This window comes from Adiantum capillus-veneris, chromosome 18, assembly GCF_014529385.1.
Source record: "Adiantum capillus-veneris isolate H3 chromosome 18, ASM1452938v2, whole genome shotgun sequence".
Taxonomy (NCBI): Eukaryota; Viridiplantae; Streptophyta; class Polypodiopsida; order Polypodiales; family Pteridaceae; genus Adiantum; species Adiantum capillus-veneris.
This window is the reverse complement of record NC_140948.1, coordinates 33,891,508-33,963,596: the sequence shown is the minus strand read 5'-3', so window position 1 is coordinate 33,963,596 and position 72,089 is coordinate 33,891,508.

Below are 72,089 nucleotides of genomic sequence, written 5' to 3'. Positions count from 1 at the left end.
GCAAAGATTATGACCACATGGGTGGACTTGTGGATAGTGGCAAAGGCCAGGCGTTTGCAAGAGAGGGAAGCATGGAAACAAGCACATGGAGGAAGGAGGGCACCCCCAGTGCCTAGACACCTTGCATGTTTCCCATATCTCATTAGTACAAAGTGGTTTCATGAGAGAATGACCGAGGCAAAAGCACGCAGAGACGACATCACTAGCAAATGGGAGTATGCACGAGGCTACATACCAAAGGTACAGTACTCATATACCTAAACCATATTGTCTCGCTATTTCTTGAAATTATCTTTAATATGTATTTGATAAATTAATATATTTTTCTATTTTGTAGTGCCTTTCCTTTAACTCTATGCGGTCAAAGGGTCGTCACTTTTGTACGCGCCACATTAACGAGCATGGAACCAACATGGATTGTGCCATCATGGGCAACTTTGAGATAGATGGTGATGAAGCCAGGTACTGCGGAACTATTGAAAGGATATTAAAGGTTAATTTAAAAACCTTTCATAGCTTCATCTTCGAGTGCAAGTGGTTTGCAAATGTGTCTAGACGACATGAGAATGGCCTCTACATGGTGGACTCTAGTGTGCATCACACAGGGAGGTATGACAATTTAGTTTTACCGGACAATTGTGAGCAGGTGAGTGACATGTACCTTTTTTATTCTTATTTACTTGTAGCGTTAGTTATACCAATGTTACTCACCAACCAAAACTTTGGTTCATAATTCTCGTAACACCTCGGGGAAGAACCATTTTTTCCACTAATGAAGTAGAGACTATCTTTGACCCTCTTCCACCTCCGACTTTGGATGAGGTGGAAACAGAGGAGAGGGAGGTCGATGAATCAAGTTCGGCGGCAGCAACTCTTAGCAAGGATGATTGTCATGATGATGAAGTTGATGAGATGGAGGAGGACGAACTCGAAGATGATGAATATGGCAATGCATCCACAAACGACAATTCCGTTTCTCTCTTTATTGATTTAGGAGCCATGGGCTTAATATTGGATGATGCTTCATGTAGAGATCTTTTGGAAGATGATTCATAAACATTTTTTTTGGTCGTGTAATCCATTCACCTCTCTCTCCCTCCTCTTCCTCTCTTTAGATTTGAGAATACGCTCAATTATGTTAATCAATTGACAATGATTATTTTAGTTGTAACCAAGTGTAATCTTATATCCCCCGCCTCCTTCTCCCCCCTCTTTCTCTTTCTCTCTCTCTCTTTCTTTCTCTTCTTTTTTATATTTGAAAATTATATACAATATTCTTTAATTTTTATTGAGAGGAGGGAAACACCAAAATTTGAAGAGGGGGGGGGGGGGGGGGGGGGGGGGGGGGGGGGGGGGGGGTGTTAAGCCAAAATTTGAAAGTTTAGGCGCTAAATTTGGGCAACGGATATAACAACGATAATGAGCGCGGTAATAACAGCGGCGGATAAAGTCGCGGTAATACATCTCTCATTGAATTTACACCTTCTCTCTACAAAACGCGGTAAAACAGCGCGGTAAACACTTGGAGATTTTCATAGTGTAGAAACACAAGATGCGCAATTTGAGCAATGGTGCACAAATACAAAACCTTACTTAGAGCTTTCAACGACCATGTCATGAAATGGCCTTGGGGAGTAATTCATTATGTACAATGGCAACATCGACAGGGGGGAGTTGTCCTAGGTAATATGCAAGGGAAGACTGAGGTCCAAAGGACGTCCATTTTTGCTGCAAACTCACCAACCTCGAGGAGGTCCTGTCATAAACTAGTCAAGGTTAAGAAAAAATACAATGAAGGGCAAAAAAAACAACATGGAAATTAGGATAGAGTTAACCTCCTTCTCGTTGTCCTCCTCCTCCCTATTGCCCTTTCCACCTAAGTCGACACTCCCTTTCATTGCACCTACGAGCTTTGGATCATCAGAGGGGGGGTTAAGCAGTGGAGTAGGCATCCTAGCGGCCTCAACCTTTGCTTGCATGGCCTGGAATTCTTCCTCGTCCACGTGCAACTGCTCCACTACCACTAGGACCTTTGCACACACAACTATAATAGTGTCAGTAACAGAGTCTCCAAGTGGCAAGAGCTTGCTTTCAAGGGCATCTGGCACACTGTCTAAGGGAAATTTGACACCGGTGCATAGCACGCTCAAGTATTCATCCGTGCGCAGACCAAATTCTTTCTCCAAGTCATGCATAAAGACATACGCCTCCCCATCCACTACCACTGAGGACAAGTGGCTGATTTCCTACGTTGCATGATTCGCTATTCGACATTCGTTTTATTCGTGCATAATGGTTGATTAATACGTTTCAAAGATTTATTCGCGTGTATTATTTGCTGCCACATGAGCTTTATTCAAATTAACGTTTCACTGCTTACATGTTGATCGATATTGTATCGATCAAAAGACTATCGATCGATAGGGTATCGATCAAAACAGTATCGATCGATTTTGAAATAGTATAAAAAGCCCAAATTTATGTGTTTTAGATACAATTCCCTTCACCAAAGTGTCAGGTTACCCCCAACATAGAAAGGTTGAATTGTCAACTTACAAAACCCTTTGATTCTTTAAGAAAATAAATTATTTCTAATGTTAAAACATTAAAAATCAAAAAAATGGATAGATTTGAGCCATCTATAATTCTAAGCAATAGAAGTTATTCTTCAACTTTATTGTTTTAGTATAAATAAATAATTATAAGCACTATAGGCTATCTTTTCAGCTATAGTATCTTAGTGCGAATGTATAATTCTAAACATTACAGGCTATACTCGTAGCTCTATTTGTTTTAAAATAGATAAACAAAAATTCTAAGCATTAAAGGCTATTTTTTTAGCTATAGTGTCTTAGTACGAATGTATATTTCTAAACATTAGAGACTATACTATTAGCTCTATTTGTTTTAGAATAGATACTAAAACTGATATTTGATGGTTAAAATCTATCATAGGTATAATATGTGCATAGATGTAGTGCTAGTTCATACATTTTGGAACATATCATTCACTAGGTAGAAAAGACATTGATTTAGAAGGTTAAAATAAACATTTCTATGTGCAATTAAAAAGTTACCAAAGGTTATTTAAATTGTAATACTTCTATACTTGGTTGTTTGAGCAGAGTCTCCTACTTCTAAGTTTGTATAAGATATACACATACATGTAGGGTCTTTTGGTTGTCATGAACAAATGTTCTTACCTCCATATAGACATAGAATAGGTCCACTTAGTGCCTCTTGGTTCTTATGAGATGATTCTCTTACTTCCAAGTGAGGTTTAAGGTATAAAGTAGGATTCACTTGATTGTTATCGAGCTTATGCTCTTACCTCGAAGTGAATATGGTGGATCACCTATAGAATTCACAAGGTTGTGATCAAGCGAAATCTCTTATCTCCTAGTGAATATTAGTACATGCATGTTATCGAGCTCATGCTCTTACATCTATATTGATATAGAAATTAGAGACCTCAATTATTTAGGGTCGATTGGTTGTGTTTGAGCAGTAGCTCCCTACCTCCAAGAGACATAGATAGTGGAATATGAGATGACTCCATCGCTCATCTAGATTGTCTTGAGCAAACGCTCTTTACCTCCTAGTAGCCATGAATGTCATATCCATTGGTAATTTTTCCTAAAATATTAACTTAGCACTATTCATTCATCATTTCAATTTACTAAACCATATCTATAACCTTTTATCTTTCTCATTGCACGTTTATGGTGGTGAAAATTTATAATCATAGTGTATCGAACGATATAGTGTCGATCGATATTGTTTCGATTGAAAGACTATCGAACGATAAGCTATTGATTGAAAGAATAGAAATTATTCAAAAATACCACGTATTATACGAGAATACACAAATAATGACAATTTATTTGGTATAAATTGTATTATTCGATCAAATAAATGCAGCCCAGCTGATTTCTACCTTCAGGTTAGCATTAGGGCCAAAAACGACTCAAAAAGGGATGTTTGTTAATCTAAGGATTAAGGAATAGTCCAATAGTTATTTGACACGTATACAAAAGTATGGAACTCTTGTCTCCTCTATTGTGGATTTTGGTGGTCCTATTTTGACGGAGAACCGCTAAATGTCTTGATCACAAGGCTGAAACTGCTATATTTAGGTGCTTTCGGCGAGAGAGCTCATTAAATTTGCAGCTCAAAGCAATGAAGTCTCGTCTTTTATTCTATTTTATATTTCACAAAAGCGTTGTCAAAAGATACGAAATCTATGTCAGAAGGCTCTCAAAACAAGAGCATGAATGATAAATCACCTACTTTTTTCAAACATATACCTTTCTCGCTCTCTAGTTTGTGAGAGGTTTTAGTTTCTCTAGTTTCCGTCTATACTTTCTTTCTTCTCTAATCTCTGAGTTTCCATGGCATCTTTTGCACGTCGCCCTTCACATAACATAACTTCTTGTGACTTTCATAACGTTAGAGAGGATGGTGTTTGGAAGTCCATATCTTTTCGTGTGAATGACTGGGTAACAATGCTTCCTTCATGCAAAGGTGTACACAGAGTGAAGAGAACTAAACGCCATAAAGTAAAAAACCATTGGAAAGGTCATGTTCTTGCTTTCAAAGTGACCGACAATGGCTGGCTAGCTAAGGTTCAACATGTGTACATGGCCAAGGATATGGTGTTAGACTGGGAAGAACATCCCACACTGCATTCTTACTGTAAGTACAAAAAAAAACTATTTGATACAGTGAATTTTTTTCATTATCCCATTTTTTTCTCATTTTTTGATTCCATTCCAGATATATTTCCTTCAACAGCTGTGGAATGGCAGCCTGTGGAGAGTCTGAGTGGGACGTTCAAAGCAATGCATAAAGGGATTGCAGATGCTATGTATGCTGACAAGCCACCTTCCTTTTACAAAACAATGGATTTGTTTGTCTATTTTGCAGAATACAAAGTTCCATCACGAGAAGGTGCATATGGAGAACTACATCAGTTACCTGTTCCCACCATAAGTTCACTTGATTGGGAAGCTCCTGATGCATGTACTATATCAATCTTCAAATCCAAGATCAAAGAAGACATCCTTAAAGCTATGTCTCGGGCAGGATATCAAGAAGGATTAAAGTTCAATGGTTCTTGCCTATACATGTCTTTGTGGCATGTTTCAAAACAATGGATTTGCAGAGGACAAAGACGATGTGGCTTAATAGAAGACTTTCTATGACTGAACTTGATAATGTTCTTGGAGACGGATGGAGCACCAAAGAAACTTTCCATATTGGCGACAATATTAGTTGTAGAGTAAGCCCAAATTCTATGTCTATCTCATATCAACTATGTCGTCAATCATTAGTTATGGGCTACGACTATAGGAGATGGAGAAGCAAATTAGGTAGCTGGGTTCCTCTCGACTCTGAGGAAAATTGTCCAGAGTTTGAACTAAAGGTCACAGTACATCCACACACCGAGTATAGAAGCCTGATAGTAACAACAAATTGGAGACTAAATGATGTTAGAGAATCTCTTAGAGTTTCTTGATGAAACATCTCCCGAGTATAGATTCAAAGTGGATGAAATTGTGGTGAGCACAAGGATGGAGAATTCAACCTCTTGCATCACATGCCTTCCCCCAAAAAGAGTTGTATTTGAGCCACTTGCAAGGACTTGAAAAAACAAGTTCAATATTGTAATCATTTTGCAAATATATTTATCTTTTCTCTACTATGTTGTTTTAAACTTACATGACATCATGATACACATTTAAGAATCGACAGTTGGTATTAAGTATTTGAAGTACAAAATTATGAATCACCAAAGGGTATATATATATGTTCATATGGACAAAATGAACAAAAGTGTACATAGCTTTTGTGGACTATTCAATCATGAAATTCCACTTTTCTTTTTGCCTGAGAGGATTCTGCATCCTCAGAGACCCTTTTCCTTTTGTGTTCAGAAGGGGGTGAAAGTTCAGGAGTGGGTGGTGGTGGTGACTTGGCAGGGGTTGGTGCTTTGGACCCCTTAGGGCTTGGCACGGGTGACTTGGCAGGGGTTGGTGCTTTGGGCTCCTTAGGACTAGCTGTCTTGGGTGATTTGGCAGCTTTCTTTGACAACATAAATGGTAGCTTGAAAGGTGAGCTAGGTGCCTCCCCCTTATTTCCTTAAGTGTACGACGCTTTTGAACCTTGAATTTCAATGGTGAGTGGAATGGATGGCCCTTTGTATCTGCTCTTTTGTTTTGCAGGGCTCTCAGTGGGACTCTTTCCCTTGGCACTCTTCTTAGTGGGACTCTTCCCCTTGGCAGGGATCTTCTTTTTGGTAGGACTCTTCCCCTTGGCAGGGATCTTCTTCTTGGGACTCTTCCCCTTGACAGGACTCTTCACCTTGGTAGGACTCTTCTTGTGATCGTTTTTCTTTGTATGGATCTTTGCAGGACTTTTCTTCTTTTGATCCATTTTCTTTGCATCCAAACTCTTTGGTGCTCTACCTTTCTTTGGTGGCAAAGGAGAATCTGGATCATTTGGATTTATTGATCTTTCCAAAACCATAGAAACAGCCTTCTCTCTCACCCACATGACCCAAGACTCTGGATAGTCATGCAACTGAAAAAAATAGAAAAAGGAACTAAAGGACATGACATACATACATAAAACATCAAAATAAATACATGAACCACACTTACAGTGAGTGTAGTCATCCGGCACCTTGACTCAAGATATCTCCATGCATTTGCAAGCACCCTCCATCCACAAGATGTTGAGTCTGTCTGTAAAGGCACTTTTTGATTGTAGTACTTGAAAGCTTCTATATTGTAATCCTTGTTTGTGGTACTCAGGTGACCAACAATAAGTTTGGCAGCACTGGAAGAAGACATTGAATCAAAAAGCTACTAATAGAAAACAATGGACCATCATCAAGCATAGATTATGCTTCATACTTACAGTTTACTTTTCCCATGGATACTTGACAATGAATTCATAAATATAATATCTTTCTCCAAAAGATTGAAGATAATAAGACTCCAATGTCCTCTACAAAATAAAAAACAAATTAGCTAAGAATACCACAAAATGTTAAAAAGAACATGTAAGGAGTTAAGAATTACCCTTCAACATAGGGGTATAATATGTAATTGCAGGTCAGCATGTTAAAATCATCAAAAAACTTGAAAGGGTTCCTTGCTTGTTGAAAAGGAACTGTGTCACTAGAGGGTCAAGTATAGCAATTTGCATAGCTAGAGCCTCTGGAAGATCCCTCATAAGACACCTGGAAAAGGAAACACAAGCCACAATGATCCCCTTGTGCCTGTCTACCATGCACATGCACATTATAATAATTAGCAAAGCAACACACCTGAGAGAGATATAGAGCACAGTGTCACCAAGCTCAATGTTGGGATTTACAAGCATACTTGTGTCTTGAGGGAATATGTCCAAATATGCCTCAGTATCTCCAAACAAGGAAACATCCACCACCATTTGGCCTGTGACTTTTTCATAAAGAAGAGAGTTGGATGCTCTTAAAATTTCAGCTTGCTCTTTAAGGATAGCGTCCTCGGATATCATGTCTTGCTCCCTCTCAACTTCCTTAACTACTTTAATATCTTGAGACTTTCTTGTCTCGTATTCATGTGTAACATCCTCAATGACAACCCAAGAATCTTTCTGCTGCCTGGAAGAAGGGATGTTTAAAATTGGGAAGGCTCTAAGATCCTCACTAGGAATGAGCTCAAGAGCCTTATCAAACTTGTACCTTAGCCTTGACACAAGCACAAAATCTTTGCTCATAAGTGTGACCCTGTGAGCAAATGCAGCTGCAATGTAGCTATCATTCATAAAGTCTATGAGAAAATCCTCAGCAGCTTCCTGAAGGCACATCACAGCTTGAGACTGCCACCTCACCGAGAAAAAAGTTTTGATATTCATCATGCTTACAAGTCTATCAGATATCTCTTTCACAACCCTCATGAAAGAGAGCTTTGGAATTAGTAGACAAGTAGACTTTTGTGCCTTCCTTATTTCTCTTAGGGACTTCACCTGATAATTCAATCTCTTTCTGGCATTGGCCCTCTGACGAGGTTGTGGAGGGGGTGCTTTGTCTGCATCTTTCTCAGCATCACCTACTTCTGGATCGGTTGGGGCTTGGTAGACCTTCCTTGCAGTTTGCTTATTAGTCCTGGCCATTTGGGTACAAGAACACACCACGCGACAGAGGGGTAGGCCACAACCTTCAAGATGTTTCTATCGCGCCGTGTGTGATGAGAAGGATAACACGATGCGATAGAAGGCTGACAAAAGATGTGGAAAGCGTCGTATGTGACCACCGGAACGTGCGAAAAGAATATCACAGAACTTCCTGTACGACGCGATAGAGGGCGCAACCACACCCTAGAACATCGCCGTATCGCACTGTATGCGAGGTGAAATCTTTAAGCCGAGAAGCCCCGCACGACACGATGAGAGCCCCACCCAGAAGTTGCAACATACGCTTATCGCGTCGTATGGGAAGCCATGAATATTTGGTGGTAGAGACTACCAGAACGCTGTAGAAGGCACACAAACACCTTTGGAAATGGTATAGAGCATCGTATGCAGGGTCAAATTTTTATGAAGTGTCGACCTCCCGCACGACGCGATGAGGGGTTCACCGAGACTCTAGGACTTGCGCCAATCGCGTCGTAAGGGACGCTTAGGAAGTGGTAGAAAGTAGAAAGTGTGCCCACATGCCCAACAGTTCCGGTCGCGTCGATGAGAGGAAACTTGGTTTGGCTTAGTGGACGGATGACAAGTGTACGGGTAGTTGAGGACGACACGACGCGAATGTCAACTATAGGAGAAAGCACAAAATGAGCACATGACAAGTGTTTATATACATAAAACCGTCCGTACGACGACCGTTGTACGCATGCCACGTGGCACGTGTGCATGGCTAACACGTGTCACTAACGGTCATATATCGGATATATATATAGCTTGGTCTCGAATTTTAAAAATGTTCCACGTCGCATACGACGCGAGATATTATCTATTTTTGTGTAGTCCTTTCGCCTCGCACAATCTTATCTTTGCAATTTGCACATTGGTGGACGCCATCGCTTTTTGTTTGCCTTGTCACGTACGACGCGCAGGGAAGAAGTTCCAAAGGTTGGGTCGAACGCCTATCACGTCGTTTGGTGTTTTACGGTTTTGGTTGGCTTTGTCCCGCACGACGCGCAGGTAAGCAATTCCAAAGGTCAGGTCCAACGTCTATCGCGTTGTTTGGTCCTTTTGGTGTTTGTGTGGTTTTGTCCCGCACGACGCGCAGGGAGGCATTTCCGGAGCTTGGATCAAGCGCCTATCGCGTGGTCCGGTTTCGTTTTGGTGTGGTACATTGGCACTTGTACCTAGCTTCACCTGTCGACTTTTCCTCTACTATGATGGAAGGCCGGGAGGAGATTTTGGAGGAGAGTCCAAGTGAAAAATTATTGGTGGCTGTGATGGATGGTGGTGACATGGAGGTGTACACCAAAGCATATGAAATATTCAATCCTGTGTTTGATCTTGCAGCTTTGTTAGACCATTTGAAAGACCTCTTGGCAGAAGAATTCAAAGAGTTTGAAGAAGCAGTTGAAGGCAAGTGTTTGGTTTTAGATGGGAAGGCGTATTGTCATCTAACCGAATATACTACAAACTCAATTGAAAAGATCAAAGTAACAAGGAGGTTTGGAAGATTTTCTAAGAAGACTTCCTTTGTTTGTCCACCTAGCATTTCTTGTCAATTACATTTGAAACCTTGTAACCTTGTTCCAAAAGAAGTTGCTTTTCTTTTCTTTTTGTTCCTTAAAGTTGACATGCAAGGCAAAGCTGATGAAGTGAAAGATACAGATGAGGCAACAAATAAAAATGTTTCCATAGTTTTGCAGCTTGAGAAAAGTGAAATTCTAGAAGAGGAGGAGGTTGATGTTGCAGCTGAGGAGCAGGAGAGTGCAAATTTTGATGTTGCTCAATTTAGAGCTAGTACTGTCATTGATGAGCCAACAGATGAGGTAGAGGTATCTGAAGCTTTCCTTACTATTCCAAACCTTCCCTACTTCTTTATCAATGGGAAAGAGTATATTCCCCTCCATCATATCCAGTGTTTGCTTAATATGAGGATTGGACTATTGTATTGCAACCATTTCTGAAGCTTCTGAGGTGGCCAAAGATTTTATTGACACAGAAGAAGAGTCAAAAGAGGAGTTTTTGGCACTTGATCTTCATACATCCAATAAAGATTTTTTGCCTGCTCCTGATGCACTTGCTCTATGCATGAGAAGAGTGGAAGAGGAAAAACCTTCCCTCAAAGATGAGGATTTTGAAAAGAGGCTTGTTGAGCTTGGCATCCAATCTTTTGGCAGAGACTTTAAGCTGAAAAAAATTGGAAAGGAAGTTGACATAAGAGAGATGACCGGATCATGCAATCTCCTTCAAGAAAAAGTCATTGCCGAAGATGAATTGCAAAAGGTGATCTCCCTACTGAAATCTTTCTTTTTTTCCAAGTTAGTTTTAATTACTCATTGTCTTGTTTTGCAAATTGAACTCCTTGACAAAGACAATTTTCTTGGGAGAGCTAAAGGCTCTAGAGGGAAAGCAATAGAGGGCTCTTCAAGAAGGGATGCCTCCTCTCTCATGCACTACATGCCTACATTGGATAGTGCCACCTTCTGTGCTTTCCACATGCAGTATTCTGAAGATCCTGAGTTGCCAATGTTTGCACTGAAGATATTGTCACGGTTTTTAGGGTACACTCCCCTTCAAATCAATGTAAACAAGATTATGCTACTTGAGAGAGCAGCAGCACTTCGAATGTTTGGATATGCTGCAGGATTCAATGCCTCAAGAGCAGGATACTTTCTTTGCTACTCTAGCTATGCAGCAGCAGCTTAGGAGACAAATGTCAACCTTCTTGGGGGCTATAAAAGAAGAAAGTTTTTGAGATATAGGGGTGACATGCCTGGAGATATATAAAAAATCAAAAACTGATGTAAATTTGACAATTTTTTGCACCAAAATATCTTTTTTGAATTTGGATCTCTTTAGAAAGAAGTACAAAGTTTCAAAGTGAAGCATTAATCTCAGATCTGTGGTTGAGCAACATGGCTGTTTGATCTCATCCGTTGTAATTGCCTCCTATAGAACCAATTGAATAATTCCTTTAGTGCATTGCTCCTTCTTTGTCCACCTCCCTTTCTCGTACATTTGAAAAAAGAAGTCATCGCTTGATAGTGAGATTTTTCCATTCCCTGAGTATTCCATGTTGCAAGGGGTCCTTGTTTTGCAAAATATGGTCCATGCAGGTACAGAATATGCTAAAAATAAAAAAAAGTTAGTTGAACTCAATAGGATGCAAAGTAAAATACTATCCAGACTTTAGAAAGTAATTGAATACTCACCAAGTAATATGTGATGTCTTTTGCTCCCCAAGCATCTGTAATAGCAGTTATTAAAAGCTTTATTGTCTTTTTAAAGTCATCTACATAAGTAGCAGAGCTAACTTGTTGTCTCAAAACTTTCAAAAAAACTGTCGAGCTTCTTCCACACTTCCATGCGTTTGTTGGCTACATCTGGTCTACTTTTGACATTGGTTGTTATAACACAAAGATCCTTCCAGCAGTTCCACATAGCATCAACTTGTTTGTTGTCATGGTTACTCAAAAATATTCTGGCTTTTGCTCCACCCATTGAAACATCTTGCAAAACATCACCGGTTCCTTTTGAAAGAGTGGGATCTTTTTTTAGATGCACTTGACCACCATGAAAACCCATTTGAGAGAGCAAAGCCTCGCATTTTTCTATGCACTCGTCTGCAAGTTTAGTTGGCTTAATAGAATATGCATAGTCAAGATGGAGTCGAAGCAATTTGTCCAAGATTCTAATCTCTGCATGCATTGTGCATATATGTACATTTTTTAAATCTATTGTTAGAATTGGATCCCAAATCATAGAAGACGATGGGTAGTCGATGACGTTAACACTATTCCTCGATGGTGCTTTTCCAACCTTGTGTTCTGCAAGCCATCCTTTTGTTCCAGTGCTTGCCATGCAATATAGACATGGATACTTGGTATTGGCACCTCCACATACACCAAACATGCACTTTAATGCTTTTAGGTCGGCACTCAAGTGCCATTCTACAAAAAAGTCACCCATGCCATCTACACAGAGTTTTTCACCTACATTTTGGTCCTGTATAACAGAAGGGATATCGGTCTGCAAAAACATCCATTTCAATGTATCGTGATTTTCTACTGATATTTGAGCTGCTCCAATCCACCAAAGTTCCATTTCTGATTGAGTTTTGTGGTATGGGGAATCAAGCTTACCCTGGCTATAGTCCAATGCTCTATTCATAAGGGATATAGATACTCTTTCCATTTTTTGACATTTTTGAATTTGAGCTTCATCCAATTTCAGAACAAATATAAGTTTTCCTTCACAATCTACTTCTTGCATATTATAGTATCTCACCATAGTAGATTGAACATTTTTTATACTCATCCAAATGTTATTAAAAACATTATACTCAAAAGAAGATTTTTTTTTCTGTTTTTCATATGGCATCGTTCCTTCTATATGATAGTACTCTCCAAAATGTTCGGGTATTTCTTCATTTAATAGAGTCCTAACTTTCCCAACATTATGAAACCTAGGCAACCCAAAAGCTTTAATCTTGTAATACTTTAAAACCTGAAACCAGGTTTTAGAGATGGCCCTGTAACCCCTTCTACTCACCCCCACTGTGTCACAAACTTCTTGCATTTGAGAAGGTTGGACCAGTAAACCCATATCTTTCAGTAAACTTTGAAATACCAATTTTTTCTGAGTTTGATTTTCAGGAAGTTTCAAAAGTTTAAGAATATCACTTTTGTTCATTACCTCATTCAAAAATCTCACCCTTTCTTGACCATTGGACATATCAAATCCTAAAAGACTAGTCACATGTTCTCTAGTAATCTTTAATCTTTTTTTTCTTTGTCCAGAACCTTCTGTTAAGTTTACTGCATCTCTCATTCGTTTTACTCGTGCTCTTAATCCTATTGGAATTTCTTTTAAAGTCCGAAGTTGGTGATTTTCTTGTTTTAGAGATGCTATTTGGTTTTCAAGTTCTAAAATTCTTACTGCATTTGAAGACAAAACAGTTTTGAGATATTGAATGTAATGTGTATGATCAATGTGTAAATGAGATAACCTAGAACTATATCCTAGTAAGCCATCAACCCCATCACCAACAAATCTCATCAAATCATGAGGAGTGTTAAAAGATGGATACCTTCCAATGCTAGGATCCGGTGGATACAAGCTCCCATCTGTCCATATATCAATGTGTTTCTTTCCCTCGTTGCGAAGTTGTTGTGCTTCATTTGCAGTTGTAACTGGTCTTTGATAGACACTCCGCGTAGTAGCATATTCCTGGCTTAGCTTAATGTTCAAGTGAAACTTGCGGTTATCACTAGTGGAAGATGTATTAGTCATTGTAAGTAATGAAGGAGCAGAAAGTATAATGAAAATAACGTAGCAGCAGAGAAGAAGGTGCATCAGAGAAGAAGAGAAAAAGCTCGCGAAAGGTGAGAAAAAAGAGAGATTCAAAAGTGGAAACAACTATTTGCCGCCAAGTGAAGTAAATGAAAACAAATTTCCAGGTGAGCCACAAAGGAATGTGAAGAAAACGATATCTTTTTGAATATTTAGAGATATGTACCTAGATACGCTTTAGATTGCGTAGATATGCTTTAAATGACCAAAACGGACAAATTTGGAGCCGTTTTGACCACAAACGGATCTGCTAATTAGTAATTTAACCAATTCCTTACACAACCCTTTTTGAGTTGTTTTTGGCCCTAATAGCCTCATCCATCAATGGTGCATCCACTAGAGTGTCACTAGGGTCAGCCACAATGATGGATTTCTCAACCACCTCCTCGAGCCCCTAGGGTACTCGAGCCGAAGTGCCTGTCCTTCTACTACTGCAAGGTTCATGGGGACACTCTCTTACTTCTTGGCGTCCTTGATAAAGGACCCAACCTGAAGGTGTGGTAGATGGAGCTACTCCAATTCAGGTTTCTCGCTCACAAAGAAGATGAATTTTGCCAGCCGAGAAATGTACTCCACCCCCAACTTGTGCTTCTTGAGCGCTGACACCCCTAGGGCTTGCTCGTCCAAAAAATGGCATGCGTCGAAGGCAATTTCTTGGAACTGTTTCAACCGCTTGGAGAATGGATGATCACCTTTGTGTATGTAGCACAAAAGATTGCAAGGCACCCAGATCCCTGGATGTGGGGAGATAGATACGGAATATTTTATGATGTGCTCTTCCATGAACGTTGAAATCTCAACAAATGCATCCATGTGAAGTGAAATTGTGCCGTCAAGGTTGGGGAGACGAGTAAAGAAGGTGTGGATGTCCAACTTCCCTATGTAGTTGGTGTCCTCAAGGAAGAGGGTGAAGCGTGACAAAGGGGTGGATGTGGGTGCCGATGCAGAGGCTGTGGAGGCATCCATATCTAGCCCGGGGTGCAGACAGAGAGTGGAGGAGCTCAAGGGTTGCAAAAGTGAAAAGTTTGAATGAGTTATGTAACCCCCCTCTTATAATGGTCCCTTTTTTAAAGAAGGCACTTTTTCCAATTTTTTTTAAAAAGGCACTTTAACCAAAATTGAACTTTCATCTCAATGTAAAAAATTATATTCAAAGTCATAATTTGCCAAAGAAAATCATAATGATTACATCGGGGATTATTTTCAAAATTGCAAGAGCTACAAAGCTATAAGAGCAATAGAATTCCATCCATGCCCCAATCCTCCTTGACCTTCAATTTGTCTTCCATTCTTTTCCCAATCTATGGACATTCATTACTTTATGTAGCCAATGATCGTCAAACTATAATGTAGTGAAAATGTGGTGGAAGGATTCTCACCTTGTGACCTTGCAAACAAAATTGTGCTTGTTGAAGGTCCTCAAAACCCATAATAGCCAAATGTTCTTGCACATTATTGAGAATCCAATGCTTGTTTACTTGGATAGCCTCCAAAGCATCGTTGGGCATCCTCACTGCAATGTCAAAGATTGCAATAGTGCCATCTATGTTGTAAGGGAGTCAACACTCCAAGCTTGCACATCCAACGATCATAGTGAAACTATATGTACAAGGAGGTGTGGGATTTTGAATAGCGCATCCCAACACCTGAAGCTCCAATTTTATAACGATACATATCCCCATTGTGCATGTCCTCCACAAAACCCCAGTCCTCTTCTAAAATCCTTTCTAATTCCTCATAATGCACATCTTTACAAACAAGCATTGTGGTAGTCTCCACAAATCCAAACTCTTTAAAAATGTGCACAAAACAATGAATAGGCAAGCACCAACTCAAGCCCAAAGACTTAGAAGCTTTAGAATATTTCAAGGATTTTTGGACATCTATTATCAGCTTTTGCTTGAAAGATGCAAGATGAAAGATGCTACGGACCACAAACCTGGTTGTGGCCACTCCATACTTAATAAGGAAGATACTTTGATGGGTTCAAGCTTTCCAAACTCTTATGTAGAAGTAGGCACAATATAGGAACGAGAATAGAAGAAAATCCTTCTTTAAACTAGTTTGGTTGGGCAAAGATGTGCAAAAATTGTTGCTCGAATATCCCGCATGTATAGCATGGAGTGCTGGAGAGACTATGTAGTGGCTGCTCCTCCACCAATGTGGATGGAAATATGACTATAAATACAAGTGGCAAATCTTAAGAATGAATCCATAAAAATATTGCATTGTGATTTCACACCTAGCTTTGTACTCTCAAAACATGTACTTACAATGTGTTGAAAACCGAGCTGGTTGTTGCAAGTGCATGCTTGACATTGAGAAAACATGTTGCACAATGGCTACGGTCCCCTTGTCTTTGCGGTTCTTGAAGCCAAGGATCTTTCCTTTCCAATATTGATCCAAGTTTGCACGATTTCACACACGATGAGGGCCAATAGCAGATGGCTGCATGTATACCCAAGCACCTTTGGTGAACTCTTATGGCACCTACTCATCATCTATACCTCTTGTGTTGTGGCATGCAGGTGATGTGACCTCATCCTTTGGCCGCCTTTGCGGAGCATAGCTGACCATGGGTGAACAAAGAAAATTAGGAGGAGGAGCAGGACCTTGCTTGTTGCTACAATGTAGGTGGGAGAAAGTGAATGACTTTGCTTGGTGTGCCAATGGGAGGTGGTAGTGCCAGAGGGGGGGGAGGAGTGTTGTGGCAATTGAGATAGGAGAAGGTGGATAACCCTTGCTTGGTGTGGCAATGGGAGGTGGTAGGGGAGGAGAGAGGAGCTTCGTTGCTGCAGCAATGAAGATGGTGTAGAGAGAGAGTGTTGGAGTAGAGGGTAAGTGTGATGGCTGCAATCAAGGGGGGGTTGAAAAAGGGGTTCTAGAGAGAGAAAATTAATTTTGGACTGAGGACTAGTTTTGGGGAGGGGGGGGCTTTGGATAGTAAAAATGATGTTTCAAAAGTTCTTTAAAAAATAAAATTTTAGGGTTTTTTTGGTGCACGTTTTGACTTTTTGAGGTCAAAAAATGCTTTTTTGACCATAAAATAGGTTTAGGGGGGTTTGAAGAAGATAAGATTTGAGTTTTGAAAATTTGCAAAAATTTGGGATTTTTTCAAAACCGGATCAAAAAGGAGGGAAGTTGGAGGTTTCAGGTGGCCCACCCCCACCTTCTCACTAGGTAAGAAGCCATTAAAAAGTGTAAGACTACATTATCTCCCTACTTTTTTGAGGGCATAGAGTGTGTCCACCACCCTCTTCTCATTGGTTGGCCTCTAATTAGGCCTCTAATTAACCTTAATCCACTGGGCCCCTAGAGGGTTCATATTTTTCCTAATGGTGGGCATTAATACAAAGGGTGACACTGCACTGTACATAGCCTCCTCAAGGACGCTTTGAGGGAACGAGGAGCTACTGAGAATGTATTCCTAGTGCCACGCAAGGTGAAACTTGCTAGACACACAGACCTCCAATGATGTTTTCTCATGTCTAGGTCACTATTTGCACATCGAGGAGACAATGCCCTCATTTATTTTTGTACAATCTCCACAAAGTGCTAAGAAATGTATCAATGCAAGGAATCATGCATATAATATTGACAAGGAGTTTCCTTACTCTGTGTCAAATAATATTTTTGTCGATTTAAAGAGGCTTCAACAAGCAATGGTTGTCTTTTATGCACTACCTTCTAATGGTGAGGAGAGAATCATATTACACGTTTCCCTTTCATTATCGTTGTATGACCTTCACTTATTGTCTTTCTTCTCTTGCAATGTTGGGAACTAAGTTGGTGTTTGTTCTCAAGCTTGACGAGTGTCAAATTTTGAAGCAATGAAGGCTAGAGAGGGTGAGTTTCATATTTTTATTGTTAAGACCTCAAGAAGAGGAGTCTGGCGACAATAATTTTGTCCCAAAGGATGAAGTCCCACCCCCCAAGTGCTGCCACAAAACAAAGTTTTACAAGAAACCGGCCTGGCGACAACAAGATGGGCAAGCAGCACTGCATAGGCAACCTCGCAGAGTGCACCATTGTAAGGAAGTGTGCAGTGCGGCTAGGAAAGCGTCAGGCCTCTGACTGTGAGGATTTGTAGCAAAATCAAGAAAGGCGTAGATGATTTGAAGCAAAAAAACACACTCAAAAAGAACAAAACTCAAGCCATGAAAACTATTGAAAAAGAACCAGTATTAACTCAAAACTCTTGTGTGTGAAGATTAGCCTTGCTCCCAATTGCACAGATGCAGTGCTCTTTTGACCTGTTAAAACCCCTAAATTGATGCTTTGATTCTTTGCCAATGACCATTTCATGGAAGCTTTATAGCTTCATTTGAGAAGCCCAAGTAGTTATTTGAGGAGGGGAAACCCTAATTGGAGGCCTCATAGCCTCAAACATGTAGTGGAAGCAGCAGGGGACTACACTAGTACCCTGGATTGTAATGGATGTATCTCCTTGATTATATGCACAAATGAGCTCATTCTTGGCTCCATAAGTTCCTTCTTAACTTAAGAAAAAACGGAACTATTGTTGATGTGGCATATTGAGCCATTTTGTGCTATTATTATGCTATTTTTGATCGATTTATGGCCATTTTTGTCCAAAAATACCCCTTTTTGTCTGTAAAATGGTCAAACGAGCTGGGGAAAATCCCTAACATTGTGGAAAAATCCATTGGGATTAAATTTCATCTTGAAACTCATTTTACCACTTGGCAAGCGCTCTAGATGCATCTCTTACACCTGTGCATGAAACCTGCTATTTTTGGCCGAGATCGCCCGCATTGAGCTTTCTAGGCAAAACGAGCATGCCACTTCAATACACTTGACATTTGTACATTCCTAAAGCAAATTAGGCATGCTTTAAAGTGGTAAAACATTCAACCGTGCCACATTTTTGGCCTTGCCTTCTCAGGAAGGTATGTACACGCCTGCAACCTGTTGGGGTATAGGCGTCTGTGCCTTGCCCGACCGCCCAGAGTCTGGGCGCCCACTGACTTGTATACCTTATACATAGCATAAGTGTATAGGGGGCTGCTCACTCTTTTGAGTCTCCCCACCCACATCGTGTGTGTGTCTCCTTCTCTCTCTCTCACTCTCCGTCTGTGGTGCTCCCCGATCCCCTTCAATTGGTATCAGAACTATGGTGACCGCGGAGAGCACGACGGCTTTGAGAGCTTCGAGGCGATAGCTCGCTCGCTCTCGACGGTGGAGTTCGATCGCGGAGTTTCACGGAGAGCGATTTTAGCTTGAGGAGCATTGTCTTTGGAGCTTAGGAGCTTGGTGTGGTCAAGCTTGGTCGAGGAGGCGGTTGCGGCTTCCTTGGTGAGAGGAGCTTTTGAGCTCAGTGGAGCTCGTTAGAGAAGTGCTCGGCGGAGGAGAGCTTGACATTCGAGTGCTTGGATGTTGTTGTGGTAGAGCTCTTGTGTTGGAGCTTGCATTGAGAGGACATTGCATCACACAGAGTGGAGCAGAAGCAGGTTCAAGACTGTGTGCAGCTCGTTTTTGCCATTTTCGGGCTCTAAAACGCAGTTTTTTGCGTAGCTCCGTCATACAGAGTCAGATCTACATGATCCAGGAGTCTAGGTCAGGGTTTTGGCACGCTCCGGACGCGATGGTGATGTCTATTTGCTGAAATTATGCTTTGAATTACAGCAGGTACAGCAGCAAGTTTATTTGTGCACTCTCGGGTCCCAAAAACACTGTTTTTGGCATAGCTTTCACACCCGGACTCGGATACATATGATCCAGGAGTCTACCTTGGGGTTTTGGCACGCTCCGGACGCGCTCGTCATATCAGAATTTTAAAATTCTGAATGCTGAATTTTCTGCAGCAGCAGCAGTTGTTTATTGTGTGTCGAGGATTCCACACATGGTTTGCTCTCAGATGTGAGAGTGATATTTGCTGCAAGTTTCCTCACAAGTGGGAGGATACGATGTATGCCTTATGTGGTTTGATGCTCAGGGAGACTAATGTGATTGCATTTTGAGCTCGGCAATGTATGCCTCGAGCATGTTTTTTGACAGTCACAGGTAGAGCAGATATTTGTGTACTAGATTTGCAGGTGTTTGCAATGATGTATGCAAAGTGTGGAGATTGGTGCATGCATTTGGAGTGCGGTTTGATGCGCTTTGGTTGCTCATGGTTTTGAGCGTGCAGTCAGTTTGGTTACTGGTTTTGTGGCACTTTTACTGACGAAACTCTGGCGAAATTTTCCCAGGAGTTTTATGCGCATCCTTTATGCGATCTAGGTAGAGATTGCGGGTTGCACTCAGCATTTGTGTGCGGTGTTCTCTGCAGGTGGGAGATTTGTGCGTGTGTATGCATCGATACCGCACAGTGTGGGCTTGGTGATTAGCTCACAGATTGCAGTGTGATACTAGAGCAGGCGAGGCTTGTATTGACATTGCGGGAGCTCTATTTTGGAGTGTGTCTCACAAGTTTTACATTGTGTTTCTGGCCATATTGGTAGACAGTTTTCAGGTGTTGTTGGTGAGGTGGTTTTGCTTTCTAGTTTGCTACATTGTGCTCATGGCAGAGACAGGTGATCGATCAGATTGTGACCTCTCACAGATGCGCGTGTTTGATGGGTCAGACTTTGCGGCATGGAGAGAGTGTATGCTTGATGCATTGACACAGCGAGGGTTGCATCGACCATTGAGTGGTGATGTAGGTAGACCTTCAAACATGTCTGACAATCAGTGGCAGGAGCTAGAGGAGATGGCACTATCTACGCTCTCTTTGCACCTTGCAGAATCTGTATATGCTCTTGTTATGTATGAGACTACTTCGAGAGCACTTTGGCGCAGATTACATGATATGTATGATAGATCTGAGTCATCACGGACTCGTGTGAGACATGTACATTCACGAGCACGCCGACAGATGACATGTTGGTATTGTGGTCATTTTGGACACGTTAGACGGCGCTGTTTTCGTCGTATGCGACATCGTAGGAGACATGGCAGTCTCAGAGATGTATGTAGTGATGCCATGGACTCAGTTGCTTTGACAGTTGAGGCACATGTAGTGTCGGAGTATACTAGTGACGGGGATGTCACTTTTACCTCGAGCTATGCACGAGATGCTATACATGTGGATAGTGCACTCCCTTCGCAGTGGTTGCTAGACGCAGATGCTATGTTTCATGTCACGTCGCATCGTGCATGGTTTTGTAGCTATTCTAGCGGGATGCTTGGCAGTGTACGTTTGACCGATGGATCGGTGCATGTGATAGCAGGTGCAGGAGATGTGAGACTGTCATTACCGAGTGGTGCATCTTACTTGTTACGACATGTGCGCTATGTACCAGATTTGACAGTGAGTTTGATCTCGATTGGTCAGCTTAGAGATTGTGGATGTCAGATTTCGCTACGAGAGCGAGATTTTGTGATGCATTTGGGTTCGCTAGTGATTACGAGAGGTGCCAGGAGTGGTACAGGTTACCCATTGCATGTGGATCACGCGAGAGACGGTGTTGTCTCTGTGATCATGCAGCCAGGTAGAGAGCAAGAGAGCAGGCGAGTCTCTTTTGCTTGTGGGTTGCAGGATGCTTTGCATGGAGTGCAGAGTAGTGAGCTCGTTGTGCACACAGTTGGGGCACGACTTGAGCAGTCACACAGAGAGGTGACAGAGTCAGAAATGCATGCTTTGCTAGTGACTGAGCAAAGCAGAGAGTCAGTTGTGCGAGATACTTCTATGCAGGATAGACAGGTAGAGCGGTCTTGCTCTAGTGAGTCGCGACAGGAGGACGTTGTGCAAGAGTCTATGCATACGGAGTTAGAGCATGAGAGCTCTAGTGAGTCACAGCAGATTGAGTGGTCATGTTTGCAGTGGATGATTGCAGAGGAGGCTGAGATGTCAGCGATTATGCAGTCATTCCTTTCTATGCTCGACAGTGAGCATGGAGATATAGTTGTGCAGGATATGTCTTCCAGCAGACACCTAGAGCAGCTGGTTTGCTCTGAGGTTGCACGACAGGTTGATGCGTCTTTTGTGGACAGTCAGGAGATGCATGTGGCTGACACGCCTTGTCAGTCAGCGATGCCTATTGCCAGGGATATATATGTTGATGCATGCTCTGTAGAGCTAGCAGGGCCCGCTAGCATTGCATCGGCATTCGGTGGTCTCATGTATGAGATGCTGATCTTGAGACCAGATATCGCAGCTGCAGTGGGAGCATATGTAGTCGGGGTTGTCAGTCGTTTGTTGACTGATGATGGCATAGTGCACGAGGGAGATATGCAGGTATTGCGTACATACTTGCAGTACGTGTGCGGTACGTCAGGTGGTGTATGGACTTACACGGGAGCTGGACAGCTGGATGCACACGATCACAGCCAGCCAGTGGGCATCGGTTGAGAGCGGTTTTCTCTCACCTTTTGTAGTCTTTAGACTAGGTTCCCTTGCTTAAAGGCACAGTCGCCTTTAAGTGGGAGGTTGTTGGGGTATAGGCGTCTGTGCCTTGCCCGACCGCCCAGAGTCTGGGCGCCCACTGACTTGTATACCTTATACATAGCATAAGTGTATAGGGGGCTGCTCACTCTTTTGAGTCTCCCCACCCACATCGTGTGTGTGTCTCCTTCTCTCTCTCTCACTCTCCGTCTGTGGTGCTCCCCGATCCCCTTCACAACCATGGCATCCGTTTTTGCATATATCACACTATGTACACTGTAGCATTTGTTCCCACACATCAAAAACATTAAGAGAGGTAGATATTTTTATTTTCACATTATGAACGTGCCACGCCACAAAACCACCCCCTCTAAACTGCACATCCTCCGACATGTGCCACACATATCTTTTTGCAGCAAATTCAATCTTCATTTTAAGTCCACATGTCGATTTCATCTTTTCTTGCAACAAAATCTAGCGCATCATCCTCTCTTTCTTCATCCACATCCATAAAACTTTCATCAGAGCCTTCATTTTGACTTCCTTGTGAATCAAAGAGATCTGCATCACCTCTATAACTTGATTCTTTTCCCTACAATCGGAATCTTCATTTCCTTCCCGTCCAACTCATGCAAGGTATAAGTTGCATTCCCCTGTACATGCTACAATACATAAGGACCAAACCATCTTTTTGAAAGCTTTCTTATTGTTGAATGTTGGTTGTCAAGACTACTATCATACAACAACACCCAATCACCTTCCTCTCAATAGCTTTAGGTCTAAGCCTATGCCTCTTATCAAATTTTTCCTTATTCTTTAACCTTGCATCTTTCAATCATGCTACTGCAATCTCAATATCTTGAAGGCTTCTTTCTAACTATTGTATGCGCAAACCAAGAAGGTCTTCCCTACTCATTCCATCTTCCCAAGGTAATACATTCCATGTGGGAATTACATCCTCAATTAGCATTATAGGTTTTTGACCATACATCAACTCAAAAGGCATATAACCAGTAACTGAGTTGTGAGTTGTACGTTCAACCCATAAAGCATAAGGCAATAACCTAGGCCACTCTCCCATTTTACCTTTGCAGGCCTTAGCCAAAGCTTTAATGATAGGAGGATGCCCACGCTCTGATTTACCATTTTCCTTAGGATTATATGCAGTAGTGAGAGCAAGTTTAATGCCCAACCTAGAGGAAAATTTCCTGGCTTTGTCAGCATCCAACTCACCCCTGCATGTTGTTATTTTCCCAACACAGCCATAGCAGCTAATTACATCATCCAAGAGGAACTTACATACCCCTTCAATGCTTTTTGTTCTTAGAGCGTGACCTTCAACTTAGTTGGTTAAATCTTTCCGTGCAAGCACTATCTATCTCATTTTCCATAACCCAATGGCATTGTAACTAGATCTACTACCCACTTATAGTGCATGACCAATGGGTAAGTAGGGTGCAACCCATCACAATGACGTACATTCAAATACATTTGACAGATTTCACAAGACTCCACAAAGTGAGATACATATTTATACATACATTCCCACCAATACCTCTCTTTCATTTTAGTAAAGGTGGCCCATACTCCTCTATGCCCATCATAAAGACTCTCTTGAAACTTTTTCGTAAGCTCGTTTTGAGTGTTCTTATCATTCACAACTCTCGACGGCATTCGATTTCTTTGTTTCGGACGCTTCCATAAGTATTATCTTTCAAAAAGTATCCATAGGTCTTTCTCCGTATTCTTTTGAACTCTTGATCAGTCCACCCTTCTTGCCTTGTCAAAGTGCTTAGATAGTGTCCAATGAGCAACCAGTCACCTTGATGCAGGTCCTCTGTAAATGACTCAAGTGCATTTGATGCAAACATGATCACCCTTGGCATGAGAGATACTATAGAACCTTGTGCCTACATCATCACCCTCGACAACCATGTCTCCTTCATTTTCATACCTTGCTCTTGAAAGCATATCCGCAACTAGATTATCTTTCCCTTCAATATGCTTTAATTCTGGATTTAAGGACTTTATGTAGGCAATCCATCTCAACATATCAATGTCGGGAGTTGATCAACTTGTGATCATTCCAAGAAGGGGTAGACAATCAGTCTCCACTATTACATTTGCTCCTATCAAATACTCTTTGTCACATTTCAAAGTTGTGACTACTCTCTATAACTCTCTTTTTACATGTAGATAGTTGCGTCGATGACCACTTAGGACTGCTGCTCCAAATCTCACCACATATCGCTTGCCATCATCATCATCTTGCCCAATCACCCATTCAATTCCCGTGGGGCTAGTATCCATTGTCACAGCTACATATCCTCCACATTCATAGTTTGCTTTCCTCAAAGCTGGAGACATAAGTAGCAACTTCTTTAATTTTCTCATGGCATGGGTATGCATTTCTTCCCATTGAAACTTTTGGTTCTTAATCAAAAGTTGATACAAAGGTTTTGCCACATGCGCATAATGTGGAATCCAGATAACATGGAACACACATGCACCCAAGAACCTTCAAACCTCAGTTACATTTATGCATTTCTCTTTAATTCTTTGAATTACATCCATCTTTGCAAGACAAGGCCTTCTACCATACGGACTGCACATATGTCCTACAATAAGAACTTCATTCACACCAAACACTGACTTTTGGCCAGACAAGGTAAGGTTCACCTCTTCCAACCTTGACAAGATATTATCACAATCATTGATATGGCTTGTCACGTACTTTCGGCACTCCCTTGAGTCCAGAGCCACATCTATATCACTTACATCACATCCTTTGATTGGCACATCATCAAGGAAAGGCGTTGTAGTTTGAGGTATAGGGATTTGTACCCAGGGTATGATCAATTCCAACTAGCAATGGAAAGCAGGGACCTGACTACCATGAGGACACCTTTGGGTTTTGTAAGGATGTGCACCTTACCTCAGGGAGAAACTAATTCAGTTGCACATATGATAAATGGTATGAACAAAGTCCTACGTGACTTCAAGAATATATTGCCCTTCCTGCGAATTCCTCTACAAACTCATCTATTATTGGCCATGTACCCACATTTCTATTTGTGACCTTGTTGACAGGTTGCATACCCTGTATAAAGCGTAAAGAACCAATTTTCTTTGGAACTGTGAAGTACCTGTTTGACTATGGAGCACAAGAGGGCTCCAAAATACCCATCTTGATCTTTTCATTAAGCAACTCAACGAGTTTTGGTAAATGGGCCTTTGGAACTAGAATAGGCCTCAAGTTCCAAGGTACATGAGGGATAGTGAAGATCACCATATGAGCAACAATGGATGGATCAACACACCCTATCTCATGCGGCTCGAATAGAGAAGCCTTTCCATGTTTCGCTAGCATTTCTTCCAAGCATACTCTTTCAACATCTATCAAGTTGTCCTTGCAGCCAATCTTTAACTCCTTCAAAGTATCATGTGTAAACTTATGTCCAATCTTGCTCAGTTCATGGAGACTAGGTTGCAAATCAATTTATTCCATCTTATCCGTACAGTCTTTTGGTAGAGGTAATGACACTGGTTTCACTTTCTTTGCCACAAACTTATACTTGGTCTCCACTCGTACATCAACACCTTGAGCATTTTTGAAATCCTCAATAACTTTGTACATTTCTATTGAGCATACTTTCACAACCTCACTTCCCATACACAAATTGCAAACTAAAGACTCCAAGTCTTGCATAGTATCCACAAATGAACACTCATCAAACACACCTGCGATACATTCACCATCTTCTAGCAAACCATTCATCTTCAAACCTTGTTCTACACTATTTACATGTTGTTGTTCACCCCGCTTTAAGTCCTCACACTTTGTAAAAGCAATAGATCCATATTCTGTTAATCCTACAAAACCTGTAGAAAATGTTTCCTTTGCATATACATCATACGAGAATTTTTCCCTTCTTGTACCATTGCAATCCCGCTCTACAATGGTACATGACCAAAACCCCTCATATCCCTATAGTCCTTGAATTCTTTATTTGTCTTTGGCAAGGGTTGCTCTCTAAGACTTTCACGGTTCCTTTCATGGTCTACACAAACAGTAAGGAACTGTATTGCATGCTTCCCATCCCTGCTCTTTATCCTAGCATAAGCTGACCCATCATCCATCACCTTGGTTTCCATGCAAGTAGCAGTGATGTATAGTTGTCCAAGGATAAGAGGGTATGTGGACATCTCCTATACAAAGAAATTATGGTCATTTTTAACATCCTCTATAGTCACCTTTACATTTGGACAAGCTCCATACAAATCCCCTGATGAGTTGTTTGCTGCACGAATCATCCATCCATGATTTATATCAATTGGCCATTTTTCTTTTTGATAAATACTCTTTGACATGAGGTTAATTTCTGGCCCATGATCTATCAACTCAATGTATGGCTCTTCTAAATTTCCCACTTTTACCAGGGTCTCAGTAGTTTCTCTTGCCGAGTGACTCTTCAAGTAGTAACTCTTGTGAGTGGTCTCCACTTCATCTTCATCATCCAAGAAGCGAATGTGTTTTACTCCTCCCCTAGACTTGTATCATCCAACAACAGTTTCTTCACCTTGCTCGCCATAGACCTGTACACCCTGTGCATTTAAAGTCTCTCCTTTATCCTCTACATGGATAGATTCAGTAAGAGACTGTCACTTTCTCTTTAGAATATCAATTATTTCTTTGTGGAACACCCGTTTTGCTATGGCAAGGACCTCACCCAAGGTAAGTTCCACCTTACTATTCAAAATCCTCTCTTCCAAAACCTTTTTGAGATCCGTCGCTGCCTCTATATCGAATTGGATTTTGTAGGCCGGACCCTTTGTGTTGGTTTTTGTTGCTTCCTTCTTCTTCTCTTTAGAGGCTTCCTGCATAGGCACCTCAGCAAGCGGCAGGAGTTTGTTGTGGAGAACTTGATCTAGGAGGCATTGTTTTGTTTCTACCTCCACTCCTTGTGGCCCTTTTTGAAGTTCCTTCATCCCCATTCTCATGCCTGCGTTTCTATTCAACAATGGCCTTGTTGGCTTAACATTTGTAAATATACGCATGCACTAACGAAGAATTTACAGGGTCGTTCCAACCTGTTTCTAGCCGAATGCAGTCTCTAGCTTCTTATAAAACTTTTGTAGTCATTTTACCCTTCATAGCAGATTCTATAGCGCATGGCCATAGCTCTCCAATACCATTAGATTCCTCTTCTCCAACCTTGACCGATCCTTTTTTCTTAAGAGGATCCACCTCCAACCCATAGGAGGCTAGCCGCCTCAACCATCAAGATGGCGTGGCTAGTAGCCATGTTCCTCAACTAGCTTCTTCATCGCGCCTTTTCCAAAGTTTGTCCCCAAGAGCTTACCTGTTTCACTTAAGTGAATCCTGCTATCTTTACAGAAAACAAGCTCCTTCATTAAGGCATCTTTGAAACTTTTAGAATCCCTCCTCCTCGCATGGTTAGTACTATCACACCATATGCATCTATTTACAAAGCCTTCTTTAGTTTGAGGTCGTTGCCCTGTATTGACCCGATGGTTGTTCCTTTTATCCTGGCCTTGTAAGCTTAACTTTAGCTCTTGCATTCCCTTGACAGTATCATCTAGAATGGACTTGTCACTCTTTGGAACCAGTATAACAGGCTTTATGGACCTCTCATGAATGCTTGGGGATTGAGTAGGGTTAACTATCATCTTGTCTCTCCGTCGTTGTTGCTTGGCTAGTAGTGAAATTGCATCTTCAACCTCATTCCAGTCAGTCTTTAATGGCTTGTTCCACATCCTTATCCTCAAGTAGTAACTCTAACTTCTCTTGAATCTCTTTACCTGATGCCTACAAAAATAGCTCTATCTTCTCTGAGTTTAGGGTAGCCTTCTCAGTACTTGAAATTTGATCATAGCAGTGTTCAAATTCCCTTAGCAATTCGGTAGGCAAAAGTCCCTCTTTTGGCCGAACTACCCACTTTTAAAAAGTCCTCTTTGTTACCCTTTTAGAGTCCTCCATGAAATACTGTTCTTTTAAGGCTAATGTGAATGCTTCCCATGTCTCCCCATGCTCATTTCTAATTCCCCTTACATGCTTTTCTGATCTCAGGGGCTAGTTCAAAACTTTGTACCATCTCTGCTTCAGGCACTCGATGAAGCTCCATCTCCTTTACATAGCCACAAAGATATTTTGTTACATATTTACCATTGAATTGGTCCATTTTCTTCACCACAAGTTGAAGCACTTTGGTTGAGGAAATCTCCCTCCTTTTTGCAGCTTGCTGCTACGCATAAACACTGCAAAAGCTTGAAACATTTGCATTGTGACTGGATCAAATCGAAACCCATGTTGATCTTGTTGCTCCATAGCTTTAAAGCTTTAATTTGAAACCTTCAATGAAGCTTTTGAACCCTCACCCTAGCCTACTTCATGTGGGGTTCACCAAAAATGTGTCAAGAAGTGCGCAGTGCGGCTAGGAATGCGTCGGGCCTCTGACTATGAGGATTCGTAGCAAAATCAAGCAAGGCGTAGATGATTTGAAGCTAAAAACACACTAAAAAAGATAACACTTCAGCCATGAAATCTCCACTAATTTGAAAAAGAACCAATATTAACTCAAAACTCTTGTTTGTGTGAAGATCAGGTGTAGCCTCGCTCCCAATTGCACAGAGGCAGTGCTCTTTCGACTTGTTAAAAACCCTAAATTGACGCTTTGATTCTTCATCGTGAACATTTCATGGAAGCTTCATAACTTCATTGAATAATACCAAGTAGTTATTTGAGGAGGGAAAACCCTAATTGGAGGCCTTACGGCCTTAAACATGTAGTGGAAGCAGCACGGGACTGCACTAGCACCCTGGATTTAGTCCCACATTTATTCTGAAATGACTTTACCTGCAAAAATAAGTTGCTCATTGATATCCTAAACACCGGAAAATAAAGTGTCCATATCATCTTCCTCATGCATAATCTTCGACTCCAGCTCTTTACGCAGCAATGCAATTTTTGCCTCATTGTGGCTTGCATAAGACCAGCCAGAATATCCCAAGCCTGCTTTGCAGTTTTTGCTGAATGAATGTGAGGATTAATGGTGCGCTTCACAGACAACGCAATCAATGCATGAGCATGCGCATCCTTTACATCCCAACGAGCTTGTTCTATTGTAGGCAAAACATCTCTAATAGCAACAATCCTTGCAGCAAGACCTGCCACACCCTCAACATCGCCTACATCTTCAGAACCAGGACGTACATCAATGCCCTACATAATATTCTAGATGCCCTTTGACACAAGAACATGTTGCATCATGTAAGCCCACATACGGTATTTGTCCCCATCCAATCTGTCCTCAGCAGCAAACATCTTGAACACATCTGTGTTGTTGTCAGCCATGAAAAATGCTTGCACCTGATGTGAAAACTGCCTGAAATGAGGAGAAACTGAGTGAGACTAGCACGTGCTATATAGCACAATCCAAAGTAGACTGTATGGGACCTATTATGGAATATTTGGAACTAACAAAAATTCTACACAAAATGACAAAATTGCATGTGCATACCTGGTTGTAGTGGAAACCTAGGCCGAAATGAGCCCGAATTAAAAGTCTGAGCAGACTAAGCTCTACGAGTACTCCCGAAATTTTTGTCGACCTACGAATTCTCGCCAAAGCTCATTGAAATCGAAGAAAATGAGCAAGCGTGCGCTAGAGTTGCTGGCGACTAAGCCCGGAGGATGCAACCTGCTCTGATACCAATTGTTGGAATTAGGGTTGCAGAAAAACACACACAGCTTGGAGAAGATGAAGTAAGATCAAGGCACACAACAGAGAGTGTATTACTTAGTGTGCAATGAAAAAAGTATGGATAGCCCTAGAGTGATGGACGTATATACAATCCACGGGGAAAAAAACCTCCTAAAGAGGGAAAATAACCCCGACGGTCCTAATGTGTTCACACACATCACTACCACATGTATATGGTAACACATAATTTGTAGAATGAGTTGTGTTCTTATATAGCATTATGAGAGTGATGTGTTCACATACATCACTACCACATGTATATGATAACACATAATCTGTAGAATGAGTTGTGTGCTTATATAGAACTATGAGAGTGTATCCTCAAGCCACATGTTGAGACACATATCCTAATACATGGGATAGAATATGGCACTCTTAGGTGAGAGGTAGTGGCATGAAGGTGACACATAGATAGTCATGCAAAGTGTGGGGTTGCTTCCCACTAGAGTGTGTGAGAGTAGAACCATTAGGGGTAGTTCACATAGGCATAGAATGAAGTAGGTTTAACCCTACCCTTTTCTTGCTCTATTTGTGTCCACATTTCTTCTAACTGCTCTATAGTGACCGGAATGCCAACGCGTTTTTGGTGCGAACCTTGCATGGCATCCACTTTTTCGCAAAGTCACCCTCATCTACTCGTCTCTTTTTAAACTCGCTTGTTAGCCTTTTCTCTTGGGCTTGCTTCTGAGTTTTCTCTTCTTTTTCTTGTTTTGGCATTGGCATGAGTTTTTTTCCCTTCTTGCTCTCCTTCAAAGGAATCTAATTCATGTGCCTTCCTTTTTTAGCATATTCTGGTAGTGATTTGAGTTCACTCGGATTTTGTTAGTTCCTCCCTGCTCTCTTCTTCTTGAAGCCAAATCCATTCATTCTGTGTAGGAGCTTCTGGGAGGTTTGGAGATGCTCCAATAGCCTGATATGTTAAAAAATTTGGAGCTGACATGTAGGTGAGATTGGAATGTTTCTTTTTATTTTTTCAGCAACTCAAGCAGTTACTAGGAGTGGTTGATGGTCACTGGTGAATTTTGTTGGTAGGCCTAGGTGTAGGTTGTTGCTACGGTATGGTTAGGTGTGGTATACATTCCAGGCCATTTGTCATCGATATGGAAGAATTTTATGAACGTGCGGGTAGGTAGCTCCGCTTCCCATCATGTCATATCTGCAAAAGTAGAAGCAGTCCCCTTTTTCGCAACCACTTATGTCCCCATTTCCTTCTTTCCTTTCATAATTAGTCCTTAGTTTTAGGGCTTTTGAAATCAGTTCAAATGTGATCTTAACTTGAACTTTCTCATTGTCGAGGGTGGAAATTTCAATTGTCCCCTCCTCCGTGATGCTATTGTAGAGCTCGTGGGATCTTTGGATGTCAACTCCGCATGGGGACAAGTAAAAATAGTTGAGCAAGTCTTCAATGGACACTTGCTCGCCAATTTGTAGGCCTCTTGAGGGATCATGGGGATGGTAACCACATTATTTTCCATGTCCCTATATGCTGCTTCATAGACTGTTGCTCCTTTGAGCTCGAGCCTTTCCCTCTCAATGTAAATAGAGACCTCCTTAAGAGATTTCTTGAGTAAAGTGAATGGTGGAATTTGCTCAGGTTTCTTCTTGTAACTCGGTCTCTTCTTGCTACTTTTAGCTTCAGGCTTCATACACATTGGGAAAGTTTTGAGCTCATTTTTGGGCCTTTTAAGGGTGCAGCCACATCATCAAAGCTGCATAAAAGAGAGCAACAAGGTAATCCCCTCTATATATTTCTCGAAACCTTATGATATAACCTATCATTGGAAAGCTCTTGAAAAATGGATTCTAAAGACCAAAGGTCCTAAAAGTTTGGATGAGTTCGATGAAAGTTATGCCATTTTTTTTTCAATCTGTCAGTATTTGTTATCATTATGATAATCTAAAATCACATTTTTCTAGATCTATATGAAGGCAATGTCCAATACATGCATGTTGTATATCAATAGATAGCATTTGAAGACTAGATTCTAAATATTCAACCTTCGATAAATTTGAATCTTATTTGTAAAAAAAATTATCAGTCCCCACTTTTTGAAAGTTGTGCCAGCAATTCTTACAAGGCCCAAAAATAAGCTCTTATTTGTCATATAACTGACTAGATGATTAATGTCCCAATATTTCAAAAATCATATATAAATGATGTAGAATCTCAACAATTGAAAATTTTTATTTTTCATACAAGATAATCTTTTAAAAATCGTGTTTTTTGCTCATACCTATGTCCCCGGACTTGATGTCCACTACTTCTATTGGTCCTAGATTTGATTTGATGTGATTTGGATAAGAGTTTTAGTCGCATTCAAGGTTTCAATCATTTGCTTCTAGTGTTTGGCTCCATGGTTGATGTGTATACGATTTTTTTCATTTTGACTTCATAGGGATGTTTCATATGCTTTTTCAATCACGTACCTAGGATTTCTTTACCTTCACACTTGCTAATAATTTGTTGCATCACCTTGGTCAATTTTGCATCACGTTCACCAAAGATGTTGGAGAGTGCGGTTCTCCAAGGCCTACGTGTACACGGACAAGCAACGTAGGCACAAACCAAGGAAAAAGAATGTATATATTTTAAGGATTAATATGAGCATATTATAACTGTATAGTGGTGATTAGAGAGAATTTATGGAAGATGGATACGAATCGATACACCTTTACAAGGTTGAAAGAAGATTGCAATAAAAGGCTGGTGTTGTAATCCAGCAGAAGCTTCAATAATGATTTTTAATAGCCCTTATTACAAATTGATTGCATATGCACCGCCAGCATGCCTCTCAATCTGCAAACCTTTGATCAAAATAACCCACAATCGAAGCAATCTATGATTGCCAGCTCAAACCAAGAATTTGGGTTCAACTTATTGAATATCTCAAACTTTGGGTAGCTTAATTCTAATAGATAAGAGATATTCGGCTAAGGGTGGCTTAAGAGAGAGAGATAATTGGCTATGGTGGCTTAATTGTGAGCGATAGAGGTATAATTGAAATTATTTGAGAATTAACCAAGCTTTGGATTGATTTAATGAGTCTCGACTTAAGGATGGCGAGGGAGAGAGATAAGCGTGCTTAATTGAGAGTGGTAATGAGGCTATATAATCAGGTTTAATTGAGAGATACTCAACCTTGATTGAAGGAGAATTGGGTCTAATTGAAAGCCGCCCCCTCTTTGTTAGCTTTATGGAGGTTAAGTTATATATCTTGAGGGAGATAAGCCATATCCGCCTCCCTTCTCTGTAGCTGGCGGTCCCTCCACATGATATGGCGGCTTTCTTCCCACCTTCTCTGTAGCTGGCGGTCCCTCTCCAAATAATATGGTGGCTTTCTTCCCACCTTCTCTCCAGCACTCCCCACTCAGCAGCTGACAGCCCTGCAGGTTCTAGCCCGACACCCTACACTACCCAATCAGCGCCCTTATCTGCTGCTATAGTGCCTATAGGTTGTGCGCCAGCGAACGCTCTTCTTATGTAGTCTACCCATGCTTGTAAGTGACTGTAGCGCCACTTCCTATTTGCCATCCATGCTCATAGTTGACTTTAGTGGCACCTTCTTTTTGCATGCAGCTATATTTGACCTTTTCCTTAACTCCAGCTCTCTTAGAGAAATCTTGCTTGGCTCCACTTCCCACGCCACCGACTGCCTCCGATTTGCGACCTTCCTTTGCTCAAGTTAAAAAAACCTTGTCTTTTGCCTCCTTTCCCTCCTCCATGCAATGTCCACCTCAACCCAAGCCAATGAAGCATTGCTATGCACAACATGTTTTGCCAAAAGCCCTGCTCCGACAATCACATCATAGATTTTATCGTCCAATCAATGGTCCTCACTTAGGCCACATACTCCCAAGCTAAATAGGTGATCACATATGAAGAATGTCCTTCCCTTCGTATATGATGAAATAGATCAAAGCTACCCTGTCTCGGTTATGTGGGCTTATATCTCAATCAATGTATTCCAAGTATTGACATTCCGGATGGGAAGCCCATCAAGAACTTTTATATGTTTTCCATGGTACTACATTAGGTATACATCTCGACTAAAGCATTGTCGAGACCAACATTCCCTTTAGCAGTGACCAAGGCGGTGCCGAGCACAGCTTAAACTACATTCACACCAATTTTCCCTTGCTTTGGAAACACACCCAATCTACATCTTTTGTCCCTATTTCCCATCATGGAAGCGGTGCAACACGACAGCATACCTTTATGTACTGCCTACATACTATCTACTTTTCCTAGCATGTTGTTTCTCCCAACTCCGTGCAGCTACAGAGCCTCCCCATGCGCGTGCAAATTCCTCACACACGCGTGCACACACACATAGAGCTTTCATTTCTTGTTCCATGGAGTTGCAAGGCGGCATTTTCCAACACATGCACGAGTCTTGAGTTCAACTCCTCATCGGCTAGATCTTTAAGGTGGCATATTCTAGCACATGCACAGGTCTTGAGTTCAACTCCTCGTTGGCTAGATCTTTAAGGTCTCTTGGGATAGTTTCCTACGATGTTAAAACTCTCTTCTTCTTGGGTGTGTGTGTGTGTGTGTGTGTGTGTGTATGTGTGTGTGTGTGTGTGTGTGTGTGTGTGTGTGTGTGTGTGTGTGTGTGTGTGTGTGTGTGTGTGTGTGCGCTAATAAAAAGAGGAAAACGGTATAACCTTTCTATCACCCAAGTGTGGTAGATTGGTTATGCTATTTTCCTCTTGAATAACAGGTCTTGAGTTCAACTCCTTGTTGGCTAGATCTTTAGGGTCTCTTGGGTTAGTTTCCTACAACGTTAAAACTCTCTTCTTCTTCTTCTTCTTCTTCTTCTTCTTCTTCTCTCTCTCAACCCTTGTTGGCACAGGGAAGACAGCATGCACCGTGATCCCCCAAGGTAGCATGACAACAACATGCACGTGCACGGCCAACACACATAGAGAAGGAGATTTAAGCACACCCACTATGGTTCAACCCCTGAGCCATGTGGCTGTGGGTGAGTGGGTGCAATCTCGTAAAACTAGTCGAAGCGAAGCTTCAAACAGCTATTAAAAAAAATTCAATTAAAAACCCAACACCATACAAATTTCTCACGAGCATTTGTGTAAGTCACCAAATTTAATCACTAATGGCAAGCTAACAGGAGATGCACCCGATGAAACATGCCAAATGAGATCAAAACCCAATGACTACCTTCATGGCACAAACATCAATAAAAGACTTACAGTCATAGAAGGGGAGAGTTTTGAAATTCCATCACCTACAAGTTTTGACAATTGTCTCCACACGGGATCCCACGACCCTATTTGAGCTGCCACCAAGAACCAAACCTTCAACTAAGTGGGCGATCTGAACATGACCCAAAAGGATCGAAAGACACAGCATGCCAAACATGACTAGAGAGCACCATAACCAAGAATCATAACTCCACCATTGGAGACTATACAAATACTCAACCCTCCAATGGTGGTGCAGGTTGTTCATGGGGAGCCATGCCCTAGATAAAGGGGCCTCGATGCCTGCCAACTACCACCCAAAAGGGAGCTCGCAAGGGTAGGACAAAAGATAGTTGGCCTCCTTTGTCTCTCATGGAGAGGTGGGCCCACAACCAAAAAACAAACGACGTGGAGCTGCACAAACTCTGCAAGGGGAAGGCATCTAGGTGACCCCTCTCGGGGCAAGCCTCCACCCTCCATGGCCATGCTACGAACCAAACCTAAAACCCCCAAGGCACCATCCTTCTTCCTATTGGAGGTGATTCTTGTGAGCCTTCCCTACTCCAAGCCCCTCAAAGAACCTGGATTGAACGCCATGGTGTGTGCATCAACAATTGATGCCCTTCAAATGAAATGTGCAAAGGGCTCTTTAAAATAGATCACCATGTTCATTGGGATTTATAGATCACCATTTTCATGCATATAGACACTTATCTAAATTATGTGTGACAACCCTATTATCTAATTCTTTTCACATGTATCTATTGTCGTAAAGCCTACAATACTGCAAACTGCATAGGCCAACATCCTAGTATTAAAGGGTCATACCACTGTAGAGTAAAGTTATTGATTATGGAGGAGTTATTTTGTTATTGTTCAACAGTATACAAATTTTATTTTAAAAAACTGAGTACAAATGAGATTTTTGTAGAGGTAAAGTAACTATATTAAATGGGCTTTACACTAAATTTCTCTAAACTTTGTAGGTTTTCTCATCTTTAAATTTGGAGGGAAAATTATCTCCAAAAATTTAGGTGGATTACACTAAACCTAGGTTTCTTTGAGCATTATTGCTCAGCTAATGTGAGAGATACTCCTCCCCAAGGTCTGTGCAAGAATAATACAATTTACACTATAATGACAAAAGATAATTTTTTGGTCAATGCAGCTGACAAGCACCCTCCTAGTTGACCACACCTTGCCTAGGTCACAAATTTTGGTGTAATCTATTCGATTTTTATAAAAAAGCCTTGTAAAAGAGTCTCTATGATTTTTGAGCCGAATACTGTACACTTCGAATTGTATTCTTTTGCCATGAGCCCAAAGCCTTGTAAGTCGGCCATTGGCTATATAAAATCCCTAGGTATAAAGCTCAAGAAACCCTTAGTTTGAACACATTGTAGCATAATCCAAAGTTTTTGAAGAGCTTTTGTATGTACTACTATGAACGGCTACTTTGCAACAAGTTGTAATCAATCTTTCTCATGATCTGGTAATTAGAATTTGATTCTGCAAAGTGCATTGTGTTTTTTTTTCTCTTGCTCTTTCATTCAAGTATAATCACTTCCAATCTTCCAATTTTGTTTTGGCTCAAAACTGTGTCTATAATCTATATTTGCATATTTGAGTGTCGAAATGATTGTTTTTTGACATTTTGACCATGAGAGAGTGTTCTTAAACGGATCTTAAACCCTAGGGCAACCTATCTCAACTCTTTTGTTGCAGTCTTTAGGACTTGGAAAATGATGGATTGAGATTTTGGTACCTTGTTGGATGACCTCCAGACTTTGTAGATTAGTGCCATAAGGCCTAGTATAGCTTCTCCTAAAGTTTCGTTATGCTCCGAGTTCATTTGGTCAACAAAATGGCGTGATGACCAAGAGTGACGAGATAGGACATAGTCAGGTTTCCAAATAAGAGAGTGATGGTTTGTTGGTTGTGTTGATTGGTTAGCTTGCTAGGTTCACTTCTTGAGGTTGACACCCTTGAAGAGTCTTTGCCACCCCATCGGAGTTACTTCCTTGAGTATAGACATTATGTTAGTGCAAGATAACTATGTTACTGACGTTCGATTGTAGCGATCTACTAACGTTGGTGCCATTGCCGGTAAATGATTTTTAGATGGTGAGAAACCTAGTCGTATTCATAGTCTTTTTTTTAGAGATTTTGTTATCCATTCCATTTACACCTTAGCAGTGAAGCAGCTAGACACAGGATTTAGTGCTTGGTAGAGGCTAGAAGTGGGGGACTTTCTAGATCTAGTCTTGAGAGGCAAAGAGAGTTGTGATTGAGATACAAAAGGCATTTCATTCCTTAGTTTTCTTGATGCTTTGAAAGTATTCTTCCATACTCTATTCGGTTGCTTTCATTTTTTACCGTTCTGTTTGTTTTTGTTCATAGATTCATTTTAGTACCTAGGAGTAGGGTAAGTAGCAACTACCACCATCAAATCTGGGCTAAAAATTTGGGCAAAATTTGTTGAAAACCATATTTTGGCATAAGAGACCATAACTTTGAAAAACAAAAAAATCAATGGTCGGAGCCTAAAAGCTGATCAAAATTCAAAAAGTTGGTGCCAAAGGGTATCAATAAACTCACAAGAAGAAATCTACGAAATTTTGTCCAATTTTGTGGTGGAACATGGATCATGATCCATGTACCTATGAGACTGTTTGAGCAAAAACTAAAACCTTCAGATGGATACTGCTTTCAAGAAATAGAAACTAGAATTTGGGGTCAAATTGAATTTTTAAAAACACACTCAAAACAAAGAAATTGGGCAAAACCTTCAAAAGCTTGGAAAATTGACCAAAATTTAGGGGTTTTAAACTTTTCGTGATCCCAACTCAAAAGGTTTTGTGGATTAGTTTCAACATAGCATAGACAACCAGATGGCCAAGTCTCATGTCAAAATGAGGTCAAACATGGATCATGATCCATGTACCTTGTCATGATTTTTGGATGAAATTTGTATAGTAGGTAGCTAAGATCATTTGAAACATTTTCTCCAAAAGGCACATTAGCAAAAAAGTTAAAAACGTTGGCCAAAAGAGCAAAAATCAAAAACTAGTCAAAAACTGCAAAGCAGATACAAAAACTCACTTTTGATTGGTAGCAAAAGTGATTTAAATTCAAAGAGTTTTTGGGAGTAGGCTATAAATATCACAAGTAATCTCAGTAGGACAAATTTTAGGTTCAGATTTGGTGGAACATGGATCGTAATCCATGTATCTCTTCTGAGTTTTGGACAGAAACTATACCGGCCTATAGAAGAGATCATTGTAAGCAATTCTTTCCAAAGCAAGGTAGCCAAAAGACTTCAAAAAGTGGGTCAAAAGGGCCAAAAACAAAAGGTACCAAGAGCAAGCTATGTGTCAAGTTTTATCACATCTTGCCATTAAGGTACATGGATCGTGATCCATGTTCCTTTGTCACAGACTGAGACCAAATTTGCACCATAGCAAAGAGTTTAGTGGTCTTTTAAAAATTCAATTTGGACTTGATTTACGGATTTTGGAAGCAAAATTGGATTTTGTACCAAAAGCGCAATAATTTTTGTCGATTCTATATTTTTTACTAACAGAGTGGCTCTAAACTCATAGCCACCAAGTTTTTCTGTATAAATTGTCAGGGCTTGAAGTGATTCCCGATTTGAGGTTCAAGGTTTTGTAATAGTCCTTTTCTTGATGTATTTATGATCAGGTAGATTATATCATAGTAGAAACCTTGATATCGTTGACCAGGTTATCCGTCAAAGAGCGTGTGAATCAAGGACTATTGTCAACCTTAGAGCCAATACCAAATTAAAGGATGTATGATACTTCATCAGAGAGATCTTTCCGCCTACGTGGGTGAAGGATTCAAAAGTGTGAGTTTCAAAGAAGGGACAAATATGGGTGTAGGACCATCCCAACCCGCACCAACCATGAAACTGTTGCACTTGAAATACCATTCTGAAAATAAATAGAGTATAAAAATTTAGAAAAATGGTGTGGATTGCTGCAGCGTAAAGCTAGAAGAGAGACCCAATGAGTTCAAAGACATAGTGCATGTGGACTACAATGGTGATCAATACTTTGATGATAAAGGTATAATGTATTTAGCTATGAAAATTCTGTATATTGTGGACAAAGGATTGATAGGCACCAAGACAAGGTTGACGTAGAGCAAGCGGATAAGCTGCCTAAGTTGGACTACTCAAATCAACATAGACAACACTCATGTGTGGTTGTACAAGATTGAAAATGGAGAGAAGATGCTCTATCATAAGTACGATGATCCCAACATCAGAGAGTTTCAAAAGGGTAATCAAGCATAACACAGTGTCCCAAATCTATGCTTTTAAGCAAAAAGAGAATGAAAAGGTGAAGAAAGCTCTGCTTTGCTTCAAGCAATACATAGAGAGATGTCTTGTTAAAGAGTTACCGCAAGACAAGAGAGATTATCAGTTCTCTTTATCAAGGGCTTGAGAAAAAAAACTTTCAAAAAGGACCTGCACTTGAAAGCGTGTACCACATTTGAGAGAGTCACTAGAGAAGCGTTGTATCTAGTTACCAATTGCAAGGCTTACAGAGAGGTATCAGAAGATGTAGACAATACTACTAGAAATGCCTCTTCAACCACAATGAAGCTAAGTGTTTAGGCTCCAAATGCACCAAAGATGGATCAAATGGTTGAGGAATTGATCAAGAGAATGAACCAGAGCTATCAACAAAATCCAAACCTACAACAATCACCAGTAGTATCAAATGTATCGTGAGTCTTGAAGTGGTGTGCAATTGAGCAAAATTATACCAATCATGAGATGATCGAGTGATTTTACAATAGGAACTATGTGAGGGAAAGGCCATATAGACCTCCAAGGGTGCAACCTTTGCCGCCACCATCCGAGTAACCAAATAGGCCCAAATAATGCAGCACAAGGGGGAGATAAGCCTCAATCTGTATTGGGCCAATAGCTTCCTTTACCTCAAGACAGCAAAACAATTGTTTGATTTGAACAGCCTGTAAAACTATGAGTTTTATTATTTCCCACAACTTGGTGCTACTATCTAGCTACCATCATGTAGCATTTATGGTTTATGCCCAAACCCTGGAGTTTTTGGTATACTCTAGCTAACCTCGGATCTAGGTTTACTCATTAACCTCATGAGTAGTGATGTACAAGGAATGGGGCTTTGCATAATATGTGAGGTAAGGTCTTACCACTAGCATCATTGTATTTGCCAAGGCAGTGTCTACTCCCTTACATATCTTGGATAAAAAGATAAACATGGGGATGACTATGGGATTTGGTCAAAAACTTTCATACATTAAAGACTTATTAGTAGCTGAAGGGATGTTGTTGATAGATCTCACATGCCAATTTGTGTGAATCATTTCTTGAATAAATAAATAAAACATTATAATGAAAGTTTAAAAGAAAACTTTGATAATGCCTAGCAATTGTCGTGCGATAGCTGCATGTGGATATAAACTCATAGTTTACTCAACGGTGCACTGTGATGTATCCATGCCAGTGTAATCGTGCAAGGCACGTATACCAGCGGCTCACATGGTTGAGACTATCATTGAAGCCAAGGGCTTATCATTCCATTTTTTGATATGTATGCATGGCATACTAGAATGATGGACGTACAACACCCATCATTGCAGACGCTTTTGCTATCTCACTAGCTACTCTATCAAGGACAAGCTCAGTTTTACAGATGTTTTAAAACATTTTGTGTTTATGTTTATTGACAGGCAAAGTTCCATACATATGCAGACGGTAAGTGAGTCAAGATGTGACTATGGTACCTCTCTCTACGAGAGCGTGGTACAGATACACTGTTGTACGCTTATAGGATAAGCTACCACACAGCCATTATTTGAACAGAGGCATACGTAAAGGGCATTCAATACCGTAGCATACGGGATTTTCCTCAGTCCAGCATTCTCTCTCTCTCTCTCGTTCCTAATTCTCTACGAGAAAGGTGAATCTAGGCGTGTTTTTTCCTTTCTATGTCGATATGGTAACCGAAAGGGTTAAGAGCCATCTGTTTTTGAAGGGCCAAGAGCCACCTCTTTTGGAATGACTACGAGCCATATGTTTGTAATCTATCAGTGATTGCTGACAAGCTCGAACAATTATATCCATTTGAGTACACATAGTCTTGTCATTCCTGATTTTTTGGGTGTTATTTTACCACTACATATTGAAAGTGTGACGATCCAGTTGAGTTTTTGAAGTCTTAAACTCATAAATTCTTATCTCTACCAAGGTGTATAGATGAAGCAAGCAATTCAAACAGCGCGGCTATTCACAAAAACGCAAAATTATGGATTTTTGGGTCTAGAAAAAATCTAGTTGTGAATACGATTCCAACTTGAGTGAATCTCTTATTTTATCTAAAGCACTTTGAGTGTCAATATATGAGTACAATTTTGGGGAAAGACCCAGCTCGTGATTACAAATTACTTATTAAGTGTTAATGGTCAATTCTTGGAGCCTTCACATTTGCGCTTTCAAGGAAAGAAGTCCATGTACTGCCAAGGGGTAGTGGAAAATTTTAAGCTTCCGTAGTAACAAGGACAACCTCAAGGGGAGTCACAGGCACAGGCCAAGGGCCAGCTTCTAGTTGAGCAGTTTCTCTACAAAATTCTAACCAAGGGGCTTGACAATGTCGTTTTTAACCAAGGGGTTTGGATTGCAAAGGCAACACCCAAGGTTACAGGTGCAACACTACTTGCATTTCACTAATTTTCAATTAGTGTTCCTAGGCCTTTGAAGGCGGAAAATTTGGACAGGTGCCTTTGAGTACAGGTAGGTGAACACGATATTCAACCTCCAGGTACGCATCTGTGAATATGCTTTTTGTTTCCTTTTCCAAGTAGGATGCATACACTTCTATGTTTTCATCCATTTGTGCTCTTCAACGAGATGACAAGGTCATGTAAGAGCCAAACAATTTGGGCTGTAGTGTTCAACATAAGTTTTTTGCATTTCGCAATTATGGACCCACTTGTAGGGTTTTCTTTGGCACATGTTGTCACATGGGATACAACATGGTTTAGGAACTCAAGGAGTTTGGTTTAGCCAGTGTGGAGCAAGGTTCATGAGGGTCCCTTTCACGCACGTCGCACCGTGTTAGGAGTTACCTCCACACACAAGTACATCTCGTACTTGAAGGATGTTCTTTTTTTAGACATTCTTACATGATACATATTCCACATGTGAAGGATATGAGTCTCTGGGACTGACACTAGCACCCACTATTTCAATTATGTGTCACGACAAAGTCCCTAGGTGCTGGTCGAATCCATTTTCTAGACCATTTTTAGCACGACGTATCAGGAACAATTTCAGTGGCCAAAAATTGTCAGATACTTAGATCGACTTGTTAAGGTACAAGTGCTGCTAAACAACATTAATGGATGGTTGTTTATGCATATAGCAAGGCTATGAGTTGTTAATGAAAAGGTTTCATTGTTTGTACCTAGAAGTGATTAATGTTTACCTTCTATTATGGTTCAAACATTTCTGCAAGGCTTGCAAATGATTGCAGTAGTAAGTATTTAGTTTCTTTTCAGAACTATTTACACTCCTCTTTAATGTGTGCCAGGCATATCATATTTGCCATAAGTATTGGCAAGTACAATTATGGATATGTAGGTTTGGATCTGTTTTTACTAAATGCATGCACACTAGGTGTTATGGACCCTAGTGTTTAGCAAAGGCTGATTTGGAGCGGCATGCATATTCATCACAGTAGTTGCTTATGAAGCATCTTGCACTCTCTGTGGAGTATCTCTATGAGATTATTTTTTACTCTACCAATCACGAATAGAGGTCATGGCCCGGTTTGGGCGCTTGTGGATCTTTCAAGTTAACCAAGATGGTTATGCATGTCATTGTTGATTCTTCAGCAATATTGTACGACATTGTGATCCCCGTTTGTCAGTCATTTTGGAAGACTGTATAAGCCGTGGGAAAATACACCTCAATACTGTCAGTTATCCAAAGAGGATAGGCAGATTACAAGTGTAATCTTGTGCTAAAGGATATGTAAAGCGGATATGTTAGCACCAAGCAATCCAATTAGTAAGAATGTATCGTTCTAGTTGGAGTTTGCTTACAATAAGGTAAAACATGTTTGTGACTCAGTTTAGTTTCTTCATGTTTAAGTCAAATTCTCAACCTTAAACACTAGTTTTGGTGGGGTTGTCTACTACTGATGAAAATTGAGAACAAGTCAAGGACTTATATTTCGCTGATAAGTTACCACAGCCATTTACTTTTATGAAAAGTGAAAAGATGTACTCTTTTGGGTACATTTTTGTTGTGATAACTCGTTTAGCATGCTCGTATGCGTTCTAAATGGAGTCTACACACTACGATTGGATAGGAGACAATAACACATGATGGTTGCAAATGGACAACAATGTGGAAAATCAAGATGTTAATCTTGGTTTCATTGAACCTCCTACTAGCCTGTTCTAGTCAAACAAACAGCCGGATCCATGAAGGATGCCACTGTGGAAAACATTAGTGTATTACCACTCTTGTTTTCTAGGACAAAAATGCTTCTCCAAGGGGGGGAGTAATTTCATGCCAAGGGTAGGACCGGGCAGGGCCAACAGCCAGGACGGACATGCAGTCAAGGGGGTCCCTATGTTAAGCAGGCCAAGGGCCTATATAGGGCATGGCTGGGTGGTGATGAGCATGCTCCACTCCCCTCGGTCTCACATGGAAGGCTAGGAGACTATGCGGCTTTTGGAGTGCGAGAAGGTATCAACTCTAGATATTGTAACTTCAACATGGCCCCCCTTTCTTGAGCCCTCGTGACATCAACCAAGACCAACCAATGTTGACGCATAGCAGATCAACCACCATCCAAATAGTGGCCTATGCTTTGACATAGTTCTCAAGAAAATCAGTAGATTGTGAAGCCAAAAGCAAATCTACAATTTTGCTAGAGAAAAACGGCAAAGGCAATCTTGACACGGATGACAGTTCCAGTACTCAGTTAGTTGCCTCGATGCCCATGAGGTACGACAAAAATTGTTATAAATGTGAACGGATGCTTTGTTTGGCTAGGGAGTTTGAAACCAAAGACAAAATCAGGAACTCACAAGAAGTCAAAGTCAAATGCAAGCTGGACAAAGATTATGGTAATATAGATTTGACAAACCAGATTGGCATGGCACACATGGCAATGGCCACAGTGGCCTCGACGTTAGATTTCTAGTCAAAGGGTAGTTACTACCACTAGCTTCAACTAGAGAGAAGCTTGTGAGTGGCAGAGAGGGCAAACAGTTCTCCGTATAATTAATTCAGACCCTTGTGTTATATTTCAAGTTATCGGTGTTTGAACCCTTAGGTCAAAGTTCAAGGCACATGCATCTAGAAGGGAACCAAAGATGTATCTAAAACAGTATGGATGAGTGCACGAATCCATTGTTGTTGGTTGGATTATCAAAAAGATGTGTTTCAAAGTTCATTATCTAGAAAGTATTTTTGGACATGATGCGTTCATAGTTCATGAATGGGGATTTCGTGACGTAGTGTGGTCTACAGTTCAATTATCTTAAAGGCAACCGATGCTCAAGATGCCATTCTTCTAAGGTACAAAGTTGAGGGTAGCACAACCGAGGTGTATCTAGTGGGAAGGATCCTATACTATGGTGTCCATGGTAGCTTCTTCATCGACTTGGTCTCACTATTTATGTCCACTATGGGCTGCAAAGAGGGTGTTAGAGTTCTGGCATCTCAAGTGAACTGCCCAATGTGATTCCATTATTTACTTTGGCTTGTAGGTATTTATTTTACTTATTTGTCAAAGTTTGGGTAGGTCGATTTATTGAGGTTGCTATATAAGCAACCCTCATCCCCCATTGTATTATCAATTTCATTGCCAAGGTTAGTTGGTTCAGGAATCTCTCTCTCTCTCTCTCTCTCTCTCTCTCTCTCTCTCTCTCTCTCTCTCTCTCTCTCTCTCTCTCTCTCTCTCTCTCTCTCTCTCTCTCTCTCTCTCTCTCTCTCCTTGATCTCTATGCTTCCGCATCATCGACTTTGACAAGAACAAGTAGGGTAACGCGACAAGTGGATTAATGGGGTACATGATAGCCTGATTAGTGGGAGGAGGACCCCAACTTCGTCTTATGTATATGGAAAATAAGGGGAAATTTCTCTCCCTTTTACAAATTTCTCTCCTTAGTAGGGGGGAAATTTATCTCCCTCTTAAAAATTTTAAAAACATTGAAGCTCCCTTCTCGTAGCTCTTGGTGGCACCATCAAAAGGTGGAAAAAGTGGTACCACCTACACATGTTTTCACCCACGCAGGATGAATCGCATCTTTTTGAAGCATCAAGATTGTGTTGTGGTTTTCTTTGATGACATTCTGGTTTCTAGTAAGAGAGAAAAAGACCAGTATGCACATTTGGATTCGGTTTTAATTTTTTGCATGAAAATAAACTTTGTTTGAATTCTCAAAAAAGCTCGTTCTTCAAGACTGAGATTGAATATTTAGGTCACATTGTTTCTATTGAAGGAATTTGTGTAGATCCTAAGAAGATTCAATGCATCAAGAAATGGCCTAGACCTCAATCTATTCATGAGATTTGCCCTTTTCTTGGTTTTTGTAATTCAAATTTTTTTATACTTGGCTTTACCACCTCACAATTTTTTTGAAAAAGAACACACCTTTCACTTGAAATGACAAACATCAAAATCTTTGAAAAATTGAAATATGCACTCACACATGTCCATATCTTGCAAATTCATGATCTCAAAAGACCTTTCTTTTTTATTATGATTGATGCTAGTGGGTGTGGTATTGGTGCTATATTAATGTAAGATAATCATTCCATTGCATATAAAAGTAGAAAGTTGAAACCCAATGGGAACATTGCTTGATGGGATCTAAACTTTTTATTAGAATTGAACAAAAAAGCGTTCACAACCAACTATCTCTAATCATATAAAGTGGCCATTATTTATTCAAAGTATTCATCCACTCATTCAATATCAACCAAGATGTGAAAACAAGGTTGCAGATGCACTAATCTGCATGCCATTGATTAATAACATTTTTATTGTGTTTGTTGAAACTTTTCCAAAAATGGTTGATACTTATGTTCATGACTATTTACTTTTGTAACCATACATCTTTATTCATGCACAATACTCCTTTCATGCTGGATATTTATGTTTTGAGTGTGTGCAACCATTGCATTTTGTCGATTTTTCCTTAACCATTGCCGTGAACCACCTTATATACGCCACCATGGGATCGCCACAACTATTCACATATTAGAATCTCAATTTTATTGACCCTATCTTCAAAAGGATGTTGTTACATATATTGCACAAAGTTTTTCTTGTCAACAAACCAAGTATCATCATGGTAAAAATATGGCTTGTTGATGCCTTTACCTTGCTTGTTGATGCCTTTACCTATTCCTAACTCTCCTTGGAAACACATTTTTATGGATTTTGTCACTAGATTGCCATGCACTCATACACACAATGATATGATTTAGACCATCGTAGATAAGTTTGACAAACACACTTACTTCCTACCTTGTAAGAAGACCCTCTCAACTAAGCAGGCGGCTCTATTGTTAGGTATATTTTTGTTTTGCAGGGAATGCCTAACTCTATCATATCGAGATAGACGTTTTTACAATAGTTTTGGGTGACACTTTTAACAAATTTGAACACTCGAATAGACTTAACTTCTATATTTTATGCCAATCTAATGGACAAACAGAAGCAAGCAATAGCATCATTCTAGATCCTTTAAGAACCTACACTCGTTAGAGACCAGAAACTTGGGATCCACTTGCTTCAATTTGCATACAACAACACTTCCATTTATCCACCTAAAAATCACCATTCAAATTGTATATGGGCACTCATTGCCTATTCCTTTGTCTTGCATTTCTCATGAAGTACCAGATGCTAATGAAATTGCTCAACAGCACGCCCAAATCTTGGAGCAAGCAAAACAAAAAACATCACAAAGGACAACATTCATACATGAATAAGTAATTAAAAAGAGACCAACCATGTAATTCAAAGAGGGAAATTTTTTGATACTTTGCATTGAAAAGAGACATCTTAAGAGTGTCGAAACCAATCCTATTATCAAGCTAGCACCATGATATTATGATCTCTTTAAAATCAATAATTTTATTTATACTAATTCCTTTCAATTAGCTCTCTTTGACTCTTGAAAATTTTACAACACATTTCACATAAGTCCTTTCAAAGGTTCTCTACCATCACTCCCTATCATCGATGATCCACCTTTTTTAATGAAGATTCTAAAATCCTTATACCTCAGAGTACCATAGACCATCAAGAGACTTTGTGGTTTATTGCATTGGAAGTATTTTCTTAAGTATAAGAATCATGACATTGAAAGCACCAAGTGGATGCCATAGAGGTTTTTTTGCTCTCATCCTAGTACCCTAGAAGCATATCAAACTTCTAGAAGCTAAAAAATTTTATTCTTTACTTGAGGTTTGTTATTTGGTTGATGAGTGTGGTATTTCATACTTGAGGTTTGCCCTTTGACAGTTCATTTAGTGGTAATTTGATGTTGAGGTCTTTCCTTTTATTTTTAGTCTGTGGTATTTGATACTTGAGGTTCGCCCTTTGATAGCTATTCTCAGTGTATCATCTAGAGCAATACTTGATTGATGTTTTGTCCTTTGAACAGTGTAAAAGGTGATTGATTTTCACTATTGTCATGCTCTTTGTGTCTTTGTTAGAGGGCCCACTAACAAAGATCTCTTTCAATTTTATCTATTTATTGATGTGTGGATTCCACTTACCTTTTTGGTTTCCTCTTTTTAGGAGGATAATGAGAATTGGAAAATTACCTTTTGAATATTTTACTTGATTCAAGATATATCGTGTGAACAACTAAGGACAGTTGCTTCTTAATCAAGAAGGATTTATTTTATCAAGTTTTCTTATGTTTTATTCGTGAAAACCATTCAACAGAAGCAATATAAATAGAACTCTCCTTTGTCTCCTATTCTAAGAGTTTTAAGTGAAAAGCAATCAATTCTATAGAGAGAAAGAGAATTTTAAAATTGCATCCTCCCATGCACCACACTTTCTTAGGAGGAATTATCTTTTTGACCCTCCACAAGGAAGACGAGTGCTCCAAGATTATCCTGACTAGGTAAGCTATTGTTTGACCCCTCTTCCAAAGCCAACAAATCCATTAGAATCTCCATTAAAGACAAGCTATAGAAGATACATTTTTTCTCTCTTCTATGCTGATTTCTCTCTTAATCATGGCATACACTCTCTTGATTATGTACTTCATGCTCTCTTATCTTCTTTATCAAACCACCTTTTTCATGCTCTACCTTTGTTGATACCATGGACATGTGTTATGGCAAAGCATTATTTGACACAAGAACAAATAGATTTCTTGAAAGCTTCCCATTTAGGTTTCCACCAATGGTGCGTCATATCAAAGCTTTGTCATGATCCATAACTTTTGATCGATCATTCAATTTCCAATGGTGCGTCATATTGAACATTTTTCATTTATAACTTTTTATCGCGATCATTTCAATATACATTGGTACTTGTTTGAAATCTATACAAAGAGATAACTTTTTTTCCCTCTGGCTGAGATTTCATGCTTAGTTGTTCCTCCACATGTAAGGTCAATACATAAGGTCTGATGGCCCAATTTTGGGGTCCATCAGTCAAGCATAAAACTCTTTATGTGATACATGATGGCTTCAGAGAGTAGCATATAGTCAATCAAATTATCTCCATTGTGTTTTCTACATGTAAATCCATCGGTTCCATTCCATAAAGATAAAACATTGCCAATGAGCATACCCATGCTATTGCACATATATAAAAGGGACTTTCCGTAGTAATATGGCTCTTTCTCATCCATAGAAGTGAGCTTTCTCAAAATCCCTTGAAATATATGGCATGCGGGTCTTGACAGATGACATTGACCTTGAGTACATAATGATCGATGAGTAGGTTGCCGATATCTTCACAAAGGCCCTTGGAGCACAAAAGTTGCGGCGGTCTTGAGTGATGCTTGGCATACAAGCGATGGCGTTTAGCTTGAGGGGGAGTGTTGAGATGTCAAGCTCAACATATACTACTCTTGGATGACTATCACCTACGATACGCATATCCTCGCCAACGATACTATAGCTAGACTACATCAACTTGGTCTAGCTAGCAGAGTGATGGCACACTTATCCATTTAGCTCACTCACTAGCGGTTCACACTAAACCATTGTACTAGTTTCCCCATATGTGGTATTTTTAATTTATTCTTTCATAAACCTCTTATTTTGAGTTGGTGAAGAAGAAGTAGTATAAGTTTTTCCTCCATTTGTATTTGTGTGTGTATTCCAGTAACAATATAGCATAAACACCAAAGAATCCTTTCAAATTACAAAAGACACTAGAAACTATGTCAATGAAAAGGTGGTATAATTCCCATTCCTAGTACAGAATAGACTTTATACACAAGTAAAAGAGAATCAAGAGCTTGAAGATTTATAGTCTACCATCAACTTAGGGGTCTTTGAAAACCATAGTTGAGAAGGTAACCCTCACCTACACCCATGGAAACAACACAACATTTAGTTAGCATTGGCACCGTATGCATGTGATTCTTGGGTATCCCACATGTTATAGATGTCACCAAACTAGATTGCTTTTAAAGATAAATAATCAGAAAGGTCAAGTTAATCATATATTCAAAGATGAAATCATTTACAAGGGGGGGAAAAAAAACATATGAAGCCCCTTGTGCTTTACAAGCTTTCATGAGATAAGACCAAAGATGAGTTTTATGAGGCATTTTAGCCTCAAAGTGGGCCACATATACCTGTTTCTTAACTTTACAAAGTTTGGCATTAATGGCTGCTATTTTTTTGGGTCAGTGACAGTGCTCATACGTGCAGTCAATCTATACTTTGGAGTTGCTTGTAACATAAAAAGACATTTAGTAAATAATTCCTATACCCCCTTAGTCAGAGTCGAAAACCAAATGTAAGGTAATAAGTATGAGTACTAATACCCTAAATCATAGTCCATATAAATGTGTTATTCCATATTTCCTCATTTGTTCCAAAAGCCAGGAACGTGTGCCGCCAAGGACCATAGTAATGATGCAATAAGCAGCCACTTACGGCCACAAGAATCAACCCATATACAACCATATACCCCAACCCATCATACCCATATTCAGAGCCATAAATGGTCACCTTCAATAGTAACCATGTTCCCAACCAACCATACTCAGCCAATATGAGCAATCCTCCCAAAATTTTAAATACACAACACTAAAACAACAAGAGAGGTAAGCTTGATAACCAACCCAAAGGCTCAACAATAGAAGTACACCGCCATGGCAGCCTTACAGACATTACAGGCCGTTGTCTTACACCCCCAAGTATATCAGCCCCACCATATAGGGTCATTCACCATGTATTTTAAGAAGAACACAAATCATTGCCCCCTCCCCCTTTTTTTTGAAAAAAACACCACAATCACTGTAGCAATTATCCAGTAAAACAAAAGAGAATACCACCTTCCAATGCTTTATTTACATGCCTACGACAAACCACATACGGTCTCATGAGCAGCCATATTTACCATGTTCCACAACTCATCATAACCATAACCATATTCGGCCACTATCCATCATTACCAACCATTCATTTGGCCCATTTAATCCATTTTTTCCAAGATCAATAAACACAACACCATGGACCGTATCTGCACCAGAATTGTCAGCTCGATAACCAACCCAAAAGTACATCCACCATAGTAATAACCGCACAACGGTAGCCTTACCATAACATACAGGCCGCTGTCTTACACCCCACAAGTGGTTCCACCGCACTATATAGGGTCATACTATTTAAGCAAAACTGCTATCCTTACACCTCCCTTTTTTTTTAAACCCGACTTCCAAGGTCATAATTATCCAGTTTTTGAAAGAAGATACAACCTTTCAATGTTTCTTTACATGCTTATGACAAACCGTAGAAATGTATTGATAGACATCCCTAAACTCAAAGGAAGTTATAACCCAAAGTTGCATACACCAAAAGGGTGCTCATACACATACGTATGATAAGACATTTAAAAGCAATTCCTAGCTCACAAGGTGAGTAAAAAATGACCAGTGCAGTAAATACAAAATGGTTCAGCATAAGTTGCCATTCAAGTACCTCTACCGGCATATGCATGAGGAATGCCAACAAGCGAATCACAACCCATCAAACAATACGGACAGCAATCCATTTTAATGTCAAAAGTCACCTGAGATTGAGCCGGAGTGGCCAACCCCACAATGGCCTGCTTATCCTTGCCCTTTGCCATAGATCCAAAACTTAACACTACCCCTTTGCAGGTTTAAGAGGTACACAGTCCTAATGTACAAACTACTATACCCAAGTACACACACCACCAATGCTAAGTGAGCATAAAAAGCTCACCTTTTTATAGGGTTTGGAGCAGCTAGCACCTTCCATCACAGTCGTAAGACGGGCCAGACCTCAAGAGGGGAATGGTGTAGCAACGCCACCAAGTACACACACACACACACACACACACACACACACACACACACACACACACACACACACACACACAGAGTTTGGAGCTAGTGGCCACATTCCTCCAGTGCAGTAAGGCGGGCCCATCATCAAGGGGTAGAGGTAAGCAGCAACACCGCCTAGTACAAAGAGGGGGGGGGGGGGGGGGGGGGGAGAGAGAGAGAGAGAGAGAGAGAGAGCACTTAGTGGCGCAGTAGCGCAGACCCGTCATGTAAAGCCTATGGGTGACTAGAGCCTGGAATCCACCTCCCAAACTCCCACTATGTAGGCAATGCTCCTAGCCCTTTGCCCTAGCCGGATTCCCTTGTCCACACTACCTAGTCAGGCCCCTGGCCCAGTCCATGACTCCCTAGCCTTGCCCTTGTCCTGACATTACTCCCCCCTTCAGGAAGAGTTTTCGTCCTCGAAAACAAAAGTGGGAAACTTATTCTTAAGAACACTAATGTTTTCCCAAGTGGCACCTTCCTCAGGTAGAGCTTTCCACTTGATTAAAGCTTGTCGACGTTTCTCATCAGCGTACTTCTTATACTGATCCTGCGCTTGTCAGACGTTTTGACAAGCGAGTTTCAGCATATCCATGTGGTCTTGGAGAAAATCCTTAACCTGTTGGAGTTTTCCGGTTGCTAACCCCACCGTAACTGGTGACCTAGGTTGAAAACCATACATGAGCATGAAAGGACTAAATCCAGTTGTGACATGCTTAGCATTGTTGTAAGCAAACTCAAGAAGAGGTAGATATTCTTCCCAGTCTGTTTGTTTCTTACTAATGTATACGCGTAGCATATCCTCTAGCACTTGGTTAACTCATTCAGTTTGACCATCCGTTTCTGGATGATTGGTTGTACTGAGGTTTAGTTGTGTACCCAATTGTTAACCCTCACGGCACACGGACACCCTATGATCTATAAACGTTGTATTATTTAGAGTCAGGTACCGGGCTTGTCGGACCAATAGGAACAGGGTAAGGGTGATCGTCGATGACAGGCGCACTCTAACTGGAATATTCAAGGAGTTAGTTGGCTAAGTATGGGCGCCCAAGTGTGAATGGGGTGAGCTCATATAAAAGCCACTAAACCTAATTTTTACTCATTCTCTCATTGTGCAATAGAAGCTGCTCTTGCTCCATCTCCACCTTCTCCTTCACCATCTCCTTGTGTGTGTGTGTGTGTACGTGTGAGAGAGAGAGAGTGTGAGAGTGTGTGTGTGATCGAGCGTTGCGGCGGCATGACGGCGGCGAGGCGGTTGAGCGCGGCGTAGCGGCGTCTCCCTCTTCTTCGCGGTGCGGGAATCCTTCATTCGCAACTACGCAGGAAGGTGAGTGACACACCATTCTTCCTTGTGAGCTTGTCTGTTGTATGACTGTGTGCTAGGAGCCTTTGTGGCTCGCACACGACGCGTAGCAAGTCCCTAGCCTTGACATTTTTGGCGCCGCTGCCGGGGAGCTGTTGCGCATGAAGCTCCAATGGCAAACTGTAAATTGTATTGAAGCTATTTTTTATGTAGGAAAGGCGCGGGTTAAGTTTGATTATTGTTGTTATGCAAAAACAGTAGAGAAAGACACAATGTTGTTGACTGCATTCAAGTTTTCTGTGTTCTGTTAAGCTCTGTTTTGTTAGTTCTATTAAGCTCAGATTTCAGCTTACACAGTTAGCATTTCTTGCGTTTCTGCGTTTTCTGCATTTTCTGGTTTGCACGGCACAGTTATGTCAAGTTTCAATTTTTTGCATTTTCTGTGTTTTCTGGTTTGTGCACAGTTAGGCGCACAATTAGTTAATTAAGCAGGTTAGTAATTAGGTGAATCACCGATTAGCAGGTCAGTAGGTAGGTGGGACAGTAAATAGTTAGGTGAGGTCAACGCGCACCAAAACGCGTACCAAATAATATGCAAAAAAAAAAATTAAAAATATAAAAAATTTCAAAAAAAGCGAGGGAGAGGTCATAAAAAAATCGAAAATATTTAAGGGTGAGTGACTGGGGGGATCACTAAAATTTTGATCGGGATCGGGATCATTTCCCCAAGCCCAAGCCGCGAGGGGGAGGTTATAAAAAAATCGAAAATATTTAAGCGTGAGTGACTGGGGGGATCACTAAAATTTTGATCGGGATCGGGATCATTTCCCCAAGCCCAAGCCCAAGCCCAAGCCCAGCCCCAGGCCTCAGGCCTCAGTCCTATGATATATACTAGACTCACTCTTATATATATACCCTACCCCCTCAAGAGGGAATGAGAGCATGTGGGGCAAGTCCTCCACTCTCCTCCCTTCTCTTCCCACTTGCACCCTTAGACTTGCTATTTGGAGCCTAGTTCCCCAGCTAGGAAAAGACTGTTTTGGGCTTTTCTGGAGCAAAATAGAACCAAACGGTGGGCTGTAAAGCACAGCGCGTTCCTCCTAGCGATACGCTCATTTCGAGCTATCACACGGCCCATTCCATGACACGCTCTAAAAAATCTAGCAAAAAAACAAACAAAAAACACGCAAAAAACTAGTCACAAGGCCTCCTAGAGCAGCTTTTTGACACCTTAGGGTATCAAAAGCACATGCACTTACGCTCTGGGCGGGTGCTAGAACACGAGCATATTGAGGGTGCCTCTGTTCATACGGACACCCATTATCCATTCACGATAGGCTCTAGACCCTCAGCGGGGACACAAGGTAGCACCACCCAAGACCCTAAAATAGCCACTAGTGATTCCTCCTCCGACTCAGAAATCATGGAAGCATACCCTACCCAAAACACTGAGAGAGAAGGCCATGCACCTCCCGAAGCTCCACAGCCTAGTACTAGTATGTTTAGCCGTTTCATGGAAACATTAGGTAGAGCTACTCGCTCGGAACCTGATGCAAATGAAGCACACGAAGGGGGTGGGAAAGTGGACTCTCCTTTCACATCGCACGTGGACCCCACACCCCCAAAGAGTGTCCATGTGGATATCCTGCCAACTTCTTACCAAGAAGGCCCTGTTGAGCTGCCTCCTTCAGAAGTTCCCTCTAGAGTACCGTTGGTGACAAGTAAAACCATGGGGAGCAACATTGCTTCTACCTCACAAGAAACCGTTAACACGTCGACTCTAGAAGGATTGTTCATTAATGATCATTGGACATACAACCTCCACACTGAGGTGTTGACGGATCTACACTCTGGCCACGCCTACCATGTAGGATGGATAGAGATTGTACAATCCACCTCTAGTGCCACGAGCATCGAAGATCAACAGAAAATGATATGTAATGTTATCCATGGCATTATTCAATCAGAAAGGCAAAACCGAGGGGTAAATATACTTTCAACTGGCCCCATGAGATTTCTGGATACGAGCAAGGCTCAATAGCCTACTCTATCACAAATGGAGACTCCTCTAATGAGCCCCATGGACCCATCTTACGTCATTTCACCTGGGCTCTCTATGCAATCTGAGCCTCCGAGCGGCAACTTTAGCTTCCCTAACTTGGCTCAACCCTCTATTAAGGAAAACACAGTGCTCACTCCAGGGATAAGCCTGACAGAGAATGTACCGATGACATCTACGGTTAGCGCAGTGCCACTACCTAGTGTCGTAGTACCTAATATGGGGCCTCGACCGTATGTGCCTCTAGCCCCTTATGCACACATGGCCCCCACACCTCCAATTGTACCACTTGTTTATGCTCCTCGAGTGCCGCTCCCAAGCCCTTATCTGAGTGGACCTATGCCTGGTTATGTTCCATATCCTGCATCATCCACACATATGCCAAGACCGGTACCCGTCCCTCTCCCACATATGATTCCAAGAGTACCTCCACCGGCCCTGCCTCCTCACATAGGTGACTTGGCAGCGTTTGCTCAAACCATAGGTCGATCTATCACAGAAAATATGCGTCATGCATCTGATAGAGAGCCTAGAACTAAGGCAGTACAAATTGCCAAACTCACGCAAAAATTCAATGGGGACGAAGATGCTAGAAAACACATTGAAGTGTTTGAACAAGTATGTGATTCCTTAGCGGAACGCAACGAACTACATAAGTGCAATGCCTTAAGCTTGACATTAAGTGGGAAGGCTGGAGATTGGTATAGAACCCTAAGGGTGGACGAGAAAACAATCTACCCTACCCTTCGAAGGTTGTTTCTGAAGGAGTACATACGAGAAGGTGTGATTTGGGGTGTAGCATCTCAGCTACAGAAGGCCGAACGTAAGGAAGGAGAGTCAGTAAGGGACTTCATTAGTCATCTAAAGCACTTAAACTCTCGCTACCCTGTAAATGAGCGCTTCAACAATAACCAACTGCTTGATCGATTCATTCGAGGGTTGAGGAATGAAGGAATTTATAATGGACTAGTGATTAGAGGTATCACAACCTGGGAAGATGTCACTGCCAATGCAATCCAATTAGAGGACAACTTGATGATAGCAGGCATGAGGGTGTCTACTAACACGAGATCCACTAGCTCACAAGCCATTGAGTATGAACCCATGACTGCAAAGCCCATTGCCAATGAGCTAAAGGTATTTGAGACATTCTTGACAGACCTCACCAAGGCAATCCAAGAGTCTCTTAAGGATAATCGACCCCCTCAAAATAGTCACATGTATCCGAGAAGGGAGCAACAATGGTGTTCCATTTTCTTAGGTCCATATAGCACTAGTGAGTGCCCTACGTTTAGAGTAAAATTTAATGGAACTTGCAACGCATGTGGTAGGTATGGTCACCAAGCTAAGGATTGTTTAATGATCAAACGTATGATGGCAAATAGACCACCTGTAGCCTGGACGAATGCACCTCGAGCTCCTGTATTGATGTCTGCTCCACCTGTTGAGCAACTACCGCAACACATGATCCCTAGATCTCAAAATGTTGTACAAGCTACACCTCTACCACCTCCTGTGCTAGGACCGCAGCCCCCGCATCCAAGAGTCGCCCCTATGAACCAAGTGGGTTGCGAGCCATCTAATGCTTATGCAGATGGATGTGAGGAGGAAATAGACACTAGTATTGCCTACGGACTTGATACATTGGAAGAGTGTCCTATATACTACATGGAAGATTGTTGGGGGCAAGTCAAGCCGGTTTATCAAGCTGCTGCTCTCGCATCCAGAGGTCAAAATATCAACACCTAGGCTAGGAGGCCACCTCTTCAATGCTACGAGTGTGGTGGACCACATCGGGCAGCGGAGTGCCCTATTAGGCTGCAAACGAATGCTGCACAGATGCAAATGAATCAAGGGAGCACGTCTGCAATGCCAATACTCACATGTAATCGTTGTGGCATAGATCACTTGATTGCCCAATGCCCCTATAACCCAAATGTGCCTAAAATCACACCTCTAAATTTGGTCAAAATTGCTAGTGTGACATCGCCAATACCACCCGTCGCACCCGCTTATGCGATTACACGGTCCATGCTTCAAGGGCCAGGCCATATCCTCGAAGAGAGAGATACCGCGTCAGTTATCCAAGCAAAGAAAAAGAAGACACGAAGGAAGAGGTCACAGAATACGGGAAATTCAAAGCCAAGTTCCAAAACAAACATAGGAACAGGAGATGACCCCGTGTATATGAATGACCTCGAGGATGATTCAGATTCAATCGAGACAATGGAGACTAGAACCAATACCACAAAGGGAAAGACCGACAAAGAAAACCGTAACATGGAACCAAATGAAAACCGAATAAGAGAAAACCATAAAGAGCCTCTGAAAACACCACAAGTGTTTCCAAATCCAATCCAAGACCCCCAAGATAAACCGCAGGGGCAAAAAGGGAAGAATCGTAAAAAGAAGATTGGGACGTACCCAAACCCAGTAGACGAGATTGAGCAGGTGAAACATCTAAGAGGTTTAGTGGAGGAGACTCAAAGAAACTAGAACTAGAACCCATGCATGTCAAAATTCATGACACAGTGTTTCCCACGCAAGTTCATCCACCCCACATGAACCATAGACCGTTAGCCATATCTAGTATCATCCAAGAAGAGAGTGAGGACGGGACATCAGAAAGTGAGCATACACCTTTCTTGTTGGAAAAGATGTTTAACGAAGGAATACCTGATCCCATTGAGGAATATGAGATTCCATCCACACCAGTTCCTAGTCAAGGACCTACACCCTGCAAAATGCCAATGAATGTTGCCAAACTAGTGGACTTCATGTCTTCTGAGGTCCGAACCACGATCATAGCAAAGTTGTATGGAGATCCTGAGTTATTCCTTGCACTTCGAGCATTCCTTAACGGAGAGCTACGAACGCGATTACCGCAGTTTGCGCAACCAAATAGGCCTGACTCGATTATGATTGATGAGGAAAATCATGTGCAATCACTTGACTTAGATGGACACGAGTCTGTGATCGAGGTACCCATTAACGAATTAGGGCAGTATTTTGAAGGCGACGAGTCTAATGCGACCCTGCCCATCACTACCAAGGGATTAACTATAAAGGGAATTCTTGATGGTGGTGCGGGAGTTAGCATCGTTACAAAAGATTGTTGGGAATCCATGGGAAAACCCCGCCTCAGTGTTACTAACATTGTGGTAAAGATGGCAAATGGTACCATAGCCAAACCTATGGGGATGCTCAAGGATCTTAGGATCAAAGTTCTAGGACACAAGGTACGACATACGTTCATTGTAATGGATTTCTCTAAACACCTTATGTCATATGAAATGATTTTAGGACGACCATTCATGAGGGAAGCACAAATGGTTCTTGATTGGTCTAAAAATCATGTCTAGAGTGGATTTGGTGACTGGTAAGGTACACCCCTTAGGGAGTAAAACCATTATTGATCATCGCTCTGACACCACAGTTCACTCGGCCCCATTACAATATTGTTACACTTGTAAGAAGGATACAGACATTGGCCAAGATTCTCCTTACATGGATGTGTTACCGAGTATGACGGAATCAGACAACGTAGACTGGGTACACCTAGCTGCAACCATAGATACCTGGGGAAATAGAGGAACCACTTGGGTCACACCAGAGGGGGAAGAGGTACCACAAATTGCACCTCTGAACATGATAAGTGCCATACATGCATCTTCTAAGGGCAAGGCAATTGTAGACCAATCTGACAGTGACACCGATAGCTCAATAGAAGACTTTGACCAACACGACTCAGACACGGACTCCCAGAGTGAAACGGATTCTGAATCTCATGAATTAGAGAGTGGAGCAAGTTCAGAGTCAAAACATTCGGAAGGACCGAGCACATCAACCGATGATAGCTCCTCCGAGAGTGAAGAGGACACCAACGAGGACTCCTTTAGTGAGCCAGATCTAAATGCAAATCAAAAGCAGGTCTCAAATAAGAAAAAGAAAAACTTTAAGAGGCGTCGATATCGAGCCAATGTACGTGCTAGGATAAAAAAGAAGAGATCCTCAGCAGCATGGCTCAGTTATATAGGAGCATGTGATGCTCATCAAAAATTGGTAGACGATTGGGGTGAATATCTCCAAAATGTTATGTGGTGTAGACCACGACCCCATGACATAGCCCAATTAGAGATCATAGACAAGCCAAATTTGAGCCGCACTGCAAGGAGGCGTCAAAACCAAGCGTTAGCTCGACAACACAAGAAAGCAGAAATGGAAGCACAGACCAAAGCACAACCAGAATCCACAGACTTGCATCCTGCACCAGAACATTTCAAATCTTGCACCACAGGGGAAGCAAAGGTTGTGTACACAAAAGCCCAAAGAATACCTATCGATGGGAATAATGGAATCTATGATGGTCCGGCAATAGTTAAAGAAATAGAATTAGCCGACCCCAGTGAAGAATCAAAACCTGTTTTTATTGCCCAAGACCTCACAGAAGTTGAAGAGGCGGTCCTCAAAGAGCTTCTCAAGGAATTCAAGGACATATTCGCTTGGACATACCATGATATGAAAGGTGTTCCACCTTCTGTGGTCCAACATACAATCCCTATGATTAGCACTGCGAAGCCCGTACAACAAAGACCCTACCCGATGAATCCTAAGTACGCAAGGATCATTCAAGAAGAACTAGAAAAGCTTATCAAATGTGGGTTCATATATCCTATTGAACACTCTGAATGGGTGTCTCCAATAGTTATCGTGCTAAAAAAGAATGGGAAACTCAGGGTGTGCGTGGACCTCAAAAAAGTTAATGCAGCTACTAGAAGAGACCATTACCCCCTACCATATTCCGGACATGTACTCGAAAGAGTTGCAGGCAAGGAAGCTTATAGCTTTCTAGATGGGTACTCAGGCTACAACCAAATCACGATAGCGCTAGAGGACCAAGCTAAAACTGCCTTCATCACAGAATTTGGCGTGTTTGCATTTCGTGTGATGGCTTTTGGCTTAACAAATGCCCCTGCTACATATCAACGATTAATAAACACTGCTTTTAAAGAATATTTGAGAGAGTTTTGTGAAGCTTTCTTAGACGACCTTTGTGTTTACTCTTCTTGGAAAGAACATCTATCATGTTTGCGGAAGGTGTTTGAAAAGTGTAGGTTATATCGTATCTCATTGAACCCGTTCAAATGCCAATTTTGGGTCAAGGATGGAGTTATTTTAGGGCATATAGTATCTAAGAATGGTATCTCAACCGATGAGAGCAAAATTAAAGTGATTCTAGAGTTACCACCACCAACCAATTACAAGGGAGTTCAAAGGTTCATGGGACACATGGGTTATTATCGACGGTTTATTTTATTTTTCACTGAGATAGCACGTCCTTTGTACAAGCTTCTCATTGAATTTAAATGGACTGAAGAGTGTGACCAGGCCTATGAACAATTGAAGAAAACACTAGCAAGTGCTCCGATTTTAAGGACACCTAACTGGGATGTCATTTTCCATGTGCATATTGATGCATCAAACTTTGCTATTGGTTGTGTTCTCACTCAACCAGGAGAACATAAATTGGACTATCCCATTAGCTTTGCAAGCCGTCAATTGAACGATGCTGAAAGGAACTACACCACTACAGAGCGAGAAGGTTTGGCAATGGTTTATGCAGTAAAGAAATTTCGCTACTACCTTCTGGCAAACAAGTTTGTATTTTATGTGGATCATCAAGCGTTGTTGTATCTGGTAAACAAGCCATGCTCCACAGGAAGAATCACACGATGGTTGTTAATTCTTCTGGAGTTTGATTTCACGATTGTAGTGAGACCCGGTAAAAGGCACGTCATGGCTGATCATTTGTCTCGCATACCCAATGGTGAAGCCCCTACAGGAGTTGATGATGAATTGCCCGATACTTCCCTATTCATAGTTGAGACTATGCCTGAATGGAGTGAGAACATTGTTAACTTTTTAGTTAATGGTTTTCCACCCAAGGAACTTCGTAAGGATATCGCTCAAAGGCTAGTAAAAGAATGTGAACCCTATTGTTTGATTGCCGGAACTCTGTATAGACTAGGCAAGGACGATATTCTACCCGCGAGGATGAATATTTGTATATCTTACAAGAAGCACATATGGGCATAGCAGGAGGACATTTTTCAGGAGACCTGACTGCTAGAAAGGTGCTGCAATCAGGCTATTGGTGGCCAACTTTATTTAAGGATGCATCACTTTTTACAAAAGGGTGTGATGAGTGCCAACGTTACAAGACCACACAACGCAAAGACAGAATGCCCTTACATCCTATTAAAGTAACCCAACCATTTGAAAAATGGGGCTTAGACTTTGTAGGTCCAATTAGTCCCGCAGCTCGCAACACTCAATCTCGATATATTCTAGTTGCTACGGACTATGTAACAAAGTGGGTTGAAGCTAAGGCTTCACAAAAAGCTGACGCGAGGACAACAACTAAGTTTCTTTTTGAGAACATTATCACAAGATTTGGTTGCCCTTTTGAAATTGTTAGTGATAATGGTACCCATTTTATAAATGAGGTAATAAGAGAGCTTACCACGACCTTTATGATATCCGACCATAAGTCTACACCTTATTACCCGCAAGCTAAAGGACAAGCCAAGAGCACCAACAAGACTCTAATCTCTATTTTAACCAAGACGGTAGAAGCTCATCGCACTGATTGGGATTTGAAGTTGACATCTGCTCTATGGGCTTATCGTACTGCTTATAAAGTGGCTATTAATTGTACGCCATTCAAAATGGTATACGGCCAAGAAGCGGTTATGCCTTGGGAGTTTGTCATTCCTAGTCTTAGGGTAGCTTCGCAAGAAGGATGGATTGGTAACCCCTTAACCGAGCGTTTGTATATCTTAAGAAAACTAGACGAAGAGAGACAGTTGGCTGTGCAAAATGCTCTTGTGGAAAAGGATAGGAGAAAGAAGTGGTTTGATCGCCATGTGAAGGACAAGGACATCAAATTTGGTGATAAAGTCCTTATGTATGGAGTACGTAAAGAGAAGAAAAAGTTGAAATATGCTGGTAAAGGACCATATAGAGTATGTGAAATTACCCCACAAGGTACCCTTCGTGTGGAAACTCTTGATGGAGTTGAAACCATTGGATTCCTCAATGGGAGTAAATTCAAAAGATATTATGATCCTTTAAGCCAAGAAGAACTACGGGCCATTCATCAAAAGAAGGCCGCCAAAGCACAAACCGAGTTAAAGAAGATACAAGCTCAAGCTGAGGCTAAGGAGCGACAACAACGTATAAGACAAAAACGAGAGGCTAACCTTGGAATCACAAATGCATTCCACGTGGAAATCGAAGAGGATTGGTTGGACTCTGACACACCTCTACGATACCCTATTGAGTTAAATAGTGCCTATGGAAAAGTGCTATATAACGCCTTATTGGACATGGGTGCTAAATATAATATGCTATCCTATGGGGTGTGGTGTCAATTAGGGAAGCCACCTCTATCTGAGAGTATTATCCAAGTCAAGGGTGTCAACAAGAAAAAAACTACGGTTTTTGGAATCTGGCACACTTCTGTCAGTTATGACAATGGAATTGTAGCTCAAGACTTTTTGGTCATGCCTACTGGAACTATGGAGGGTAATATAAACCTAGGACGCACGTGGATGATAGCCACCAAATGCACTATTGATTGGGGGACTGGGGGTGTCACAACGCAAAAACCAACTCTTATCCCTACCACTCAAGCCATAGTCCCTGAGATATTGCCTAAGGAAATAAAACCCAATACATTGCATGTCCAGGAGGTTGAACCATACGTCCCCATAGCCCAACTCTCTAGATCTTCAACTGATGTAGTTGAAAGAAAGCTTGAGACACACAAGAACCATCCTAATATAACAAAGAAAGCATACAAGTGGGTCCCTAAAGCTTCTTTAGTAACCGTGGCTGATGCTAAAAAACGGAAGCCTCGTAAGAAACGTCCCACTCGCTCCAAGAAATGTAAGAAAACGTGGCGCTGGATTCCTAAACGACTATTAAAAGCCCAAGGATACTATGATGGAAATGAGCAAATTTGGGTACCTAAACGTAAAATGTGTCCTTCCCTATCGACAACAAACCCATATGAGTCAAACAGTGTAACGCTAAAGCCAATGGCAGACCATGGGAAGGGAAAGATCACAGAATGCTACACACCTAGTCCAGAGCTAGTTTGGGCTCCAAGGCAAACCCAATTTATTCCACCTAGCTCAGAAAGGGGGGAGTTCCATGAAGCTTCTAGCTCCTCATGTAATACATCCATAGAGGTAAAAGCTTCTACACAGCCTCCATCTATAGTAATGGACCTCAATGAAGCTACAAAAGAATCCACACCTCCCAGTGTTCAAGAATCACCTGATAAACCACTTCAAGTGCGATCCTGGGAGAGTACCTTACCACCCTTGCAACTTGACGAGGCACCTAGGGTAATAGAAAACTACTGGCAAAAATCCTCACCTATTACCAACTGGAACAATTGGTTTCAAAGGGTGACAAGCTCATTTCAAACGGTATGATCTACCCAAGAAAGGGGGGAGTGTTTGTGGACATCCATCATTCACTTGCTTCCCTCTCAACCTTTCTCCCTGACCTCTTAATCTCTGATCTTAGGGAATGTATATATAAAGCCTTATACTCACAAAAACAAGATAAAAAAGTAAAAGAGCAAGAGCCATCACACAAATCATATAAACAAATTATGCACAAGAACACGACCCTTGTAATATTTGCACTCTAACCATCATCTATTTGCGTGTACAGATATGGCTAGTACGTTAGAGTCATCCACTCCTGCCTTGGGTGAGAGGTACCCTCGTTACTTTTCACAAATATTTCACATGGTCTTTCCAGTGCTTGCATGTGAATGGGATTTGATAGGTACGCTAGCACGTGAGAGGAATTTTGAGGAGTTAGAATGGCCGATACGTCTCTTGACCATGTCTGATCCATACTTAGTAGAGAGCGTTTCTCCCATTGCACAAGCCTACCCTTTTGACCAAGATGACTATAGGTGTCTAGTGACCTTTTTAGTAAACATGGGCACCTATGATGAAGAAGAAAATTTACATGACTACACGGATGGCACATATGGTCTCATGGATGATGAATTTGTTTATCTCGACGACGAGGATAGGGGTTTAGCTTTAGGGTTTCCCCCCAACCTCTACAATATCCTATTCCCTTGACTCTTTAGGGGGAGTGCAAATAATTAGGTTAGGGTTCCTTATGTTTTTTGTTGTGTTCAATAAGTGTTGGTACCTTTTCCCACTAATGTGTCTTCTGGAGGTATTCCTTTTGTTTCCTAGTGTGTACAGGAGCGTGTTGCTATTGATAGGATTTGGACCTTCATGGAACCTTTCTCTCGTTCACACTTCAAATCAAGCGCGACCATCAACACAAACAGGTGTTTTATGTCCATTAGCATTGCCCTTATCTTTTTGCATCCATGTTTGTCTGCTTTGATTGTGATTGGTAGCATAATATTCAACGCATTTGCTTAGTATCAAACATTTAATTCAATGTAATGTTTTGTCATAATCACTTGTCTAGGTTTAAAAATCAAGCAGTCCGACTAAGCTAGTTTGACCAAGCTAGGTATTAGAAATCTTCTCTTAATACCATGGGGAATGCCTTCCTAATAAGCAACGGTTACTTAGGTTCTTAATCTGATTTAGGCAGCATTGTGTGAAATGTACTAGGGCTTTCTAGTGGGCTTAACCCTATTGACCTTTAGCTTAAGTATTATAAAGGGAGTTTACTAATGTGATGAGCCTGGAGAGGGTAACAGTGTTATATGACCCCCCAAAGTTACAAAATTAAAATGCTGAAAATGAACAAACAAAAAATCAAAGTGCCACAATGTAAAATTTTAAGCTAGAAGAGAAATCCCTGCTTAAATTGGTACGTCACTCACATGTATCGCCTATGGTACTAGAGCCCTAGAGGTTCCCAGTGTGGGCGCTTTTCCTTGAAAAGCAAAAAACCCAAGGCATACAAAATAAGCACGCACATCAAAATTGAATCAATGTGAAAAGACTTTGGGGGGTCAAAGAAAAGGTAATCAGTCAGGCGATGATTTCATGAGAAATTCCTTTTATCGTACCTTAACTACAAGGTCTTCTAGGTATAGCCTCTAGTCAGCCCTCGAACATCAAATACTTGGCTCTCGCGATTAAACAACTTAATTGACCAGAAAAAATTGAGAAGTTACCCATGGTATTAATAGTCAAGCTCTAGTTCCTTTTGACCGTTAAATTAGCGACCCCGGACTTGTTTAATTTTTTACCTTTACATCTGTTTATGCATTTGATTATATTGCAATTTAAAGTTTATTGCTGACAAATTGTCTAAAATTCTGTTACCAATCACTTTGTCTGTCTATTGCATATGATTTTTAATTGTATATGAGAATGCAATTACTGTGGCAATGTTGTTTGATTTTGCAGTGATTGAAGAAGGCTACGCACATCCATGTCGACTACTCTTCCATCTCGACGAACGAGCTTCAACTGGATAGCTTTCAAGGACGGAATCTACATCAAGAAGGGGGGCATGTTAACCCTCACGGCACACGGACACCCTATGATCTATAAACGTTGTATTATTTAGAGTCAGGTACCGGGCTTGTCGGACCAATAGGAACAGGGTAAGGGTGATCGCCGATGACAGGCGCACTCTAACTGGAATATTCAAGGAGTTAGTTGGCTAAGTATGGGCGCCCAAGTGTGAATGGGGTGAGCTCATATAAAAGCCACTAAACCTAATTTTTACTCATTCTCTCATTGTGCAATAGAAGCTGCTCTTGCTCCATCTCCACCTTCTCCTTCACCATCTCCTTGTGTGTGTGTGTGTACGTGTGAGAGAGAGAGAGTGTGAGAGTGTGTGTGTGATCGAGCATTGCAGCAGCACGACGGCGGCGAGGCAGTTGAGCACGGCGTAGCGGCGTCTCCCTCTTCTTCGCGGCGCGGGAATCCTTCATTCGCAACTACTCAGGAAGGTGAGTGACACACCATTCTTCCTTGTGAGCTTTTCTGTTGTATGACTGTGTGCTAGGAGCCTTTGTGGCTCGCACACGACGCGTAGCAAGTCCCTAGCCTTGACACCAATCATTTAAACACAACCCTCCAAAAATGATTGTTAAACTTGGGATCACGATCACTGACAATGTTACTTGGAAGGCCATACAACTTGTATAGGTTGTCCATGGCTAATTCAGGAGTCTTAATCGTCGATTTGGTTGGAATAAATTTACATAGTTTAGTCAACCGGTCTACGACCATCCATATTGAGTCATGACCTCGCACAGTGCTTGGTAAACCCACAATAAAATCCATAGAGATACTTTCCCATTTATCATTGGGAATCTCCAAAGGATGTAAGAGTCCTCTTGCTTTCAGGCGCTCTGCTTTGTTAACCTGACATTTTTGGCAATGCAAGACATAATCTTGAACAAAGCCATGTAAACCTGGCCAGTAAAACTATCGTCGTACGAGAGCATAAGTCTTTCTAATACTCGGGTGCCCTACACTTGGACTATCATGACATTCATAAAGAATTCGGCGCCAAATGTCTGTGTCTGTCGGTACACAAACTCTCCCCTTATGGAGTAGGTACCCATTGTCGATGGTAAAATTCTTCCATCGTTGTAGTTCATCACTCGACAGAGGAGAACTGTGTGTGGAGGTTAGCGCTACACTACCATCATTGGAGTGAGAAGGATCCCTCATGTGTACATGGCTCCACACTTTGGAATATGCGTCATCCTACTCATATTTGCCCTTTAGAGAATCCAAAAATTCACTACAAAGTTCTGTGAACAAGAGAGAATTGATCTCTGGCATACGACTAAGAGCTTCAGCCACCACATTGTATCGTCCTTTATGATACCGGAGCTTGGCATCATATTCCTGAAGAATCTCAGTCCACCTAGCTTTTCGACCCTTCAAATTGGTTTGTTGTGTAAACCATTTAATGCTTTCATGGTCAAACACAATTTCAAACTGAGCACCATACAAATAATGTCTCCATGTTTTCAAGGCAGACACTATTGCATAGAGTTCGCATTTATAAGTAGAGTAGTTCTGTTGTGCTGCATCAAGCTTCTCGCTTTCAAATGCAATTGGACGCCCGTCTTGTAGCAGGATTGCTCCAATAGCACGGTCACTGGCATCCGTTTCCAAAATGAATGGTTTTAAAGGATCTACAATAGCTAGTATTGGAGCTGTAGCTAATGCATCCTTGAGCGTATCAAAACTATGCTATTGAGCAGGTCCCCACTGAAAAGCTTTGCCTTTTCCTTTCAGTTGGTCCGTCATGGGAACAACAATATTAGCATAGTTTTTCACGAACCTTTGATAAAAACCTGCAAATCCTTAAAAAATCTGTAACTCTTTCATATTTTTAGGAGAAGGCCACTGCCAAATGGTATCCACTTTGGATTGATCCATATGTAGCTCAGTAGATAAAATAACATACCCAAGATAGTGAATTTCTTCCTTCAAAAAAATCACACTTAGATTCCTTGGCATATAATTGATTTGTTCGTAACAATTCAAACACATGCCTCAGATGTTGTAAGTGTTCTTCTTCAAAAGCACTGTATACTAGAATGCCATCAAGAAAAACGATGACAAATTTGCCAAAGTACAGCCTCAAGACACTATCCATAAGTGTCATGAATGTTGCGGGCGCATTGGTTAACCCAAAAGGCATCACCAAAAACTCGTAGTGTCCAAACCTTGTTCAGAATGCAGTTTTGGGTATATCAGCAAGTCGAATATGTACTTGGTGATAACCTGATCGCAAGTCTATTTTCACAAAAATACGAGCATGAGTGAGCTTGTTGAACAACTCATCCACGCGTGGCAATGGGTACTTGTTCTGAACAGTAACCGCATTTAAGCCACGGTAGTCTACGCACATACGCATACTACCATCTTTTTTCTTCACTAATAGGATAGGAGAAGCCCATGGTGAAGAACTGGGTTGGATAAACCCTCTGCTAAGATAGTCAGCAAGTTGACGTTGTCAGGAGTTTTTTGGAGCAAGGGATTGCGCATATGTACATACACATGCATGGTGCATCAAATAAAGGATTGCCCATTTTCCTTAGCCAGGTGGTTATGTGGGGCCCACATGTGTACAAGTAGGACAGGGTGTACATAGTGCATCGATTTTCACTATTACTAGTACCACTGTGTTTTTCTACAATAATGAGGAGTTTATAGCGTGTAAAACTTCTCGAGGAAGCTATCTGCGGGCCGACGACGTGAGGTCAGCAGGGGCGTCAGATGGCATCTAGTGGCGTCAGGAGGGCGAACAAGGTCAATATTTGCACGCAGATGAGGACGGACACAACGTGGGTGTTTTCTTGTGAGAGTTACGCAGAAAGGTCATCATTAGGACCACTTTTTGGGGCCACTTCACGTGGTGGCAAGATGCATTATTGGAAAAAAGCTGAGTGCCAGGTGTGCGGATGATGCAAAAAGGTGACAACTATGCACTGCGAGGTCAGTTTTTGGCCTGTTCGAGGTCCGTTTGAGGTCATCTAAAAGGCCAAGGGTGCCCAAGTAATAAAGCTAAGTGTGGGAACTGAAAAAACAGAGAGAAGACTAGAAAAAACATGGAGAAGAGAGGAGGAACAGCCGCAGGTGTGTTTTTGCTCATTTTGGAGCCTGTTTTGGCCGTAAACTGCTCATCCAAGGTCGGATTTGAGCACTTTGACATTGTAGACTGGGGTTTTGGGCCGTTCCGGACGCGATGGCGCTCTCCATTTTGCCAAATTTCTCACTCTTTTCCTGCTGTTTTTCTGTGTAAGTTCCTCCTATGAGCGAAGTTTCTGCTCCAGTATGTGATTGTATCTGGCTTCTTTTACCCATAGTGTGTGAGCTATTTGCCCCATTGGTGTTGGCCCAAGCTCAATTGTATCTAAACATCAGAAATTCTCCTCTTTTGAGCTGATTTTTTTGGGTGTGTGTGTGTGTGTGTGTGTGTGGAGTGGGCAAGTGGATAGTCTCTCTCCTCTCACTCCAGAGGTGTGTTCCCTGTCTCGGCCAGGTGTGTTGTGTAAGCCGAGTGGTGCCCCATAGTGTGTGTGTGTATATCCTTCCAAGAGTGTGTGTCGGGTCGTTATAGAGGCACTGTGTGTGTTTTCATCCCGCTCACATTCTTTTGGCACCCCCACGGAGGATCTTCTTCGAGTACCTTCTGCTTCGAGCTTCGAGCTTCGAGATTTGGGATTACAGGTTGCAGGTTGCAGGTTGCAGGTTACAGGTTACAGGTTACAGGTTACAGGTTACAGGGACAGGTACAGGTACAGCTGATTCACACAGGTACAGGTAGCTGGAGTACAGTGATATACTAGCAGTGATGTCACTTGCAGTTGTTGTGGGAATGCATCACTTGGCGCCTATTTGAGTGCATTGTCTGCTGGATTGTACGTTACTTGTGGAAACTGCCATTGTACGCATTTGTGGAGCCATACTTGGTTGTATTTGGCAGTCCCAGCCATTTCTGAGACTTGGTCTGGAAGATAGTCATTTCTGAGACTTGACTATATGCGATTTGCATTAGCCTTCGTGTGAGGGTCGATAGCGTGAGGTTTTTATTGAGTTGGGGGATTCTCAAATGTAGAGATCCTTTCGGTGATACAGGTAGCTGGAGCACCCTTTTTGTGACCTTGCCATAGGCTATGTACTAGTGAGTCCTATTTCATGCTCGGGTTCTATTGTTGGCAATTTATTCATACAGATACAGTCTATATTTTGGGTTCCTACTGCTCTACTTCCGGGGAAACTCTGTCGAAATTTTCCCAAGTTATGATGGCTGGTTTTTTGGTATTTTGAGCCATTTATGCTGTTATGCTGCTGAAATTTTGGCAAAATCAGAGGTTGAGTCAGGTGTGCCTTCTTGGGAGCTTCATGGTTGGCTTTAATGGATTATCAAAATGGCCCTCAGTTCACTCCTTTTCATTTAACTCAAAGAATTCAGATTAATGTTCATGTGTCCAGGAAGATCTTTTTTCAGCAACGCATAGTCTTTATGTTTGGGCCAAGAAGATTGAGAGAGATCCTAGAATGTCCTTTGCCTGTTGTAATTCCGATGATCAACTATGAAAACTCATTTGATGTGCATGTGTTTGTTCTCATCTAAAGCTGAGCTCCATTGAAGTTTCTGGGGATTGGGTAGTGAAAAGTTTTGGGTTCTTGCACGTGTGTTTGAAGGGCTCCTCTAGCCATGGCTTTCTCTTATCCGGAGTTTCATGGAAGAAGTGATGAAGTTTTGGAGGACTTTTTGGAAAAGATGGAGGTTGCCTGCATTAGCAACCAGATTCATGACCCTACGCAAATGTTACGCCTTCTCCAAATTTGCTTGAAGAGTGATGCACGAGTTTGGTCTAAAGCATTTGAAGAGGAGTTGCGTGTGGCTGATCCACCTGTAAGGTTGAGTTGGGACAATCTACGACATGGGTTGGAAGTGGAGTTTGTGAAGATAGAAGATCCTGACAAGGTGTGGCAAGAAGTACAGGCTTTGGTGCAAAAGGAAGGTGAGCCAGTAGATGCGTACATACGTAAGTTTTCATTGGCATGGGAGCGAATGTGCAAGGCTTTAACACCACAGGTACCCCCGCCTGACATGATGAAGAAGGACAGGTTCTTGGCTGGTCTTTGGGAGAATATACATTGGAGAGTGGAGCTAAAGAAGCCTAGGACATATGAGGATGCACTAGAGGTAGCAAGGAACAAAGAGTGGAAGCGGAGGAAAATGAGCCAGTTAGGGGTGGAGTCTTTGCCAATGAGGTCTGAATTTCAGCCTATAGAGTCTTTACAAGGGCGCATGTCAGGGGTTCATCATGAACCAGTAGTTCCTGTTACTACTCAGGTTATGCCAGCAGTGGTCACTACAGCAGTGCAAGATGATGGGCTAAGGCAAGACATGAGGCAAATGGTAGATTTGATGAAGAATCTCATCCTAAACATGCTAGGTCAAGTGGGAAATAATCGAGGTCGAGGGAGGTTTGCAAATCAGCCAGGAGGTGAAGAAAGGCTTAGGAATGGTGTTGTACAAAGCAATGGTAGGCTTTGGAGGCAGACGCCCACATGTTATAATTGTGGAGAGTTGGGTCACATCAGCCCGCAATGTGATAAGCCACCAAGGATGGGGGGAGACATGTATCCATTGCCAAGACAGGTGCTAACTATGTCAAATGATTATGGCATCGAAATTAAGGGAGACGAAGGAACCAGTGGACTGACCCAGGAGGAAAAGGGAAAGACAAAAGTGCTAAGTGTAGTCACCTTGGAGAAGGCATCAAAGCTAGAGTATACATTAGTGATGCCTATTGGGAAGAGGACCACAGAGGATAAGGAAGGAAAAAGTGCCCCAGGTCCTAGTAAGAAGAAAGGAAAGAGCCATGAAGGCGAGGATGTCAAGGCCAGGAGGAAAAGGAGAGCTCGTCGAAAGTTTCATGTTTCAGATTTTCCACTAGGGGATGGGCAATTAAGCTATGACTTGAGGGAGGATCTGACGAGCAGGAAGGCAGATGTTACTTTTGGGCAACTTATAGAGATGGTGCCTAAGCTAAAGCGACAGTGAAAGAGGATGGTTAACCCAATGGAGAAAGAGCCAGAGAGAGGTTCAGTGAAGGTGTTGGCAATGGACGAGCTACCAGACATTTGTCCAATAGTAGATGTGTGGCATAAAAGGAAAAATTTGGGACAAGGTTATGTGGATGGCGGAGCCCAAATATGCGTCATAACACACTCATGCGTTGAGAAGATGGGTCTCACAGTGGCTGGGGTGTCAGGTTTTCGGATCAGATTGGCAAACCATCAAAAAGTAAAATGCTTGGGTGTTGTAAAGAGCTTAGAAGTGAAGGCATATGATGCAAAGGCAGTGGTTGATTTTCATGTGATGCCAACAGGGTTGGGAGCATATCCTATTATACTGGGCAGACCATGGTTACGTGCAGTGGGAGCTGTTCAAGATTGGCGACATGATACGATTAGCCTCTATGGAAAGACAGGTAGCAAGAAGCTTTATAATATGGACACAAAGAAACGATTAGAGGAGCTTTATGAAGATGAGGATGAGTCTAGTGATGAAGACTCTTCCACAGTGACAGATGAGGACAGTGATAGCACTACCAACAGTGATGAGGATGCTGATGTTGCATTTCTTTTGATGGACAAAGAAATCCAGGAGATTGGTTTAGTTGCATTTGCGAATGAGGTTGAAGAT